The sequence below is a fragment of the Quercus lobata genome, chromosome 9 (assembly GCF_001633185.2).
Source record: "Quercus lobata isolate SW786 chromosome 9, ValleyOak3.0 Primary Assembly, whole genome shotgun sequence".
NCBI classification, from domain to species: Eukaryota; Viridiplantae; Streptophyta; class Magnoliopsida; order Fagales; family Fagaceae; genus Quercus; species Quercus lobata.
Genome location: NC_044912.1, coordinates 45,135,998 through 45,208,086, shown reverse-complemented (window position 1 = coordinate 45,208,086; position 72,089 = coordinate 45,135,998). Strand labels below are relative to the sequence as shown.

The following is a 72,089-nucleotide window of genomic DNA, read 5'->3' as shown; positions in this document are numbered from 1 at the left end:
CGATCGCCAGCCATGCACTGATGAGTATAGGTTGAGCTCTGATCTTGACAACCGACCGTAGGCCATGCTCCAACGTTGCCGCCATCTAGATCAGAGCCTTGCATCTCGCCCTCGTCATCACCACCCAAGACCGATCTTGTTCTTGACGCACCCAAGACCGATCTCGTCGCCACCGCTGAAGACCAATCTCTCTTTCCCTCAATCTCTCAATTTCTCTATTTGATCTTTGATTTTTTTGTTGTTGTTGTGGTGGTGTGGGTGGTGGTGTTTTGGTGGTTTTTGTGTTGTGTGGTGGTGTTTTGGTGGTTTTTGTGTTGTGTGGTGGTGGGTTTTCTGTGAATAGTGGTGGATTTTTTGTGGGTGCTAGTGGATTTTCTGATATAAAATTTGTTTGGAAGTTGAGAATATGGTTGAGAAAATGTGAAAATTTTATAGGAAAATAGCATTTTTAGAATATTACCAAACATTGGAAATCGTTTTTCGAACTATTTTACATTGCACACCCGAACGCCCGGATTTCAATTTTCTTATTCATTTTCCCTGCATTCATTTTACACTCGGAATTTGATTTACATCGAACCAAACACAGCCTACATGGAAAAAGTCTGTAACACACCGTTTGTAACCCTTATTGCACTACCACTTAGAGTGCACCAATTCATGAAGAAACTATTGCAACTAATTAATGCACCTAAAGCTCTTAGCTACTAAGTTAGCTAGGTCTTTTTAGGAGTGAACCAACTTAGTTACAAACTCTTGAATGTTTTTATCAGAACTTCCACCTTGGTCAACAGCTTCTTTGGCCAATGTCTTCCATTTGTATGCATTTTTCACAATCTCTTTCCCTCTCTTCCCTTCCATTATTTCCCTTATGCAATTTTCTATTGCTTCTCTCTTGACTAACCCTTTCTCATCAGCTGTAGCTTTAAGTCCTATCTTCCAAACATCGATAATATACTTTGCATTTGTTGGTTGATCTGTCCATTGTGGCACTGCAACCATTGGAACACCCAAGCTAAGAGCTTCCAAAGTAGAGTTCCATCCACAATGTGTCACAAAGCATCCCACTGCCTCATGTGTTAATACCTCGAGCTGGGGACACCAATGAACCACAAGCCCTTTCTCTGAAGTCTCTTCCACAAAGTTTTTGGGGAGCTTTGCCTTTTCAGATGCTCTTACCACCCACAAGAAGTAGCTGTTGCTCATTCTCAAACCCCAAGCTAGTTCTTCCATTTGCTCAGCATTAAGAGTGGCCAAACTCCCGAAAGAGACATATATAACCGACCCTTTTGGATGATTATTTAGCCATTTCATGCAAGCATCGCTGTTTGGTTTGAAGATGCAGAAACCATAGTCTTTGTCATCTTTAATCCGCTTGTCTAAGAACATAGATGGTATGGTTGGTCCTATAGTTCTCAATGGCCATATCTCTGTCATCCAATCCACTACCTACAAACAATTTTATAGTACCAAGCAAAAAAATTGGGTGTAATTTGAATAATAAATCTCTCAAAAAAGAAAACAAAACAGGAAAGTAACAGTATACAGCCTCAGTTTATTTGCTTAATTACCTCTGGCTCCAGCTCATATAAAGTGTTGCAAAGGACCCAGTCAGCTTTATCAACATTGGAAAATTGACTCACAAGCATATCAGTGACAGCTGGATAGGTGATTAAATCATAAATAAAAGATGGCATGTCTTGGGGTTGAACTGGTGGCAACCCAGGAAGCAAAATTTCTGCCTCTGAAAGAGGGAGTTTCAGCAACCCTTTATTGACATGGTAGTATATATTATGAACAGCACAAGATTGAGTGAAAAACACAGCACCAACTAAGCCAAACTTTTTGGCTACGTCAAGAGCCCAAGGTAAGAAAGCATCATAAACCATACAATCAACAGGGTTGCCTGAACTAGAAAGCTTCTCAAGGAGTTCAGCTAGAGTTTGTGACCCCACTTGCCAAAATCGCTCCAAATAGGCCTGGATGCTCTCTGCATGAGCAATCCCACCTTCATCAAAGCCATCAGAGATGGTCTCTAGGGCAATGGAGCTGGCTTCTTTGTGAATAGTTTTGGACATGGAGCGTGTGGTAACTAGAGTAACTTTGACTCCTTTGTGCTCCAAACGCCTGGAGAACTCGAGCATAGGATTAAGGTGGCCTTGGGTTGGATAGGATAACACCAAACAATGAGCTTTGTAGGCATTATTCGTTACCTTCTCCATTTCTGCTAGCTAACACAGGTTCTGATAAAAATATTGACATGAAGTGCACAATTTCATGGTTTTAAAAATTGGATGGGTCAAAGAACCAAAAAATTGAAAGGTTTTCGGTTTTATGGTTCAACTGAAGTCGAATAGATAGGAGTGTACACAGTTTGGTTCAGTTAGTTTTGGAGAGGTTTTATGCACCACACCTATAGGGTGCAGTTTTACCCTATGCTAAACCGCACCTGACTTTTGGAAGATAAAACCTGGTTTACACAAGGTGCGGTTAATTTTAGCGACTCAGTGTGGTTCGTTCAGTTATATCATGGGAGCCTGAAAATCTGAGATAAAGAGGGGAAACACTACTAATTGTTCGGTGGGATTAAGCTTTGGAAGAAACATTATGTGGCTGTTTGGTTGAGAGCAAAAGAGAAGAGAAAAATGATTAGGTGAGAGCCTGGGATTTTGAGATTGAGAAGGAAAAACTAATTTTTGTTTGGTGGGATTAGGGTTTGGAAGAGAAATGAAGGTAGTTGATGACTGAGTTCTGACTTCTAAGTCTGAGAGGCAAGAGTGTGAGACACTAAGACTTGAGAGGAGCAGAAGTCTAAAGAGTGAAAGCTAAAGAGGAGAAATGAGAGTAAAGAGAGTAGCTGAGTGGTAAACAACTAAAGGGAAAAGACATGTGTGGATGAGATCAAAAGAGAAAAAAAAAAAAAAAAATACTGTAACTTGCATGGTATTAACTCAAATAGTGACAAACATTGTTTTTTATTATTTTTTTAATTTTTTTTTTCAAAAAATGCAAGTGGCAAAGAACGACTAACCCATGCGGCATTTTTTTAAAAAAAATATTTTTTTTTAAAAAAAACGCAAGTGGCAACTGTGGCATGATTGTGGTGCAGTTTGGATTGAGATGAATCCTGCGTTTGTGTTTGAGTTTGCGTTTTTTATTTTTTACCCAGAAGCACGTGAACACAGCTGTGCACGGGACCCACATCACTTTCAACGTCCACATATTTGTCTGCTATGATACTGTTAGTGGGTCTCATGTACTGTTTATGGGACTTACAAATCTCAACTTTTTCATTAAAAATAGGTTTCACGGTACTATTCACACATTTAAAAATTATTTTACTACAGTATTTTCAGTTTTCAATTTTCAATTTCAACAACAATAAGTTCAATCCAAATAGACCCACAAATACCCCACTAACCCATACGGCCATACAATATTTTTTATATTTTGTTTTCAAAAAATGCAAGTGGGAAACACTAGAGCAGCATTTTTTATATATATTTTTTTCAAAAAAATGCAAGTGGTAGACACTAGAGTTACTTAGACTAAGCCTCACACGTCAACTTCCTTTTTAAATCTTCTTTTTTTTTTTTTTTTTTGATAGGGACGTTAGGCCTGTACAGTATACACTCATGGATAAGAATTCAAAATTCTTTTTGATAAGAAAGACCCTGTTCAGTGTTCATGGATGTACTGAATGTTGCCTCTTCTTAGAACGTTAGGCCTCTTCTTCTTCTTATACATATTATGTACTATATATATATATATATATATATATAGACACAAACATAACATGCTCGGGATGGTTCGGTCTTCGTCGGTGTGCACATCTCGGCGCCGATGGCGGCACCGATCCGACGTCGACATTGAAGATCTACCGCCAACCACCGTGTCGGAAACCTTCGACGGAGCCCTGAGCAGAGCAAGGTGGTGCGGTCAGACCGATTTTGTCAATGTCAATATATCCTTGAACAAGCCTACGAATAGATTATCGAACCAATAAAGTCATAAATAAATAATTAATAATTTTAAATTTATAAAAATAAAAAATTTATAACTAATAATATTTAGTTTTAAATATATATATATATATATATATTTGAGTTTATTTTTCTCATACTGTATTTAGAAAATTAATCAAATTAACTCTAATAAAAAAAAGTATTAAATTAACAATAGATAATAACAAAGTTGTAGTAAGGTTGGTTTATTATTATATTTATATATTTAGTACTTATATAATTAGTACCACGTACTTTTTTTCTATTTTTTTGGTGGGGTTTAAATCCGGTGTTGTAGACTTGTAGTGTTTTTTATTTTTATTTTTTTGATTGATCTCAAACTCCTGTAGTGTTGTGGTTATCTGGGAGTAGCATGCAAATAACCCCATCACAGACTCACAGTAAATGAACTGTAAAGTAACGTGGGTATTTAGGTCTAGGAAGTACAAAGAAAAAAAAAGTATTAATTAATAAATACACTTTCCCATTAAATATCACACCTACCTCACCTAACCCCACTAATTTAGACTTCAATTTTCTCCTTTTATACTTAAGTCCGATCCGAACTTCGAGCCACTCTTAGGTTTATCTCTCAGTCTCTCGTTGCAGTAAAACTCAAGATAAAAAAATTGAAGTAGTTGGTATATTTGGATACCGTTTATTTTACTAAAATTAAAAAATTATTATTAAAAGTAATGTAGACAAAAGTAAAAGTTAATTAAAATAGTACAGCGGTGCCTATGAATAATACCAAAAAATACAGTGATATCCATAAATAGTAACAAAAAATAAGCTGAATAATGGAATAATTTAATTTTTAATCTTAACCCAAATGCACACGAAGAGTAGAAATAGCAACAGGTCAAGTTTAGGGCAAGTTTATTTATGCTTGAACCTGCCCCGTGGGCCTACCCCAGCTACCCAAACCCACCCCATTTAATTAACGGGTTTTTTTAAACCCCCAAACTCGCCCCATCGAGCCCGTGGGCCCCATCCCATCATGCCCGGCCCAAAATCACAAACACAAAATAAAACCCAACTTGTAATATAGATTTGTCCATCAAAAAATTTGTAATATAGATTTCCCTTAAATTACAAGATTACCAAACTCAAAGATTACAAGATTTCCCTCAGATTACAAGATTTCACTTAGCTCAAACTCAAAGATTCCAATCTATGAAATTAAAAGCAATAAAAAAAGATCCAAAGGATAAACCTAACGCATCAACAATCCAAATAAAATTTAAAAAACCAAATTCACCATTGTTGTACTGCAAAAACCTCAAACCCAGCACCCAACTAAAAAAACCTAGCCACCCCGCCTCCTACCACCACCAACAACCCATAAATCCAACAATCACAAACCTCAAAAATTCAGCCCACCGTAGTTTTCCGTCCATCATCGCACAAATCACAAAAAATAGAACCCATCCACCGTAGCAAATCCGGCCATTCACACTACCAACACCTTCAACACCACAACAAATTACTACAGAGGTCTTAGGAAACCAAGTAACGAACCTAAAAAAGTGAAAGTAAGGGAGTGGCTGGTGGCCGACTGAGTGAGTGAGTGTAAGGGTGTGGCCAACTAGCCAGCGGTGAAGAGAGTCTAAGTGAGAGCTTGAGGCTTGACCTTGAGATGAGAAGTGAGAATTTGAGATTAATTAGGTTTAGGGTTTAGAAATAGGGTTATATATATAGTTAGGGCATTTTAGTAATTTAACTATAATCGGTTCGGGTTCAGGTTCGGGCAAGTATTACTAGAACCTGCACTCAACTTGAACTCATTTCGAGTCTGATCAGGTACTCGTGGGTCAGATGGGTTTTGCCATCCCTATTGAAGAAGCTAAAGGACATCCACCTCAAGAAATAATGAAGGATAAAACTCTATTTGTAAAACACATATCACGATTCTAAATTTTTTTACCTATATTTAATACTCTTTTTTTTTTTTTTCCTATTTTTGTTGTTCAAAACAACAGAGCTTTGATCAATCATCAAACATTCTAATAACCGGTTCAACCATACCACTTCCCGGTTTTTACAATTGAACTGGTTGATTTTTTATTATTCCCATTTTTTGGCTCTTTTCTGGTTAATTGTCATAACCGGACCGGATTAATAGTCAATTCATGGTTGAATTGGTCGGACCGACCATTCTGGTTCGGTTTTTAAAACCATGCACAATTTGTATACGAAATTCTATGGTGGTGGGTTATTGCTTTCTTTTATGAATATACATATATATATATTTAATGAATCTTTTATGGAAATATATATTCTCATTTAAAGTACTAAATATGGATTTACACAGAGAGCCAGAGACCATGCCATCTCCGTCTGCATACTAAAAAGGAAATGTTGTATCAGATCAGTAATGAGAAAGTACGTTAACAAAAAATGGGGCTGTTATTGTGTACTCCTAGTCCTAGGGTAGGAAGGGGAGTATAGAGTACTTAATAACTTTTCATTAAAATGATGTATGGTTGGACTCGGATGGAATTACCAAATGGGCCTAAAGGGCTTAGAATTTTTTGAAAAAAATATAGCAATAGTACCTACATTTAGAATCGATTTGGCATTAGTTTTAGCTTTTAGTTTTTATGTACAGTTTTTTAAAACGTCACTTTTTCCCATCTTTTCTCACTTTATCAATTTTTTTTCAAAGTACAATTATACTTTAGCATACTTTCAACAAAAAGTTTTAAACAAAAAACTAGATATATAGGTTTTTCCTAAACAAACACTTAATGAACATATTTAGCTTAAATAATTATTTTTGGTCCCCTCCTCCAAAGAAGTTACAGACAGCCCATGAAAGACCAATTCCTATTAGTGTTTCAGTGTGTGTGTGTGTGTTTATAGCTAGGTCGCTGACAGTAAAAAAAAGAAAAAGAAAGAAAAGAAGCCACAACATGCCTAACTTTGATTAACAACAAAACTATTACTATGTCGTTTTAGTGTTATGGATGAGAACCAATTATGCACAAATACACATAGTTTTGCTATGCCATTTTATTGCTTAGTCCTTTGACATGTAGATGATAAAGACTATAGTTGGAACCAATTATGCACGAATACCCCCCAGGTTGATTTGTGGGAGTAGGTAAGAAAGTACCTTATTTATATACAATTGGAATTTCTTTATGCAATTTTTTAATAAAAAGCTCATGAAAAAAAAAAAAAAAAAGGATGATCTTGCAATTACTAGAGAATTAGAGTATAGTAGCTCTTAACTATTTATTAAGGAGTTTGATAGCAATTACTAAAGACGTGCAGTAGAGAGAGAAAGAATCAGACTTATCAATTTTTTTTGGATATAGAAATAAGTATGGAATGTATTAAATAAGGGATAATAAATAAGATCAATTAAAATATTAGTATCAATGAGGGTTTTTTTTTTTTTTTTTTTTAACCATTGGATCTAATTAAATCCAGTAATTTAAAAAATGTATAACTTGAACCCATCTCATATATATATATATATATATATGTATATATGTATGTATATGTTATGAATCTTTTATGAAAATATATATTTTCATTCAAAATACTAAATACGAATTTACACAGAGAGCCAGAGACCACGCCATCTCAGTCTGCATACCAAAAAAGAAATGTCATATTAGATCAGTAATGAGAAAGTACGTTACTAAAAAATGCGGTTTTTATTGGGTACTCCTAGTCCTAGGGTAGGGAGGAGAGTATCGAGTACCCAATAACTTTTCACTAAAATGATGTATGGTTGGACTCGGACATAATTACCAAATGGGATTCAGGGGGCCCAAAATTTTTTGAAAAAAATATGGCAATAGTACCTACATTAATTTTAAGGTACAGTTTTTTAAAATCTTACTTATTCCTGTCTTTTCTCACTTTATCAATTTTTTTAAAATACAAATATACTTTCGCACACTTTCAGCAAAAGGATGTAAGCAAAAAACTAGATATACAAGTTGTTGCCAAACAAACACTTAATGAACATATTTAGCTTAAAATATTTATTTTTTGTCCCCACGTCCGAAGAAGTTATAGACAGCCCATGAAAGACCAATTCCTATTAGTATTTTAGATTTTCAGTGTGTGTGTGTATCTCTCTTTTTTTTTTTTTTCATTTCTATGTTTTTTTATATTTGGCGTGAGTTTGGATTGGGATTATAAATGAAAATTATTTCACTATTCAGCTTATTTTTGCTACTATTCATAGGCTCCACTGTACTTTTTGACACTATTCATGAGTTTCATTGTAATATTTCAACTAACTTTTAAATTTATCTACAGTACTTTCAGCAATAATTTTTCAGTTTCAGTAAAATAAGTGGTATCCAAATATACGTTTAGTGTATTATCAGTAAACATGCAATCAAAACTTTTTTATGTTTGATTGAAAGTTGGGTAAACTACAAATTTGGTCCCTAATCTTTATGGTGTATGTCAATTTAGTCCATAACCTTTCAAATATGTCAATTTAGTCTTTAACCTTTTAATATTATGCCAAAATAGTTCTTGCTGTCAAGTGATGGATGAAAAATGCTGACGTAACTAACAGTGATAATAAAAAATTATTTTTATGCCATCCAGACTTCCATGTGGCCTGAATAAAATTAAAAAAAAAAAAAAAAAAACTAAACTAAACTAAATTAACTTAAAAACAACCCTAAAACCTAGATGAAGCTTATCATCCCTAGCAACCTGATCGAATCATAAATCCATAGCTGAACATGCAATGCTTTCATCGCTTCCCACAGCCTTCCCGATGGTGGCCTTGAACTTGTCATCCCTTTGTCACTCCCTCTATTTCCACCCTTTCTCTCTCTCTCTCTTTGCTCAAACCCAAATTGGTTAATCCGATTCTCTCACCTCTCAAACCCAGGAAGGACTCAGCTAGAACCACCGTTGTTTGCTCTTATTTTTTGTTAGCATTAGGTTTTGGGTTTGTATCAGAATTTGGGTTAACTTAGTCAAACAAGGCAGGTTTTTGTTTTGTGGTTGGTTATGTAACTAGGTTTGTTTTTGTTGTAGGCTTTTTAATTGGCATGTGGTGTGCAATTGCACTCCAGTTGTATTGGGTTGCTTGACAATTCCTTGTTGGTATTGGGATTTGGGTTTGTATCAAAATTGTGCGCAACAATACGAATATTTTAAATATGATTTTCTAAACTGAATATGGGAATTTATTAGTTGTTTTCAATTAGGCGAGATTGGATTGAAAAGATACAATGATTTTTTGAGTAAATAATATAATTTTTATTAAAATTGAATCATGAGTATACAAAAGTCTTGAAGACACAAAACCAGCCCATATTTGACGTGTCTAGGATAATAACAACATAGAGGATAAAAACAAATAGAAGGTTACGGAATCAGGAGTGTTGTTTACTTGCTGCTAACCTTTGATAACAGAATGATAGAGTAGTAGCAACAACAATGGTCCAGTCGAGTACTTCTCAAGTTTGAGTGAAGAGAGAGAAAGGGTAAGAATAAAGGGAGCGAAAAAAGCTAGGGACGACGAGTTTAAGGTCACCGCCATGGTGGCAGTGGAGACAGGTGAAAAGATCGAAGTATTGAAGGTTTAGCCATGGAGGTTTGGTTTAGTCAAATTGTGAGAGAGGGCTTCCAAGTTCCAGCTTGGTTTAACGATTCAAAAAATGTTTCAGAGTGTTTAAGTTAGTTTTGTTTTTTAAATAAAAAATTTGACATGTTTGTTGAGGTGGAAAAATATTATTTTTTATTTAGGTTGTTTGCTATACCAGCAAATTTCATCCAAGAGATAACGACGGAGACTAAATTGATACGATACTGAAAAGTTAAAAATCAAATTGGCACAATTGAAAAGTTAGAGATTAAATTAAAATACAATGTAAAAAATAAATACTAACTTTATAATTTACCCTAGAAAATTTTATACTAGCTAGCGCTATCAGTGCTACTTATAACTAAAGTGTGTAGTAGTCAAATATATGCCCCGTTGGCAAGGGTGGATGATTCTTTGATTGGGTCCCCATATATTCTTTTCGTCATCATCCCATATCATCAATTTACGTGTCCTGAGTTTTTTTTTTTTTCCCTCAGTTTCACTCATTCTATTTATTTTCTTTTCCTTCAAGTTCATCACTAGTATATTTCATAGGTTAGAACTCTAAAAAAAAAAAAAAAATCTTCACGTGTGCTGAGGATTGGTTTTGGCAGTTTCACACAAACTGCACACACTTACAGATATTCCATCAAGTCCTTTGCCTTTGGTTATCTCTCAAAATCAGTCTTTCCTCTTGCATTTGCATTACATTCTCCATGAGTCCACACTCCAAAAACAATATTGTCGATGCTATCATCAGCTTTGTTGAAGAAAATCAGTGTGTGTTTCTCTCTGAAAGCTGACTCAGACAACGACAACAACAACAACAACTCAATTGGATGGGAGTCTTTAATTACCTGATGAAATTCTAACCCTTATTTTTCTACTCTTGCCAATCAAATCCATCATTTTCTGCACATCTGTCTCAAAATCATGGAAATCCCTTATTCAAAATCCTACCTTCATTTCCACCATTCCCGCCATCACGAAAAATAAGATCATTTCTGCCTACCCCCAGCTTTGATTATTCCCATATTCCATTCCTTGATTCCCCTAATGAAACATACCATGTGGTCTGTACTTGTAACGGTGTGTTTTGCCTTTTTGATAATTCATTCTCTTACACTCGCAGATTATGTCTTTGAACCCTTTTATTAGAAAGTTAGTTCATCTACCTTGTCCCATTGTCGCCAAGGCTACAGACGATGTCCTTGTCACGCTTATTGGGTTTGGATTTGATCCCAATTCGAATGGTTATAAAGTGGTGAAGCTTTTGAAGTAAAGGAATAAAGATAAAGTTAAACCACCTCTTCCTCCTGCCTTTCGTGTAAACCTTGCTAACTATCGAAAACCTCGACAAGGGGTCGAGGTTTACTCGCTCTCCACTGGTGATGGAAAACATCAACATTTTGTTTTGGTGTTCCATTTGGTCGAAGAGGTCTTCCACGAAATGTTGCTGCTACAACCTCCAACTCATACCAGTGAAAATGAAAATGAAAATGTGAATGCGAATGCGGCATGGGTATCTGTTTCTGTACATGGAAATTCCATTTCTGTGTTTCAGAAAGAGTTACGAGTGAACCGCTCTATATATATGTGTTTCAGAAAGAGTACAGTATTGCATCCACATGGACAAAATTTTCACATCAATGTCCGGTACAGGGAATGCCCGATCCATGGGTATATGCCTATATGGCTTTAGTAGGAATGACGAGCTTGTATTGGAACATCATATAAGATGGCTCATCTCATGGAATCCAGATAGCCAAAAGATTAAGAATCTTGAAATTAGCTCATCAATTATACTTTTGTTGGTTCTTATGCCGAGAGTGTAGTATTGCTCGACAAAGCCATCAACGGTGTACATATTAAGAGAAAATGGAAAATCGAAAGATGCATTTCGTGATTTATTTTATTTTATTTTATTCAATTTTGTTCCTTAGATATACTTGACATTGATCAGGATTACATAAATGGCTTTATCTTTAAGATAAAGATCTTATCAAGGCTGTGGTCACTCTTAATTATATTAAGATGATAGTTTAGTGCAAAGCTTGTATACTTGAAATACTAAAAAATATATTATTAAAGAAAGCGTAACATATGTTGATGTTCCTTGTTTCGACCAGCCTTTTTCCCCTCGTGTCTATGTGGTGTCATTGTACTGTAAATAAAATATATATGTTGATGTTCATTGTTTCTCATAGACTAGTCTTTTGATTTGTGTCCTTTTGCCTCCTTTGTTCCTTTGTGTTCATCATCATGAACTTGATGCTTTTAATACTTTTGACCATTACAAGTACACTTATTACCTATCAGGAAATATATGGTGATGTGAGGTTTAGAGTTTGTGAATTGGTGTTATGTTAAAGAATAGAGAATAACTTGTACATTGAGGGAAAAGTAGAGGAAGTGGGCTGGGCATATGCTGTTGTAGGTTGGGTCTGGGGTTTTGTCAATCCAAGTATCCAACCAAATCCATCATAGTCATAAAAAATAACTCAGCCATGAATGAATGCAATAGGGGTGGGCTTAAGAAGTCTGGTTGAGCACAATTCTGTCAGACCTGGACCAAAATATAGGGGCTTATATTGAACATTTAATTATGTGAGCACATTATTTAAGAAGATATTGTAATTTAGACAATTGCACCTAACATTTCAACATTATCAAAATAGTAACATTGGAAATACAAACTTTTTTACAAATTACTGATATAGTAAGAGGTTATTGATAAATGAGAAGGTGATATTAATGGTGGGTCTAGATAAAAACCAATAAAAAGTTAACCACACACATCAACAGTTTATAAAAATATTGTAAAATAATTTGTAATTACAGTATTACTCTTATCAAAACTACTATTCAAAATGGCAAAGAATAAGACCAAATAAGAATAAGAAGATTGTTGTTCAATGATGCGTGAGCATAAGAAAAAGGATCCATCAATGGTTAAGTTAACTTTTAAAACAACTTCAAGCGCATGTAACATGGTTAAGATACATTAGATTTATCAATTTATCAATATTTGTAAAAAGTTAAATCCATAGTTTAGATCATCCAATGAACTAGAAATTTTGAATGTCACATTTAATACCAATACTCATATATCTCAATTTCAAAATTCACAAGGACCGTATAATTTTTTGCTTTGTTGGATTGCCATTTGTAGGGACTAAATACTATGAAGGGTGGAAGTTTGTTTTAATGATTCAAATTAAAACAAACAAGGAAATTAATAAAAGTAAGTCTGTAGCCACAGAAAATTCACTGAATTTTTTACAAACCTTTCTTGCATTTGGGTTATGGTGGAATTCGTGTGGAACCCAAGTGAGAAGAATACATGAGTGTGGATCACTATTTTTCTAACAATGATCACTAAGAACCTAAAAGTCACCGAGTGGCCAAATTTGGTAGAGCCTTGGTTGACTGGTTGTTTAATCATTGCAAAATGTTGTTGTCAAGTCTTCCTTTTGGGGCCTAGTCTTTTTTTAGAGAACCAGAAAGCACCTATGGGCTATGATATGCTACAAATGATTAAGAATCAGTACTATATGCATCCACGCAATTTTTGAGGAACGGTTAAAAAATAAGACGGGTTGCGTCGCATTGCGGAGTGACCAAAAGGGACCCAAAAGGGCCAGTAATCACTCCTCCACATCCAAATAAAATAAGCTATAGCCGAATGAAATCAACAAAATAACCCAAAGCTTGAAAGCTAAGATCCAAGCTGCTATAGGTTAAATTTAAAGTTCCTACCTCAGCTGTTCCAGTGGCTCACATGAGAATCTGAGTATTACGTAGCCGTAGGATATGGTGGAAGCTCTTAGGATAAATAACTTTAGCATATAATATTTGGAAAGCGGCAGTGATAATAACAAAAATTTCAAGATAGTCAAAAGTATGACCAAATCAATTAGATATGAATAGGGCCATATAAATTGTTTGTTCGTTTAGACCTCTTAAACCAAGTTGTTTAACCTATTATATTAACTAACCAAGTGATAACTTAGATTAATTATTCAGATATAGGTTAAACACAAATAAATCATATTATGCAAAGCAGCAGAAAAATAAATAACACCACGATATGATGACTTAGAAAAACCGATGAAACTCATTGATTTAAGGTAAAAACCTGAGAATGATTTAATCTAATTATCCTCAAGGTAAAGCAAATCCACTATAAAAGAATTCAAGTTTTTACAAACAGATTTAACCCTAAATCTATTGCTACCTCATGTAGTAATTTACTAACACAACCACGTGCAAGTTCTGAATCCACAGACTCCTTCTCTTCTTGGATTTACAGCAACACAAGCCGCCTTACTTGTGACGTTGAGATCTCACTCAAAGGTTTAACAATACAAACTCTCAAGTTTGTGACTCCAAGACCACCCTTGAAGGTTTAGATCATCAACAGTTGTTGATCTTGTTGCAACAACTTCAGATCTACCGGATCTAATAATATGAGAATGTTTTCAGTAGTGACTTTGAAAGAGGAAGGCACAATAGCTTTTATGTTTGTGATTTTCAATTGGTCGGATCTAATTTTCGATCGGTCAAATTTCACAGAACTTGAACTCTTCTTTCTGCAGCTTGAATGTTCTTGTATTTTAACTTGTAACACCTTGAACATTGTTTAATCAAACCTATAATGTAGGAATCTATATTTGGACAAATTTATGTTCACAGTTTGCCAATTGTTCTAAACTTTAGAACCTAACAATCTTCTCTTTTGGCAATCTGTGACAAAACATACATACAACATAATGCTCATATACCAAAAAAAAAAAGTCCAAATACATCACAAATTCCAATCTAAGACTCTCAACCTAGAAGTTGCATAAAGAGGCAAAAGGTCTTGATCGCAATGTACCTATTTTTCCTAAAACACTCACAAAAACACATCACCGCATGCCTGGAAATAAAGACAGATAAACAATATGAATAACAAATATAAAATCAAAAGCAAACTAACTCTCCCCCTTAGTTAGATACATCAAAAACTTTTATTTTCTCCCCCTTTCAAAAACAATTTCCAAATTTCATCTATTTCTCCCCCTTTTTGTCATGTATTGACAAAGACAGCCAAATCAAAAGGTAGACAGTAAACATACACAACAGAGGATAAGAGAAAATAGGGAATCAAGAAACAACTCCCCTTATGAGGTTATAAAAAAAATTTATCTTCCTATAAAAATAGAAAAAACAAACCAAGTTTTGGAAAAAAACCATTTTGGAGAAAATTTGGGAGGTGAGGTAAACTAAAAAGACACAAACCTATCAAAAAAATAAGTTGAGGATACACATGAAGAAAAATATACTCTTTCAATATATACAAACTTGACACTATGTAACCCATAATCAGATACTTGGAATAGTAGAGAAAATATTTGCATATTTATTATCCACCATATCTCAAAAAAAAAAAAAAATTCTGTAGTTCACACATAAAAAATAGCATATACTAAAATGTACAAAAATCAAAAATTAATCAATCAATTTTTAAATCAAGTTGAGTACCTATTTAGCAAAGTATATGCGTGATGTGTGTGAAAATAGTGAGAGAAATGACTGCAAAAATGCAAGATGGATAAAGAAAACAATGCAATGCATGTCCTAATCTATATGTTCAATGTACGAAAAGACTAATTGGTTGAAAACTGAAAAACTGAAAATTTTCCAGTTTCAATCGATCGAACATCGATCGAGTAACAATCAAGAGAGGCAAAGACTTTTAGACACAAAAGCTCACATTTTCAATTGGTCGAAGCAATGAAAAATTTTAAAACTTTAAAAATTCTGGAAATTATTATGCAAAAAAACAACTTGAAAAGAAGTTTTTAAGACTCAATGTTTATAAACATGATCCAGAAAAGTTTTAAAAACATGGTGCCTCTTAAATGTAGATATCAAAACCAATTAATTTAAAATCAACCAATTAATTTAAAATCACAAAATTTAAACTTCTAAAACATTTTTCTTCAAATTCACAACCAAAACAAAAATTTGCATTTACACATCAATTCATATGCAATTAAAGATGGCCAGATTAACACACAATCATATGTACAGAATTTAGCAAAGATTTATGTGTAGTGTTTGCAACTAGTAAGTGTATGAAATACTTACAAGATGATATGTAGATGGAAAATAGGTACAATTTCTACATTATCAATCACATAAGGTTGAAAGTGACTATCACCTAAAGAGTTACATCATATAACTCTCATATCTCCTAGAAAACATGCTTGCAACCCTGCAATTTTTTTTATTATTATTAATTTTGCTTTTTCTTTTTCTTTTGAAGCATTTTTTCTTTTTTCTTTTTTGCTTCTTTTATCTAATGTACAATAATACCTTAAGTATTTTGCTGTGTAAGCTGAGCACGGCTTTTATGATTTGCACATAGGTATTCATGATTGACGAGTAACAGTGGTAACATAGTTATTTATGTCTTTCTCCTAAGATTTTTTAATCCTTACAATCAAAAGAATGTGACTTCAAAATTAAGAGCATGTGATTAAAAACCATAAACAACTCATACAATATAAGCACAAACTAGTAAAGTGTAGAAAAATAAAGTTCATCAAAGCTAAACAAGGTGCACAGTCATGAAATGTAAATTTCATAAGCGAACCTTAATTACACATTTAGTGATGTGCAATACGTAGAAAATAAAAATATTTTTGGATTTTCAAAAAAAAAATTATGACCAAAAATAAAACACACATTATGCTAAATGAAAAAAAAAAAAAAAAAATGTAACAACGATGCATGACAGTACTCAACTAAGCTATAGAGGGTACACAAACAAGAAATATCAATTTCTTAATTAACCCATGAGTACATATACAAACTAGTACACACTCATACAAAATAGTATTTATCTCAAAATAATCATGCACTTAGTTATGCAACACACACTATTTAAGTTTCTATACAATATCAAGTATATTCGAAATCAAGAGAGAGATATCATAATTCATGTAATTCTCAAAAAAAAAAAAAAAATTAGACACAAAATAAAATATTTTGCTTTTTTGGAATTTTTCAATGTTTTTGGATTTTTTTTAAATAATCAAAACAACCAAAAATAAATAAATAAAACAACCAAAAACTGAAAGTAAACATGTCCACAAATAATTGAAAGAATTATATCAAGGACAAGTAAACAACACTCACCACACTCACCTTGGAGAATCTTTTCTCACCCATATAGCGTGCATCTTTGGCTTTTTAGGTGAAAAACTATGAGAAGCAGAGTGTATTTGAGGAATTACACTAATCTTAGGAAAGAGACTGAAATCCTGCAATTTCTTTTCACAAGCTGACAAGCTTAAATTTTTCAAAAGTATATGAAACAATTTATCTAGACTTGTAGCAGGAGATATATCATCACATATGCTAGACCAAAACATGGAATGCTTAAATTTTAGTTTACTATAGTTAGGATGAATATAACCAGTTACACCACAAAATTGACAAGTAGGAACAAATTTAGGAACATCAGTATCCCTAACGGCAGATCTAGTCTCATATTTTGGTTTTTGCCTTAACAAAGAACAATTTGATCTGATATTACCAACAACACCACAAAAGTGACAGGTAGGCACAAAAATAGATTTCATATGCACTCTAACAGTAGGTTTAAACTCTAACAGTAGGTTTAAACATAAGTTTAGAAAATTCAGCATCTACATCAGAACTTTTACCTTTGTCTAACCTAGCAAAATAAACATTTTCTTTATGATTCCTCTTGAAATAAGGAATATAAACTTTTTCAACTTTAGGCTTAAGAGAAACAAAAACACATCTGTCAACAACAGCAGACTTAGTACTAGTCAAATTTTCAAGTTTAGCTTTAGATTCAATTGACTCTTGTTCCAAGCTTTTCATCTTCTCATCTTTGGAGGAAAGTTGATTTCTCAAAAATTCATTCTTTTTATTTGATTCATTCAATCTCACAATCAATTTCTCTTTTCAAGATTAGCCAATTTTAACTTTTCCTTGAATTTCTTAGCAATTTTCATAGATTTAGTTAATTCCCTACGAAGAGTTTCACAAGCATCAACAAGATCAACAAAAAGATAGTGTCCTTTTTATTCAAATCATCACAAATATGAGCAAACAAACACTTAAAGTTATCCATGATAACAGGGATCAAGGATCTCACTAAAGACGTTAATCCTATCAAAGTGAACCCGTTCTGATACCAATTGTTTGTTCATTTAGACCCCTTAAACCAGATTGTTTAACCTATTATATTAACCAAGTGATTACTTAGATTAATTATTCAAATCTAGGTTAAACACAGATAAATCTTATTATGCAAAGCAGCAGAAAAATAAATAACTTCACGATATGATGACTCAGGAAAACCTATGAAACTCACTATTTCAAGGTAAAAATCTAGGGAGGATTTGTCCTAACTATCTTCAAGGTAAAGTAAATCTACTATAAGAGAATCGAAGTTTTTACAATCAGATTTAACCCTAAATCAATTGTTACCTTATGTAGTAACTTACTAACACTGCCACGTGTAAGCTCTGAATCCATAGACTCCTTCTCTTCTTGGATTTATAGCAACACAAGCCACTTTGCTAGTGACTTTGAGATCCACTCAAAGGTTTAGCAACACAAACTCTTCAGTTTGTGACTCCAAGACCATCCTTGAAAGTTTAGATCATTAGCAATTGTTGATCTTGTTGCAGCAACTTCAAATTTACCGTACCTAATGATATGAGAATGATTTACGGTAGTGACTTTAAAAGTGGAAGGCACAATACCTTTTAGATCTCACAAAAGCACCTCTAAAGTCTCTCAAAAGCTCTGAAAATGTAGTTAAGGTTTTCCTTTTTGTACTAGAAGTGTTTCACTTGAAACCCAAAATGTTTAAGTAGAGTTTGGGCCGAAATAGAATTCTGCAAGAATTTTATGTCTGCGATTTTCGATCGGTCAGATCTAATTTTCGATTGGTTGGATTTCACAGAATTTGAACTCTCCTTTCTACAGCTTGAATGCTCTTGTATTTTGACTTGTAACACCTTGAGCATTGTTTAATCAAACTTATAAATCTAGGAATCTATATCTAGACAAGTTTGTGCTTGCGGTTTGCCAATTATTCTAAACTTTAGAACCTAACATAAATATTTTGTAACAACAGTGAGAGTTAATGGGGAGATAACATTATATATTATAAGCCCATTTCATATTAAATTTTGTAACACCAAAATTATGAGCATAATTTTTTTGATATATTTTTATTGAAATTTATAGATAAGAAATGTTACATTGTTGCTTTTCTTTTTCTGTTTTTGATAATATTGAATTAGAGCTAAACATCTAGCAGCATGCAACTACACCCTTTCACATATATATTGAATTAGAGCTAAACAGTGAAAAAGCCAATTAGAAAATAAATAGGGCGGGACGCTAATAATATTAAAAGGCCAATAATTTATTTTTTGGAAGTAAATTAAAATAAAATAATTTCTTTCTTTATACATATTATATATTATATTATACATATATAGCAGTATAAAAAAACTATCAACAGAGTTTAAGATGTAAATCGAATATTTTATCTTAAAAAGAATATTTAATGCATAATAGACGTATAAAAATGGGTTTATCAAACTTAATAAAAATATGCAAAATTTACTAAAAAAAAAATTAAATACATTTTACCTATATTTTCAATATAAAAAACCAATTATCTATAAAAATAAATAAATAAATAACCTTGTACTTGAGATTCTTTAAGCATTTTTTTTAGAAATTGAAAATTTCACAAATTTAAGGTATTCTTACTTTCTAAATTGCCAGCATCTTTTTTTAAAGAATATATCAATAGTTCTTAATTTGGACACGCTTAAATTCTATTATAAATTAATAGTAAACCATCCAAATTTGCTGTAGTATTTGTTAGATTTAATAAAATTGGATTTAACCAATCATGAATTTAGATTAATAAATTGAAATTGTGGGGTCGGAGAATTTATGACCCCGGCTCACTTTATACTAAGGCCCAAGGCCCGAGCCGAGGAGGGATATTGCCAAGGATGCACAATGAAAGTCCAAATGGCCTAAGGATATGACCGATGACGATCTTATTCTCGGCATCCCAGAGTGCCCCTAAAAGAAGGGACGAGCACAGTGTAGGAGCGGCCCAAGTAAAAGGCTGCCCATATTGCAATAAAGAACTCTATGCCTGACAGGTCCATACTCCTCACCATGCTCTTCAGCTTTTACAACCACCCCCAACCACTCTAGATATGGGCTAATAGGACAAGTCTCAACTCCATAAAGTTGAGCTTACACATGGACACTGGAGAGAGGGTAAATACTAGTATAAAAAGGAAAAAGAAGCAATACAGAAAAGGGGAGACAAATTGTCTCCCGAACCATGGAGTCTGGAAAAAGGAGGATAATAAGAGCACGAAGCTCCATAAACTCCTCGGACGAGGTTCAAAGATCGGAGCCACCTAAGCCACTATCCGGTGACCAAGACCTAGCCTTTCAAACTCACGCTCTACAAATTATATTGTTTGGGCCTTTAACGTACGAACCTAACACCATCTTGGGGTCGTTACAAATCGAGTCCTTACAGAAATCATAACATCATTTTGAATGAAATCAAATATAAATGAGAATTAAGAATTTTTTTTTTTTTAACCTTAAACAAATTGAAATTAATTAAAATTTTAATGATAAGGAGATTAAAAGTTTTTGGGACAAAAATAAATGGAGCAATTGGGAAGAAAGTTATTTATTTTGACCATAGCTTGATATGAAAGAGTAGTATTGTGGTGTGAAAGATGTGGGAAGGGGAGGGGATCGGATTAGCCTTTGGTCACATCTTGCATAAGTGAAGTGCATAAAAAACAATAAAGAACTGTATTGTCATAGTCTCTATACGCAATGTTTGTTTGGGATAGATTATTTTTATCAATTTATTTTACTATTTAGCTTAATTTTGCTATTATTTATGGGTCACATTGCACTTTTTGGTACTATTCATGAGTCTTATTATATTATTTCAGCTAATTTTTACCTTTATCTATAATACTTTTAACAAAAAGTTTTTAGTTTTAGCAAAATAAGTGAATCCTAAACCAACCCGCTATGTAAAACAATAAATTGGATTTCTTTGACTTTTTTATTGATTCACGACAGAACCAAGTCACTTTGATGTTTTAGTTATCCACTAGAAAGTTAGGAATTGGGATAAGATAATATAAGTTGTGGTCCTTGTATTATAAAAAAATTCTTCAAAAAATAATTTGGGGAGCCAAAACTTCAAATTGCTTAAAAATTGAAATTTATATATATAATATAATTTTTTTTGATACATATATATAATATAATTAAATTGTGATAAAGTGTACCCTAAATGATGGGTGCCTTGAACTTTTGTAGGGCTGGCCCAAGGCCTAGGCCTAAGGCCCCCACCACAAAAAAATTTTACCCTTTACAAAAAAAAGCCTCATCTCATTGTAAAAGGCCCAAAATTTTATAAAAAAATATAATTTTTTTCAAATTGTTGTGCACTTTTTATTATTAGTGATGTTAGAGATATCACAAATTTTATTATAGATTTAAAATTGACATGTTACTAATCACAAAAAAAATATTTTAAATATTCATTAATTACATTATTGAATCTTGTCCTTCACTATTATTATCACATTATATTGTGAATATTTTGTAGTACTTTTAGCATTTTCCTTTTTTATTTCTAACAAGGCTTTAAAAAAATTTGCAAATGTATTAGATCATCAATGATGATTAATCTCCCCTAATAATCTGAAACATTAATATTAGTAAACTAATCTACCACAAAGCCACATGTAAGGACTCAATTTGTAACGACCCAAAATGATACTGGGTTCGCACGTAAAAAGGCCCAAACAATATCATTTGTAGAGCGTAGGTTTGAAAGGCTAGGCCTTGGTCACCGGACAGTGGTTAGTCGTGATGTTTATACAGAATTAAACCGTGTTCGCTCGAGGAGTCCTTCTCCTTGAGGCGGTTTGGGAGGCCCTGGTTCTTGGCCTTTTTTCCCAGCCCCTTTTTTCGGATTGCTTGCTTTTCCTTTTATATTAGCATGTATCCCTTATCCTACATCCATGTGTAGGTTTGGCTTTCCAGGACTGGTACTTGTCCCATCAGTCCATACCCAAAGTGGTTGGGGGTGGTTGTAAAAGCTGAAGAGCATGGCTCTGTCAGGTGCAGAGTATTCAATGGCAGTAATGGCAACTTTCCCTTTGTCTTTGGTCGTTATACTATCCAGTGTCCCTTTCCCTATCAACATAGATATTTTAGGTTTTTCCCAAAACTGTTCCTATACCGCTCTTGCCCTTTCTTTCAGGGGGACCTCGGATATGCCGAGGACAGAATTGTCCTCGGTTATGTCTCAAGACTACTTGGACTTTTATTACACGTCCTCGGCTATACCCCTCCTCGGCTCGGGCCTTGGGCCCCAATGTAAAAACGGGCTAGGGCCACAACTTCTTGGGCCCCACAATAGCTCCTCAAAATCCTGCTATCCGACCTCTTAGTCGGAGAGGAGGGTTTTGGTGATGCCAAGCCTTTATTACAGCTCATTTAACTCTGACCTTCATTAATGTTGATGTCCCTTCATCTATTTAGGAAATGCGCCGGGTTACTAGACATTTGTCTAGATTTTCACACGGGGTGCTCCTGCCGTTTTAGTGTACAAGGCGCATCTTTAATAGATTTACACTACGAGGCCGATCAAATCTGACGGTTATAGATGACATCGGGGAGTTGAACAGACACTACCTTACTTGCAGATCTTCTTGGAAATCTGTACGGATTAAATGCCCCTGAATTCACCTTCCATATAAAAAGCCAAATGAGAAGGTATTCCCTTCGTGTAACGACTCCTTAACCTTCCTAAAGCCTCAAACCTCAAGCTGTGCTCAAAGTCTTCCTTATCAGCATAGCCAAAGCTTATAGTGTGACACGTTTGAAGTAAAAACGGGGATGAAAAGATCACATCTTTCTCAGAAACGTTATGTCCCTCCGAAGCTTAAGATGGCTCGGTCAGGGCAGGGTTGGCAGAGACTCAAGATGCTTCCCATCCTCCTTCAGCCAAAATCCGAAGCAGAGGCTCGTCGCGTCAAGCTTTTGGTGTGACTGAGCTGGGGTTACCCATTATCAGTACTAGCCGCTCTCTTATGAGCATAGCTAATATGGCACCAGCATGTTAGGAGTCAGGGCTGGGGCATGAATTAAGTATCCCTGCTTCCTCCTCTCTTCCTTCACTGATGCCTTCTTTTGCCTCCCCTTCTTCTTCTTTCCCATCATCAGATCCATCCTGGTGCTTTTCCTTCTTCCTCTTCTTCTCCTCATCCATCAAAAGAGGTCCTCCTCTCAATATGGTAGCTACTAGAGCAGAATTTAGCAAGACTTCTTATTTATGTTGTTGTTTTTTTTTTTTTTTTTTTTAGTTCTTGTAATTTGTTCCCTATGTAGGCTTGTTTAAGCCCTTCATTGTACGCTGTACTACTTCTTTACGTTAATAAAAGTTGTCATTTGTTTTATTCTATGTATTCTTTCTTTCCTATAATGGTTATGCCGAGAATAGACGTACTACTGTATGATTTTTTTTTTATACTCCGAACGATGCTTAGGGTCGAAATCCCTGTTAATAAAAAGACCTTACCCTGCGCTTATTGAAACTATCCGGCATAATAATGCCAATTTGAACAAATGATACTTAGGGCAGAAACTCTTACTAAGAAAAAAGAAAAAGATATTATAATGAGCTTATTAGAGCTGCCTAGCATAATAACGCCGACCTGAGAAAACAATACTTAGGGCCGAAACCCTTACCAAGAAAAAAGATGTTATTATGAACTTATTGGAGCTATCGTGTACAATAAGACCAACCTGAAAATGGGTTGTATACCCCAAACTTAAACAAGATGATGGCTGAAAGCTCGATGCCGTGTAGGAAGTAATCATCCGAGGATATATAACCCAAAATGAACAGCCCCTGGGGGTCGCTGAGTAATAAGGCGTTTCGCCATCTTCCTAATGACCTTCATTGCCTTAGCCTTTTCTGGTATTTGGTCCGAGGACTGAGCGACTTAGAATTTTCCTTAAGTAGCTGACTTTTCCATAGGTTTAAGTCCGAGGACCATGCAATACCTTGGTTCTGTCCAAAACTTGATTTTTTAAGTAGTTGGTTTCCCCATAGGTTTGAGTCGGAGGACCATGCAATACCTTGGTTCTGTCCAAAACTTGATTTTTTAAGTAGTTGGTTTCCCCATAGGTTTGAGTCGGAGGACCATACAATACCTTGGTTCTGTCCAAAACTTGATTTTTTAAGTAGTTGGGGGAATTAACCCCTCGGCTATGGCATGGGACCTTGGTTTAGGGGGATTAGCTCCTCGGCCAAGCTCCTAGAACCATCCGTACTGCTGACACTACGAAGCGCAGCCCCTAGTGAAGAAACGTAGCCCTTAGTAGAACTTTACGCTAGAACACTACAACCGACTGTTGGAAATGACGGGGGAACTGTCTCAACCCACCGCCTATGCCAACACACAAGTCTTTCCCACAAACGGCGCCAATTGTAAGGACTCAATTTGTAACGACCCAAAATGATACTGGGTTCGCACGTAAAAATACCCAAACAATATCATTTGTAGAGCGTGGGTTTGAAAGGCTAGGCCTTGGTCACCGGACAGTGGTTAGTCGTGATGTTTATACAGAATTAAACCGTGTTCGCTCGAGGATTCCTTCTCCTTGAGGCGGTCTGGGAGGCCCTGGTTCTTGGCCTTTTTTCCCAGCCCCTTTTTTCGGATTGCTTGCTTTTCCTTTTATATTAGCCTGTATCCCTTATCCTACATCCATGTGTAGGTTCGGCTTTCCAGGACTGGTACTTGTCCCATCAGCCCATACCCAAATTGGTTGGGGGTGGTTGTAAAAGCTGAAGAGTATGGCTCTGTCAGGTGTAGAGTATTCAATGGCAGTAATGGCAGCTTTCTCTTTGTCTTTGGTTGCTATACTATCCAGTATCCCTTTCCCTATCAACATAGATATTTTAGATTTTTCCCAAAACTGTTCCTATACTGCTCTTGCCCTTTCTTTCAGGGGGACCTCGGATATGCCGAGGACAGAATTGTCCTCGGTTATGTCTCAAGACTACTTAGACTTTTATTACACGTCCTCGGCTATACCCCTCCTCGGCTCGGGCCTTGGGCCCCAATGTAAAAACAGGTCAGAGCCGCAACTTCTTGGGCCCCACACCACACATCAATTAATATAATAGATTATAAATGTAATTAATTATGTATCGTTATATATCCAAGATAAATTAATTTTCTTTTAAAAAAATTCTTTTTGTTAAATTAATTTTTCAATTATGATATTCAATTCTCTATATGAAATTAACCTTAATTTTAGTTAGTATCATTCATTAAATTATGTATTTAATACATCAAATTAACCTCAATTTTATTAGTACTACATAATTTTATTTAATTAATATTTATATATAAAAGGCCCCACATATATATATTTCGTCTTAGGCCCAAATTAGTGGAATCGGTTTCATACCGTACCTATCGATATGGCTGGTGTTTACCATATCGAAACCTTGGCTAGTACATGAATGATAGTATTTCGTTCCAATTTAAATAATGGTCGTACCGGAGTCATTCTGGCAATATCAAAGTGAATATCGGATTTCAGCCGGTAAATGGATACCGGACTGAAATAAAAATCTCCATTGTTTTGTCATAGATTTGTCTTTAAAGAAGAATAAAAATAGAAGAAGCAGTTGAGGCTTTTGTGAATCATTGAAAAAAAATTTAACCCGTCCTTGCAGATCAATTAAGCTGCTACTTCTTCTCATTTCTCTGCTGCTACCTTGTGAACTTCTTCTCCTTTTTATTTTTTGGTTAAAACTTCTTCTCCTTTTACTTCTATCAAGTTCCTTCCCCCCCTCCCGCACTTTTTCTTTTTCTTTGTTTTATCCGGCTGTGAATCTCAATGCAAAATTTTCAATGATCAGGAATAGAAAGTGAAAAGAAGTCTTCAAATTCACTTTTTACCCATCCAAAATGGTCATGTCATTCATGTGGCTTATAGATGGCGTATTTTTGAATCCCTTTAACTTTATTATAGTACTGGTCATCAAAATATTATTATTATTATTATTATTATTATTATTATTATTATTATTATTATAGAATTAGCAGTAATCTCAAAACAATGTATTGATATTAATTGGTATCGAAATATATCGTTTCAATAACCAAACAGATATGGTCTCCAATACGAAATTGACTCCCTCACTCCAAATTAGGATAGGCTGGTCCTGACATTTTGTAATGTGAACTTTTGTGTTTTATATATGCTGATGATTAATTCTATAATTGTATTTTGTTATTAAAAAAAAATATTAATTGTGGATAACATTGGATTGCACGGATTACACGTTTATGGGATTACAAGGCTATCAAATAACTTTGGCCCACAAAAAATAAAGTGCTGCATTGCACAGACAGCACAGCTCACCAATGATTTTTATTTTTGACTGAAAACTCATCGTTCACGATGGAATCATTTTGAACACATACGATTCCTCGTTCTGTGTGGTCCTTAGGAGTTAGGACCAGGAGAGCTGTCAGTTAGCAAGTACATGATATATATTTTAATAAATGCGTTCTGAATGTCTGGTATCATTTTTCTCTTTTTTCCAAAATTAGTAGAAAATTTACTATATATCCAATACATCTATCATTGCATAGGGTGGATGTACATGTAATATCACCTACGAAATTAGATGGATATGGATTTATAAAGCCAACATTAATTATAATTATTTATGAAATGCAACATTTGAAAAAACCAAGCAACCAACGATAGATTTTTACGGTTTACACAGTTCCAAACTGACAAGCCAAAATTATTAGATGGACACACCGAGTGCAACCCTTATTGCATTACCGTTCAGAGTGCACCAATTCACGAAGAAACCACTGCAACTAATTAATGCACCTGAAGCTCTTAGCTACTAAGTTAGCTAGGTCTGTTTAGGAGTGAACCAACTTAGTTACAAACTCTTCAATGTTTTTATCAGAACTTCCACCTTGGTCAACAGCTTCTTTGGCCAATGTCTTCCATCTGTATGCATTTTTCACAATCTCTTTCCCTCTCTCCCCTTCCATTATTTCCTTTATGCAATTTTCTATTGCTTCTCTCTTGACTAACCCATTCTCATCGGCTGGAGCTTTAAGTCCCATCTTCCAAACATCCATAATATACTTTGCATTTGTTGGTTGATCTGTCCATTGTGGCACTGCAACCATTGGAACACCAAAGCTAAGAGCTTCCAAAGTAGAGTTCCATCCACAATGTGTCACAAAGCATCCCACTGCCTCATGTGTTAATACCTCGAGCTGGGGACACCAATGAACCACAAGTCCTTTCTCTGAAGTCTCTTCCACAAAGTTTTTGGGGAGCTTTGCCTCTTCAGATGCTCTTACCACCCACAAGAAGTAACTGTTGCTCATTCTCAAACCCCAAGCTAGTTCTTCCATTTGCTCAGCATTAAGAGCGGCCAAACTCCCGAAAGATACATAAATAACAGATCCTTTTGCATGATCATTTAGCCATTTCATGCAAGCATCGCTGTTTGGTTCGAAGATGCAGAAACCATAGTCTTTGTCATCTTCAATCCGCTTATCTAAGTACATAGATGGAATGGTTGGTCCTATAGTTCTCAATGGCCATATCTCTGTCATCCAATCCACTACCTACAAACAATTTTATCATACCAATTAAGCATAAAATTTTTATTTAATTCAAATAAAAAAATCAATCAAAAAAGAAAAGGAAACAGGAAAGTAACAGTATACAGCCTCAGTTTATTTGCTTTATTACCTCTGGCTCCAGCTCATATAACGTGTTGCAAAGGACCCAATCAGCTTTATCAACATTGGAAAATTGGCTAACAAGCATATCAAAGAAAGCTGGGTAGGTGTTTAAATCATAAATTAAAGATGGCATGTCCTGAGGTTGAAGTGGTGGCAACCCTGGAAGCAAAATTTCTGGCTCTGAAAGAGGGAGTTTGAGCAACCCCTTATGGACATGGTAGTATATATTATCAACAGCACAAGATTGAGTGAAAAAAACAGCACCAACTAAGCCAAACTTTTTGGCTACGTCGAGAGCCCAAGGCAAGAAAGCATCATAAACAATACAATCAACAGGGTTGCCTGAACTAGAACTAGAACTAGAAAGCTTCTCAAGGAGCTCAGCCAGAGTTTGTGACCCCACTTGCCAAAATCGCTCCAAATAGGCCTGGATGCTCTCTGCATGAGCAATCCCACCTTCATCAAAGCCATCAGAGATGGTCTCTAGGGCAATGGAGCTAGCTTCTTTGTGAATGGTTTTGGACATGGAGCGTGTGGTAACTAGAGTAACTTTGACTCCTTTGTGCTCCAAACGCTTGGAGAACTCGAGCATAGGATTAAGGTGGCCTTGGGTTGGATAGGATAACACCAAACAATGAGCTTTGTAGGCATTATTCGTTACCTTCTCCATTTCTGCTAGCTAACACAGGTTATAACTTTGAGCTGTGTTTTAAGCTGGGTTGAGAGAGTGATAAATATGAACATAAATGGGGTTGTCGCATTTCTTTTATGAAAATATATATTCTCAACTTCTCAACACAACAAAAAAAAAACAAAAATGGGTTTTTTTTTTTTTTTTTTTTTGGATAAAGTGAACTTCACTTTAGTGAAGAAGACCATAAATGGGGTTGTTAAGGTACACTACTCCCAACTCTCAAATTAAATGATGTATGGTTTGACTCGGACGGAACTACTAAAAGTGACTGAGGGGCCCAGAATTTTTTTTAAAAAGATAGCAATATACATACAGTTAACGAATATATGGAATCAAATAAGTAATGCAATGAAATATTGGAAACATTAGTTTTTATGTCGGATAAAGTCTCGTATCTTTACAAGTTAAGAAACTATTCAAATTGCGATTGAATCAACATTATAACTCAAATAGGATTAAACTCTATAAATTATTTATTTAAATATTTTTTAACTTTAATTTTGTAAATTGGAAGGGAGATTGTTGCAAAATTTAGTGCAAAATCAATTCAGATGATTTTTATTATTTAAAAGAATGTTGAATTTTATTTTTATGATTAAGTTAAAACGTATTAAGAAACGGTTATTTTTTTTCTTTCTCCCTTTTATTGATATTTTCTTAACATTAAGCATATGCTGGTTTGCATTATAAAGAGTTTTTCTTATTGAGGCTCCCCCCCCCCCCCCCCCCCCCCCCCCCCCCCCAGTTTAGATCCTTTTTTGTCCCTAGTTTGACTGAGTTTTTTTTTTTTTTACTAAAAAATTATTTGATGAAAATCCATCTAATCATAGTTAGGAATAATTTTTTTAAAAAAAGGTGTAAATGATCAAATAAACTGAAAAGTTAAAAAACAAAAAAAAAAAAAAAACTAATTAAGTTCAATATTTTTGTTGGCCAAAATACATTATTAATCCATGATGTTTGTTGAGTAAGTACTATTTAGTTCCTCAAATTTCAAAATGATAGCTATCAGTTCTTTTGTTAATTGTCATTATTTTCAATGTTAACGTGACTTACAAGCTAATGACATGACATTTATTAAGTGACATGGTATAATTAAAATCCATTTTTACACATAAACAAATCCATGACTCGTTTAAAAACTGAATTGCTAACCCGTTATTAAATGAGTCTTCCCTAAATCAAATCTCTCACTCTCTCTCTCTCTCAATATTAAAATGGGTCATAGGTAGGCTTATGTCTAAAAGGGTTTTAATTTTTTTAACATTAAAAATGTTGTCACATCACTTAAAATATGTCATAACATTGTCCATTACCCATATAGACATTGAAACTAATGAAAGTTCACAGAAAGACTAATAACGCTTATTTTTCAAACTTTATAGACTAATAGTATTCATTTGAAATTTAAGAGGTCAAAAATGCTCACTTGGCAAACTTTAAAAACCAATAGTTGATTTTGACATTTTTTTTATTAATTATTTTTTGGTATGACTCTACTTTTATTGATCCTACTTTTTAATCAAGATAATTCATTAAAAATAAACTATATTAGAAAAAGTAGGAAGATAATAAAATTTTATATTTTTTCACGAGTATTGAAATACTATATTATGATTGGTAGTAATAAAAGTGACAACAAATATTAATGTTATTATGTGAAAATGATGTTATTTCAATCACAATTTATCACAATAATTGTCAAGAGTTTTGTAACTCAATTATTATTCAAATCACTCATTCCTATTTTTGTAACTAATTATCAAAAAACAAAACAATTTCTAAGAATCTTTGACCTGTAAAAAAAAAAAAAAAATTCTACCTCGTTGATATTAAAATTTTGTTTTGTATAATAACCGAATCCTTCTCACCCACTAAAAAAAAAGATCACATTAATAATAATGAATTTAAGAAAATTTTTGTGTCCTACTCTATTCAACCAAGCAATTATTACTTATTATTCACATTATATTCAAATGTCAAAACTCAAAACCTTCCATCATTAAAAATATATATTTAAAAAAGATCAATTGTCAACCTTCCATAATAATAATAATAATAGTCGCAAACCCGTGCTATGCACAGGAACTTACCTATTTGTGAGGTGGACTAAAATAATTTTATAAAAAATTTAAGAAACTACACCATTGCATAATTTTCTCTTGTATAACTTCAATTTGTGTTACAATTTAATGAAGAAGCTATTACTTGAACGGGCAATGAATTATAAAAAATTTGTCAAACAATTTCAGATACTGCAAAAAATAACTCAAAAATCCAGATATTAAAACTTCTGAAAGAACAAAAAATATTAAAGAATCAGATGATTCATTGCTTAGAAATTATTGAAACAAAACAATATATATATATATATATGACTAAATAATAGATAAATATAAGAGAAAAATGGGTTACATTCGAAATAATAATTTCAATTATTGCAAACTTTTTTATCTTGTAAAAAACGCCTAAAGAAAGTTTGTAGTTTATATACGAAAATTACTTTTTAAAAAATACATGAAAAATCATAAAATAATTTTTTTTATCAAAATAGAGGAGAAGAAAATAACATAAGAATAGCTCATACCTCTACTCAGCTTAAAATATATATATATATATATATATTTGGGTTTGCTTTGCTTTTATAGTGTTCATGATTAACCTTGCAAATTTGGAAATAAATTATCAAAGTTTGAGTTTGAGTTTAATTTGGACTTGTTAGAGAGATACAATTTCACCCAAAGTTAAGTTTAGATTGAGCAAAAATAATTTAGTTTTAAAAAAATTGATAATGATGAGTTTGAGTTTAAGTTGAACTTGTTAGAGAGATAGAGTTTCACTCCTTGTTAAGTTTGGATTAAACAAAAATAATTTTATTTAAATATTGTGCTGAGTCTGCTGACGTGGAAAATTGTGAAAGTTTCAGAGGGTTCGGTTATATATATATGTGGGGACCGGCCCAAAATAACAGGCTGGCTGGGCCCTAGGCCCGTCCGAGGATTCAGCCGGTTCGAGGACTCAGCGTGGCCTAAGCAATCCTTATTCAGGCCCACTGGGGCAAAGAGAACATGTCCGAGGAGTAATTTCTCCTCGGATAATGCAAATTCCGGAGTAAAGGTACATCCTAGCCACTATAGTCAATCTTCCCAATACGTAAAAAAGAAGGAAACCCAAAATATCTCAGCAAAAATTGCCACCACCATATTAAATACATTACAACTACTATCCTGGCCGCATTAATGAGGAGAAGACCCCTGAACAATGCTACCTTGGCTACCGCAACTCACAAAGAATTGAGAGGAGTGTCTGATGGGACAGGTGCTCAAGTGGGGGTTTGGATGATCAATAAGTGTAAAGCCCAGATGATATGAAAGGGCCTATATAATATGTAAAAGTCCCCCAAGAGAGGGGACGGGGAAAAAGAAATAGAGAAGACTGTAGAGAAGCCACACTGCATTGATCAGTATCTATTAATCAAGTTTTTAGCCTTATCATTTGGGGAGACCTTTCTACGGAGTGGCATTTTCGTTCTTGTTTATGTATTCTCTGAACCCATGCATTAAACCGTTTAAACCAACTGAAACCGAGTTCTTCAACCCATACTCTATAAAAATTCATTGTGTGGGACCTTTTGACCAAGACTTGAGCAACAAGGATTTGGCCACCAAATTGTTTTCCTACAATATATATATATAAATTACATGCAATGCTCAAAATTATCCATTTCCACTAAGTTCATATATGCTATCCTTATCTATTAATGTGTACACTAAAACCAGCTAATATACAATGCCCCAACAGTTCAGAAGAAAATACTTAAACTTGTCCATTTTCTATCCTTTTCTTGCAATTTCTTATCAACCAAACAAAAATTAAAACAAAAGGGTCTCAAAGTACATAAATACCTTCCAACGCTCCCACCGATTCCAACTCACAAATCCAGGCACTAACTCAGTCCTAAACCGTTCTAACTCACCCCGACCTTTGCTGACCCCTTCCTTAGCTCGCCCCACAAACTCACCCACCTTCACATTGGCATCTTCCAAGCAAACCCAGTTTCCTTCTTCCCTAACTCACCGAGTTTCGACCATAACCGCTCCGAGCCATGTCGGACCAATCGAGTCAGACTCAACCATGAAAACCCATCAAACCCATTTGGGTTTACAAAAGCTAGAACGTGAAAATTGGGTTTGTGGTGGGAATTTTTGGACGTGGGGTTCTTAGGAAGCTTGAGAAGAATGAAAGTTTGAGAGTTGTGTGTGAGTGAAGCTGAAGAAAATAAAAATGGGTTTGGTTTGTATGGGACTATAAGCTCCATTGGTGGGTTTTGATTGAGGAATCTATGGCCATGGGCTGGATGAGACCCACGACAAATGGGGCGCCGTTTCTGGGTTGTAGAAGTTGGATGTGGGTAGTTTGTGGCAAATGGAGGTCTGAGGAAAGAGATCGTTCTCTATTCTGAGGAAGAAGATGGCCGTTGGTTTGTGGGTATGGTGGGTATGGGGGGTTTGGTGGGTTTTGATTGAGGAATCTGTGGGTCTTTATGCAATGCAATGCTTTGCTGTTGGTTTGCTGTGGGTCTGATTAAGGAGGAATTGGTAGAGGAGGAGCTGGTAGAGGAAGGTAGGGAAGAGAAGGCAGAGCATCGAAAGGCAGAGCATCGGGTTTAGAAAAGTTTTATTATATTATTATTTTTAATATTGTGTTAACGTGAAAAATTGTGGGAACTTCAGAGGTTTCGGTTATACATACAATAATAATAATAATAATAATAATATATTTAGTCCTAAAAATTTGGACGAAAATGTACCTTACAACTCACAAGTTGTCTCATTAGCTGTGTGACCATAATGAGACATAAGAGTGTCCATGGGTCGGGTTGGGTCAGGTTGAGGGGATTTTTTGACCCAACCCACCATGGTGGGTCAAAAACAATTCAACCTGACCCAACCCATCACATAAGTCCAACCCAACCCAACCTAACCCACATGGGTCGGGTTGAACCCATGGGTTTAACAAATTATTATTATTATTATTATTATTATTATTATTATTATTATTATTATTATTATTATTAAATTGAGTAGAAAAAATATAAATATTAATATATTAAAAAAAACCTAAAGATTAGTATCAATATAACTCCTTAAAAGCAAACAACACTAATGACTAAACAACAATAGTAATTTATTAGGATTTGTGTGAACTAATTGACTTTTATATAGGATAAGAATAACCGGTTATTTTAAAAAAATTATTAATTATATAATATATTATATATTGTGGGGCCCAAATAATTTATGGGCTAGGCCCATTTACCCGTAGGGAGTCCAAAGGCCCAAGCCGAAGAGGGCTATGGCCCAAGTTTGATAATATAAAGCACAAAATGGCCTCGGGTTACAGCCGAGGACAGTTCAGTCCTCGGCGGATCCAAAGTCCCACCGGAGAGAGGGGCAAAAACGGTATAGAACTAAACTTGAAAAAAAATCTAAAATATCCCGGGAAAGCTGCCCTTACTGCCATTCAATACTCTGCACCTGACAGAGCCGTATTCTTCAGCTTTTACAACTACCCCCGACGACTTTGGGTATGGGCTGATGGGACAAGTATCAATCTTGGAAAGTTTGACCCTATACGTGGACAAAGGACAGTGAACGCAGGCGAGTATAAAAGGAAAAAGGAGTAATCTAGAGGGGGGCTGGGAAAAATGGCCAAAAACCAGAGCCTCCCAACCCACCTCCAAGAAAAAGACTCCAGGGGTGAAGGAAACTTTACCATGTATGAACACCACAAAAGACCCACCGTCTGGTGACCAAGGCCTAGCCTTTCAAACCCACGCTCTACAAATGATATTTTTTGAGCCTTTTTACGTGCGAACCCAACACTGTTACGGTCCGCCACGAATCGCGTCCTTACAATTGGCGCCGTCTGTGGGAAAGGCTTGTGTGTTGGCATAGGCGGTAGGTCGAGAGAGTTCCTTTGTCGTTTTTAACCACTGGTTATAGAGTTTTAGTGTAAAGTTCCGCTAGGGGCTACGCTTCTTGACTAGGGGCTACGCTAGGTGGCGTTAATCGCGTGGGTAACTCTAGGGTAACTCTAGGGGCTTGGCCAAGGAGTTAACTCCCCTAAAGCCAAGGTCCCATGCAAAGAGAAAACTAAGTTTTAGACAAAACTAAGGCATTGCATGGTCCTCGGACTCAAGCCTATGGGGAAACCAACTACTTGGATGAGAAAACTGGGTTTTGGACAGAACCAAGGCATTGCATGGTCCTCAGACTCAAGCCTATGGGGAAACCAACTACTTGGATGAGAAAACTGGGTTTTGGACAGAACCAAGACATTGATCGGTCCTCGGACCTCGAAGCTCTATGGGAAACCAAACTACTTGGATGAGGAAAACTGGGTTTTGGACAGAACCAAGGCATTGCATGGTCCTCGGACTCAAGCCTATGGGGAAACCAACTACTTGGATGAGGAAAACTGGGTTTTGGACAGAACCAAAGCATTGCATGGTCCTCGGACTCAAGCCTATGGGGAAACCAACTACTTGGATGAGGAAAACTGGGTTTTGGACAGAACCAAGGCATTGCATGGTCCTCGGACTCAAGCCTATGGGGAAACCAACTACTTGGATGAGGAAAACTGGGTTTTGGACAGAATCAAGGCATTGCATGGTCCTCGGACTCCAGGACCCTATGGGAAATCATCTACTACTTGGTATGACGAAGAACTGGGTTTGGGACAGAACCCAAGCATTGCATCGTCCTCAGGACCTCAAAGGCCTATGGTGAACACACTACTCTGGAATGAGAAAAACTGCGGGTTTTGACAAACCAAGGCATTGCAGGGTCCTCCGCGGACTCAAAGCCAATGGGGGAACCCAAACCTACACTTAGAGAGAAAACTGGGGTGGGGGGGTTTTTTTGGACAGAACCAAGGCATTGCGTGGTCCTCGGACTCAAGCCTATGGGGAAACCAACTACTTGGATGAGAAAACTGAGTTTTGGAGAGAACCAAGGCATTGCATAGTCCTCGGACTCAAGCCTATGGGGAAACCAACTACTTGGATGAGAAAAAGATTGAGTTTTGTAAGGTTGGTTACTTAATAACAATTCTAAAGTTACTCAATCCTCGGCTCAAATACTGTAAAGGTTAATGCCAATAGGAGTGTTAAGAAGATGGAGAAACACCCCACTATTCAGTAGCATAGGGGCAGTTCATTTTGCGGGTGATATGTCCTCGGATGGTTACTTCCTACACTGCACCGGGCATTGAGCTATCATCTCGGCTAGTTTTGGGGTAAGTATCGTTTTTCACAGGTCGGCATTGTTGTGCCAAACAACTCTATTAAGGTTATGGTGATATCTTTTTTAGCAAGCATTTTGGCCCTAAGTGTCATTGATTCAAATGCTATATTATTGTGCCGAACAACACTTGCAAATTCATAATAGTGCCCTTCTCTTTGATAAAGGATTAGGGCCCCCAAGTATTGTACTCTAAGGTCGGCGGTATTGTGCTAGGCCGACCCAATAAGCTCATCATAATGTCCTTTCTTTTCCTGTCTAATGGGAGTTTCAGCCCTAAGTATCATTTGTTCGATTCAGTATTATTATTAAGCCGGATTGTTTTTATAAACACAGAGCAAGATCTTTTTATTAACTGGGACTTTGGTCCTAGACGTCGGCCACGGTTTAAGAATAAAAAGAATTCACAAGGTTGTATGTCTATGCATTGCGCTATTATCTCGAAAATATAGAGAAAGAACATGTGAAGTAAAGTGATAACAATTTTTATTAATATAAAGATGTATTACAACGTACAAAGAGGGGCTTAAACAAGCCTATACAAAAAGTAGATTGCCAAAACAATAAGAAAAAAAAGAAGAATAAAAAAAAAGAGCAATACATTAAGTGAACAGTCAGATCTCTTTTTAAACTCGTCTCTGAAGTCCTTCCAAACTCTGCCTCGGTAGCGCCCATATCGAGAGAAGGACCTTCTTCTCGGTAGCGCCCATATTGAGAGAAGGACCTTCTTCGGAAGAAGATGGAGGAGATGAATGAAGAAGATGGAGGAGATGAATGAAAAGAAGGAGGAGAAGAAGAGAGAAGAGATGAAAAGAAAGAAAAAGGAGCAAAAGAGGGAGAAGGAAAAGCACCAGGATGGACCTGGTGGTGGAAAGAAGAAGAAAGAGAGGCAAAAGAAGGCACCGGTGAACGAAGAGAGGAAGAAGCAGGGGCATTTGGCCCCTGCCTCAGTCCTGACTCCTAACACACTGGTGCCATGTTAGGTATGCTCGGGAGAGAGCGGTTGGTACTGATGATGAGTATTCTCGACTCAGTCGCGCAGAAAGTTGGACGTGACGAGTCCCTACTTCGGATTTTGGCTGAAAGGATGGTGAGATAGATTTTGAGTCTTCGCCATCCCTGCCCTGACCGAGCCATTACGAGCTTTATTGGAATGTGGTGTTTACGGGGGGGGGGGGTATGGTTCCTTCATTACTTGTTGTTACGGTGAACGTATTATGGTTTAGTGTATAACTCGTGGGTAAAGTAAACGCTAAGGGAGGCTAAGGATTTCAGATCTCAGAAAGGTAAAAAGGGTCTCTGTACGAGAGCGATAGCCTCCTACTTGCCTTCTTATAGGAAGGGCAAAACGGAAGGTATTAAATTCGTCCAGGTTTCCAGAAGAACTTGTAAACAAAGATGTATCTGTTCCACTTCCCCACCTCATCAAACAAACCGTCGAATTTAAATAGTCTTGTAAATAGAAGTCATTAAAAGCACGTCTTGGATAACCAAACGGATAAAACGCGTCAGGAGTAAGATCAAAAGAATGTCTCGTAGACCGGTACATCTCCTGGGTAGATGGAGAATGTCTTGTAGACCGGTACATCTCCTGGGTAGATGGAGAACCGCCAGCATTAGTGAAAAGTCGAATTAGATGGGCCATAATAAGGGCTCGGTATTACCGAAACCCCCCTTTCCAACTAAGAGGTTGGACAGCAGGGTTTTGAGGGGCTATTGTGGGGCCCAAATAATTTATGGGCTAGACCCATTTACCCGTAGGGAGTCCAAAGGCCCAAGCCGAGGAGGGCTATGGCCCAAGTTTGATAATATAAAGCACAAAATGGCCTCGGGTTACAGCCGAGGACAGTTCAGTCCTCGGCGGATCCAAAGTCCCACCGGATAGAGGGGCAAAAACGGTATAGAACTAAACTTGAAAGAAAATCTAAAATATCCAGGGAAAGCTGCCCTTACGGCCATTCAATACTCTGCACCTGACAGAGCCGTATTCTTCAGCTTTTACAACCACCCCCGACGACTTTGGATATGGGCTGATGGGACAAGTATCAATCTTGGAAAGTTTGACCCTATACGTGGACAAAGGACAGTGAACGCAGACGAGTATAAAAGGAAAAAGGAGTAATCTAGAGGGGGGCTGGGAAAAATGGCCAAAAATCAGAGCCTCCCAGCCTACCTCCAGGAGAAAGACTCCAGGAGTGAAGGAAACTTTACCATGTATGAACACCACAAAAGACCCACCGTCTGGTGACCAAGGCCTAACCTTTCAAACCCACGCTCTACAAATGATATTGTTTGGACCTTTTTACGTGCGAACCCAACACTGTTACAGTCCGCCACGAATCGCGTCCTTACATATATATATATATATATATATAAAATTGGTATTAGTAGGAGGAATCGAGAAAATGCTACTCTACAACTGGTTTTTTTTTAAAATTATTAAATATAATATATATATATATATATATATATATTTATATATATAAATAAAAGTTCCCAACAGCTGATTTAAAAAAAATTATTAAATATATAATTTATTTTAAATATATATTAAATATGGGTGGGTCGGGTTGGGCTTGACGGGTTTATAATTTTATGACCCAAACCCAATCCGACCCGCTATAAAAAATTTTTTTGTAACCCAATCCAACCCACAAAGTCTTAAAAACCGACCCAACTTGACGGGTTGGGTTGAATCGGATCGAATTTAACGAGTCGGTGAGTTTTCTGCACATGAGACAAATATAACCTAAAAAAGTAAAAAGCTAGAAAGGGACCGACACCTGGCCGGTCCCAAAGAGGAGAAAAGATGCCATAAAGCTAGTAGCCAGTGAGGGTGGTAGACTGGCAGTGGTTGGATTGTCATTGTTGGATGATTTGGAGGACAGTAGATGAAATAGTGAGGTCTGCGGAGCCAAACTTTAAGATAAAGATGATTCAGTCATAATGAGCTATGTAGCCCTTTTAAAAAAAAAAAAAAAAACCTTTTTCGAAGACAATTATTCCCAAAAACAAAAGGGACTTTATTTTAAAATTCTTTTCTTATAATTTATTTTCCTCAAAATTCATGGGATTTCATTTCCTAACATTTATTTTCCTTTTTATTTTTGGTGAAAAATCCCATTGAACTGGCTGTGTTAAACATTTTTTCCCTAGAAGGTCTTTTTCCAAAAGTCTATAAAAATTTTCAAGAAATGCTTTTCATAAAAGTCCATTGGAACTTCTCTTTGAGGAATCCATTCCCATTTCCAAAAATACTAAGAATCTAATAAAATATTTTCCAAAAATTCGAAGAGAATCAAATAAATAGTTTCCAAGAGATGTTTCCAAACCCCCCCCCCCCTCCACAAAGACATTTTCCCAAAAACTCCTAAATACAATTTAATTTTTTTTCTAAAAGTGTGTTTTCCTTAAAAAAACACTAATAAAAACACAAGTTATAGCCACGTTTTTTAAGTTGCATTTACAAAAAAATGCAATTATAGCTATCCTATTGCCGCGTTTTTAAGAAATGCAGCTTAAACTACTGACCTATAGTTGAGTTTTTAAAACGTGACTATAGATTAAGTCTATTGTCGCATTTTTTTGATCAGGCCTATTGCCACATTCAAAAAGTGTGGCTATAGGTCCAATTGAATTATTAAAAAGAAAAAAAAAAGAAAAAAAGAAAAAGAAGAAGAAGATGACCCATTATGACAATTAAAAAACAAAGCCATAGCCAATCTATAGCCACGTTTTTAACAAACGCAGCTTAAAATCATGACCAATAGCAGCGTTTTTAAAACACGGCTATAGATTAAGTTTATAACCGCATTTCTAATTGTTTTTTAGCCTTGTTTTTTTGGATAGGACCTATTCCCATGTTCAATAAACGTGGCTATAGGTCCAACCAAATTTGAGAAAAAAAAAAGAAAAAGAAAAAAGGACCTATTACGGCACTTTAAGCCCATTACCTCAAGATGAAGCCGAAGAAGCCCCCCTCCCCCAAATTTAACCTTTGTCTTTGTTGTCTTTTTTACATGAAAATTGCATGGAGGGTAAGTTGCTATTTTTTTTTTTTTTTTTTTTTGCTTTTAAATTAATGAGTGAGGTAAGCGATATTTAAATTTCAAAGTACAACTCTTTTATAAATAAATATGTGATTAAAGCATGTCTACTTTTATTTTTAGTATGTTTTCAAAAGAAAGTGAGATGTCTAACACTTTCTTCACATGTAACCGATCGAGATTTCAAGTCCATGTCTTTGGTTTGAGACATTCCATTTCCCTTTTAGCTCAAGAGCCCTTAGGAAATCCTTTTCTCTCAATGCCATGTGTTACACTGTTAATAGGCCTTAGTTGCCTCTTGTAATTGCTTTGAGGCAACTTCTCCCACGTTGCTTGTGTATATTTGACACGTGTGTGTTTTGAGGCAATTGATGTAGGTAATTTTGAGGTTTGAAAATGTAAAATTGAGCCATTAGAGCGTCAAACTATTAACACCTAAAATACCCACACAGTTATCTCATGTTTTTTTTTTCTCCTTTATCGTGCACCTGCCTCACTACTGGAGTGCTGAACATATCTGCCACTCCCTGTTTTCCACTTGCCAAAATATTGGTTAGCTATATCTACCTTTATATATATATATATATTGTGGTAACCCCCAATCTTTCATTCTAGTGCTCTCGATTTGAAACTTGATTTTTGGACAATTAAGTTATAGGGAACTGAAACTTAAAATATATATATATATTGTAGAACCCGAGTTCCCTTCATGGAACTCAAGTTCCTTGAAAATATTCAAGTGGAACTCAAGTTTCAAAAAAAAAAAAAAAAAAAAAAAAAAAAAAATCTAAGTTTAATTTTGCTATAACTCGATTGTCCAAAAATCGAGTTTTACATTTCAAACTCGATTTTTTAAAAATCAAGTTTCAAAACAAGGATACATCCCTAAATAGTTTCAGACAAAAAAACATTTTACTAGACAGGTTGTATGAAAGAGATAAATCTCCATTTTTTGGCCTCCTTAAAATTCATCAATACAGCTTAACCTGTGTCATAATACAAACCAATGTAACTTGGAAGTTGGAAAGAATTGAGGTCGAGTTAGGCATGTGGTAGCTTATTATTATTATTATTATTATTATTATTACTGTCGTCGTTGTTGTTGATGCTGTTTTGTGTGCATGTGCAGAGAGAGTTTTTTTTTTCCTGAGTATGTGGTTGTACAAGACAAGACAAAGACAAGACAAGACAAGATAAGATGGCAATCCCTGTGTAACGTGGAACAGTGGAAGAGTTCTTACTTATCTGCCAACAATTTTTTTTTTCTTTTTTTTTGGCCCAACAATTTGGGATTGCATGTTTGTGAGGTGGCATATTGATATTATATATAGGTGTATTTTTCTTTTAGGGGCCACACTATGGTGTATGCAACTATGCATGTATGTACATGTATGATGTACGGGGTAATAATGAATTTGTATATCTGATGTGGCTTAATCATGCCCGGATAACCTTAACAACTACGTTGTTGAGTCCTTTTTGGTGATTTGAACCCGAAAGAACAATTTCAGTCCAATGTTTTTTTTTTTTTGATAAGAATTTCAGTCCAATGTTATTCAAACGCACAGTTGTGATTTTAAAAATAGAAATCAATTTTTTTTCATCTCTTCTCTTGCTTGTTAGGCTCACAATTTTGCTGAACCTTTACGCACCTCTTCTCTTATTTTGATTCTCTTCCAATGGTTTTATATTTTTTTAAAAAAAAAAATTAGATAAAATTTATAATAAATTTTTTTATGTAAAAGTAATTTTTTTGGGGCTAAAATGTAAAATGTACCCTCTAAATTTGACTGAAATTAATTTCAGTCTTTTAACTTTATTTTTGTTTGATTGAATTATTTAAGTTTTAAAGTTATTTAATTCAAGCCTTTTGTCTAATTTCGTTAAACAAATTTTTGAAAAAAAAATTTACATAAAAATTCTATAAAATATTTTAATTAATTTTATAGATTTTTTTTAATGTGAAAATAAGGCTATAAATGAACTAAGTCGTTCATAAAAAATTTGAGCTTGGTTTGATAAAAAGCTCGTTCAAGTTTGTTTGTTTATATATAAGCTAAGCTTAAGTTTTAGTTTTAGGCTTGTTTAATAAAAAAGCCAAGCCCAAGTAAAAAAAAAAAAAATTGTTTATGAACAAGCTCGTGAACATTAGGGCTTGATACAAAATAAGTTAAGTTTAGACTTATTTATGGGTTTGGTAATAAAATTGATATGAGTTTTGACAAATAAACTCATATCTTTCTAAAATTTTAATTAATCAGGAGTTGATACCACTCATCTAAACCAAATAAGCTTGATAATAAACTTGATATGGGTTTGATAATATACTTATGTTGGACCTCAAGCCTAAAAGCATGATATTGAGCTCAAGTTTTACTTGATTCTGAGCTTGAGCTTGGCTTGACTAATTGCCAAGCCAAGCCAAGTTGAGTTCAAACTTTTATACTTTATAACGTGCTTAAACTTGAATATTATTTGTAGGCTTGGATTCAAGCTCAAGCTAAGCTTGAACATTCTAGTTTTGTTGTCAAGTTGAGCTTGAACTTTCACCACTCGACAAAGTTCGGCTCGTTTACAGCTCTATGTGAAAATAATATTTTTTAAGGGCAATCTTCTAACAAAATTAGGCAGAAGATCTGAATTAAATAAATTTGAAATTTGGAAGACTGAATTGAACAAAAGAAAAGTTAAAGAACTAAAATGAATTTTAACCAAACTTAGAGGGTGCATTTTGAAATATTTTAGTCTTATAATTATATATCTATGTATTCTTTATTAAAAAAAATAAAAAAAACACACACACACACACCAGAAGAGAAGGAAAAATGGGGGGCAGAATTTTGTTTTCGCAAAATCAAAATGGCGTCTTCTCTCTTTGTCTCTGCCCAAACGATTCTCCTCTATGTGTCTCTACAATTGGTGGTAAATCATGTAATGGTGTAATGGTTTCAGACTTTCAGTTTCAGATTTTGTTTTGTTTATTTGTTTGTTTGTTTGTTTGTTTTTTTTTTTTTTTTTCCAAATTTGAATCTTGACACTCAGCGATTTGTACTTGTGTTCTCTCCATATATATAGAAATAGTCCACAAGAGCGGTTTCAGACTTTGGCATGCCTGTTGCACCAAATCCAAATTCAATGAAAAACAGGTACATAATTACATTACATACATACATTCTTTTTATTTAGTTCCAACTCTCTTTAGATGACCCAAATTACGGAAAACCTATATACGTGTGCTTTTAGTGAGCTTAGGTAGTCATTGCAATCGTAGCAATAAATATGGTTGATTGAATAAAAGATTTGAGATTCAATTTTCACTTGCACTAAAAATTGATTGGTGTCTTGGTTTGACAATAAAAAACTATCATAAAGAGTAGACGTCATAAATTGAAACTGTCTCTAAAAAAAAATGGTCTAGTAACAATCCATGCTACTTTTATTAATATTTAGGACAAAGATTAGAAAATTAAAAATAAAACCTCTGAATAAACAGACTCCATCTAGACTAAAACAAGAAATGACAACCTAACTTTCTTGGCTAAGGCATGGTTTATAGCATTATGCTGCCTCTTAATATGAGAGAAGGATTAATATCTATTTTTTTAAGTCATGAATAATATCAAATTAATAGCTTAATAAATATATCACTTAATTACTTATATATATATATATTTAAAGAAATTGACACACCTTATGTAGTACCCTAATCATCATTCTTTTCTTTCTCAAAAAAAAAAAAAAAAAATCATCATTCTTTTAAATTCACTCAAAAAATTTGTAGCGTTTCAACTTTCAAGCTTTAATTAGAATTACAACAAATCATGACTAAAACATATAGACATTCCTTATAACTTATAAGCTCTCAGTTACCACAACCAAACATTGAAAACAATCCTAAAAAAGAGAAAAGAACACTCATATTAGACCTTGACCAAATCTGAAATATGAAAGATGATGATCGGATGAACTCCAATCTGCTAAAGAGATATAGATTCCTCAAGCACTAGATGAAATTCAATTTTAGGTCAAGTTGGCCCTCTACTCAAAAGTAGTTTTATTATTGCAGTTGTATATGGTTGTTATTGTATACTTGAATTAGTTGGAACATTTGTCTTCATTGCAATTTGGAAACTACTCTCACATGTTACCACTTACCACTTGTGTACTTGTGTACATAAGTTGATTGTGTGTATAAAAGAAAAATTGTTCTTATGAAATGTCCAAATAAGTTGTAGGAGTCTTTTATGCTTTTGGGCTAAGGTTTTCTGCAGTGGGTAGGAGAGTTCAGTCTGGCTCGTTATCTTCGCAGAATCTTCTTGGAACTAATCTGTGCACAAGATAAAACACTCCAAAAAGACAACAAGCAATATGTGTGTGTGTGTATTATAGCAAGAATGTCAGTCTAAATAATTTGTTGGTGGTTAAGCATAGTTAAATTAGCATAATCATAGTATAAAAAAAGAGTCTCCGTAGGAAGTGAGCTAAAGAGAGCCTAAACTTCAACTTAAACAACCTTGTTACCAGATTAGGCCATAAAGTTATACATTTTGGAGGATGAGTCAGGATATATACTTTTCATCTGATGAGATTACAAAGAGTGGGTTTATTATGTGAGGGAGGGAAAAGATATGCCTATTGATGCATGCTGTTTATGTCATATTCACTCTTCTATTTCTCTAAGTCTCACTTCACACTTTCCCTTTTCTCTCTTCTTTCTCTTTCAATTCTCTGTTTAGATTGCCTAAGTTACTATCCTTGTTCCTTTTACGAGAACTGTTCCTATTTATATACCAAATCAAGTTTATGTAATTTCTCTTTTACTCTCATTGCTTACCAACCATTTGTGTCCACTGCAAACACTCTTCAGAGTCACCCATTACCCTTTTTGCCATATGGGTTCAACCTCCACTACCTCTGAGCATGTGTAATGTTTTCTCTCTCTTGCACTACCTATTTCACAACAAACTCTCAACCATTTCATTTTGCCATGTACCTTTCTCTCCCCTTTGAATGGTAAAACCTTGGGTCTCTTTCAACCAATCCCTCTAGCATGCATCAATTGGTTTTGGCTGTTTTACTACCTATTTTGGGTAAAAATGCTTTTCTAGCAGTGCACCTCCCAAAAGAGGTTCTGGCAAGATACTGGAAATAGGTTTTTTCCCCCCTCCACCAAACCACATCCTCTGAAACCCTTTAGCCGTGGCTCACCATTTTTGCATTGCTGGGTACAAGTTGGTTGTGCTTTAACCATTGCATTGTTGTTTTCTGTTGGATATATTTCAACAATTTACTTTTGTGATAAAGCAAAAGGAACAACATATAGATCTAAATATAAGCAATAACACAAATAGATATGATAGACAAACATAATAAATAGATACTGTATATATAAGAAGAAATTTACAAATAATTAAAAATTCACAGATCAAATGCGTGAAAGATGAATGATTTAGATCAAGTCTTATGTTTGACATAATTTCCTTAAAGCAGATTTCGCCCCACACACAATCACTGTGGTGCTTTGAGACTCATGGACGTCTGCCTCCTAGGATAAAATGATCTATAGCATGGAAATGAAGCACACAAGACTGTGCTCTGCGAACTACCATATGTCTCTTTCTCTCTCTTTGACATGAAATGAAATGCATAAAAATATTCTCACTTTTAGAGTTTTTATGAAAAAGTAGTTTTTATGAATGAGAGACTATGAAAAATTATACGTTACTGAACAGACACTCTGTTCCAGTAATAACTGCTGTGCACAAACTAATTGACTTAAAAATTAAAATAATAAAATATTATTATTTGGACAAGTAGGCATAGTCCACATATGCCAAAAACCCAACCCAATGTCCAACTCATAAACATATAAACTCATATATTATCTCTTTCCTTTCCTATGTGGAACTCAGGATTTTTACCACTTTTAATAACATCTTTAAGTGAACATAGAAAACATCAATTTCTTATTCACTCCATGCTATTTTTCCAACAATCCCCCACATGAATAGAAATTGATAAACACAGTGTAAATGATGATGTAGACACAGAGAGAGTAGAAGAAAAGTTACTATATCGGGAGAAGTAGCTTGTGGCTTTGAACTTTCCTTTGTGAAAGACTATTGGATATATTAGCTAACTAGTGAACATGATGTCTTAAACTATTCAACTGTTTGTGTATACCAGGACAATAAAATTCACACAGCTCCTTTTCGAACATATTTCGTTCTTATAGTTGTGTTCATTTCGGCCCTAAACATATCCTAGTAAATTCATGAAGTGCTTTAGAGAATTCAGCCTTGAAACTCTCATGGAAGCGGCCTACTTCACACTCATAATGGTGACTCTTATTATGGGTATCATACTATACCCCACTTGGAATTCCAAGATATAAGAATCATTAAAAGCAAACCTTACCCTGAACATCGCTTACAGGCATCACTATTTCATCATATGAATGGGTGGGAGATGTTATCTCCATAATGATAAAACTAGTCCTCATGATTCGGCTGTCCCTTTGAACCAAGATCTTGGGATCTCCAGTCAGCTAGGTTGGGTTGCCATCCTGGAGACTTTTATGTCATAGGCTTTAACCCCATTCCCCTCGATGAGTAGTTTACTTACTCTCTACTCAAACTTTTGGTTAACGGATCCGCCACAGTCTCTTTCGTCTTTATGAAGTCAATGGAAATAATTCCATTAGAGAGCAACTGCCTCACAGTATTATGTCTTCGACATATATGTCGAGACTTACCATTGTACATATGACTTTATGCCCTACCTATAGCTGATTTGCTATCACAATGTATACAAATAGGAGGCATAGGTTTTATCCACATTGGCATATCCTCCAGGACATGACAAAGCCACTGCTTCTTCTCCTGCTTTGTCCAATGCAATAAATTCTAATTCTATTGTGGATCTAGCAATGCATGTTTGTTTAGAAGATTTCCGAGATACCACTGCACCACCAAGGGTAAAGACATATCCATTCGTGGATTTGGTGTCTTTTATGTCGGATATCCAATTAGCATCACTATACCCTTCTAGTACAGCTGGATACCGAGTGAAGTGCAACCCATAGTTTAAGGTGTATTTCAAATACCTCTAGACCCTAACTAATGCCATCCAGTGACCTTCCCCTAGATTACTCGTGTATCTACTCAACTTGCTGACGGAATAGGCTATGTCTGATCTTGTGCAGTTCATTATATACATAAGACTGCCAATTATTCTCGAATACTCCAATTGAGATATGCCTTTCCTTTATTCTTAGTTAGATGTAAATTTACATCTATAGGTGTTCTCACTGGACTGTCATCATATTTCTTGAATTTCTCAAGAACTTTCTTAACATAATGTGATTGAGATAAGACAAATCCATCGGATTTTCTAGAAATCTTCATTCCTAGTATCACATCTGCAACACCTAAATCTTTCATGTCAAACTCACTAGTCAACATTGGAGAATCTAGCATTTTGCCCTTATTTGGCAAAATATTTGGCAATATGCCCCTATTTGCAAACTATATAGGGGCGTGCCCCTGTTTCGATACTTGATGACACTAAAATCGAGTTACTTGAAGTACTCAGTTATGCTAATGCCGAGTTATAGGTAGGTTCCTGCCACACTGGCAATCTAGCTTGGCTTTTGGGCAATAAAATATTCCCGCGTTACTATTTGTAACTCGACAATGGGGAAACCGAGTTATGTGCAGAGTAAATTGCAATTTTGAATGTAACGTCTCCAAAACAGTTTGTCTCCTTCCCTCAGTCTGATCAGTAGCCACCCTCAATCCGTTCTATCTCCCACCCTCAATCCGCTCTGTCTCCCACCCTCAATCCCCACCCTCAATTCGTTGTCTCCAACCCTCAATCCGTTCAGAGTAGAGAAAGCGAAGTTCGCATCTTGAAGTTCTCTTATTTCTACCCATTTCTACTCGTAGGCCGAAGCGCAACGCAAACCCACACCCAAAACTCTCACCATAACCCTCACCATAGTAGAAGGTCAACCCAATCCATCTTCAGAGTTAAAGGATTAGAAACGTATTAAGGTAATTTCATCATTGTTGAATTCAATTTTTTTCCCCTTGCATTTAATCTGAGTTAAGTGTGGCTTGTGCATGTACTCTGATTTGAGTGTGGCTTATTAGTTTTTCTCTATTAGATTTTTCTCTATTCATTATTATTGTTGCTGTTTGAGCCTTGTTGCGTTTGGTTTTGAATTGGGTTTTGATGCGTAATTAGGGCACAAATTCATGTAAAATACAGTTGGCATGTATTAGGGAAAACTGCTTTTTAATTCATATAGTTTATTTCAACAGAAAGTTAAAAAAACAAAAAAAAATCTACTCTTTACCCTAGAACTATATTGTATTTTGGCTTTAATATGGATTGTGGCTCTAATTTGTTTTCTTAAAGTAGGAGCTTTAAAATATAATTTTTCCACATACTTATAATAAACTGACTAGAGACTCAATAAATTTTCCATATACTTATTGGTTTTAGTTTAGTCCTGGTGTTGATATGCAGGAATTCAACCTGAATTGTTGTTATCTTTTACCTGAATCTTAAGTATGTCTATCTTCTTCATATATGTAATGGTCTTGACAGTTTAAAAACATAATTTTTAGAGTAAGTTTCCCCTCCAAATTTCATGGTGATTGGTTCTGATGGAAATTTTGTTCTGCCAGATTTGAACCTCATGCATGTTCAATTTTAACGTCATGCATGTTTTTTGTCTAAAGTTGCATGTTAGTTGTTATGATACTTTCATAGTTAATATGCAAGTTCTATTGTTTTTTGCAAGTCCTGGGTGTATTGGAAATTATGAATGTTTATAATTGCAAGTCCTGGTTGTATTGTTAATGTTTGCCTGCGATCGATGGTTTATTAACTAGATTGCATGCGTGTCAGATACGCAGCAACTGCCAAATATGGATCCTGGACCCGTGGATGGTACACAGTTGACGCAGCAGCTGGCTCATCGATCCACGACGCTATGGGAGACGCCTGCCGTCAGTCAAGTACGTAGTTGTACTGAACTTCGAACGTGTCGAAGTCATTAATTTTTCTTTCTGTAGGGTTCTTTGATTATTTGAAAAAAGAAGTTGGAAATGGTATCATTACTGTTTTGGTTTAGGCAGAATTTTATTTAATCCAAAGAGAAAATGATCGCGAAACTACTAATGCTAAAAAAGATATTAAACATTAGTAGTGGCTAATGAAAATGAAAAGGTATATTCAGTATTAGTAGATCTCATTTAAAAGTTATAGTAATCAATTACAATGAACCCGCTACTATTATTTTCCGAAACATAATGCTAATTTTAAACAATGTCATTGATCTTGAGTTGATCCTATTTGCTATTGAGCTGAGTGAATAACCAGTTAACATCGTAACTAACATATTGCAAAATGTTCGTAACTAGAGATGAACCAACTGCTTCTTGCATATTATTATTATGTAGCATTTTTATAGTTATTTTGTGTGCACTATCCTAAGACAACTTTCTTTCGTGTACAGGTAGTGCCAGGCGTGCTAAAGTGCAGACGTCGATCTTGCAAGTTACCCCGGCATGGGCTAGACCCACGGATTACCCATTACGTAGCTGAGGTGGGTTTGGAAGGGTTATTTAAGGTTCCAAAAATGGAACCTGATCACGCATTGATCACAGCACTGGTCGAACGTTAGCGTCCGGAGACGCACACGTTCCACTTACCGCACGGAGAGATGGCTATCACCTTACAAGACATTGAGGTGATGCTAGAGGTTCCTGTTGATGGGTTGTCGGTGACTAGGGGTATGAAGCTGGATTGGCCTGCGTTGTGTTGTGAGTTACTGGGTCATCGTCCTTCAGACCCCATACTGCATCCCCATGAGAACATGTCTATCCTTGCTGGGGCGAGGATAAGAGTCAGCTGGCTGAAGGAATAGTTTAGAGGTCCCCTACCTGCGAATGCTACTGACGAGATAGTGCAGCAATATGCACGCTATCACATATTGGTGTGGTTGGGGTTGATTCTGTTTATGGACAAGTCGGCAAACCGGGTGTCGGTGATGCCTCTACAGTTCCTGAACCCAATTAACGATGCGAAGAAGTATAGTTGGGGCAGTGGAGCATTAGCTTGGTTGTACAAGCACCTATGCAAGGCATCAGAGATGAAGGCGAAGCAGTTTGGAGGAGCACTGATGTTGGTGCAGCTATGGGCGTATTCGAGGTTCCCTCTTATATGCCCTGTTATAAGGTCGCCACAACCACCGATGGAGGCAGGTCCCCTCACCAGGAGGTATGTTATTTGATTACTTTGATAAAATTATCATGCCATTTGTCATTCACCGTGCATGTGTCTATAGTTGACTTTAAAAATAAATCCATGTTGGCACTAATCTCGTTTAGCACAAGATAGATTTTGATTGACATATGATTTTCTTTATTTTGTGAAAAATATATTATAATTTTTAATATAATATAATTCTGGAAAAATACTGCTTACATTAGTAAATCTGTTATTTTCAATCATCTTGTCAAGATATCCTAGCTTGTAGCAAAGTAACATAATTGGCGCATCATGGGGCAATATTTACCTGAACCTTGAGTCAAACAAAAGGGACACTCAAGAGAATTGTGTGTCAAAACACACACAAAAAATTCAAGCTATGTTCCTGACTTTTTGATTTTTGACGTTTTCTTTGGGCTTTTGCCCAAAAATAACAGCCATTTATTTATTTATTTATTTTCTTCTTGTCTTTTCCCATTATACTAATAAAAAAAGATTTTTGTCTTTTCTTCTTTCAGTGCTGTAACAAAAATGAATGAGGAATAGGTATGAGAATGGACTCTTGTCTAGTAATTGATACAAGTGCATCTTTCTGTACTATCTATGTGTATATATATATCAACATTTACATCCCTATCAATCAAAAAATATATACACAGTAAAAAATGATGATAACAGATTTACACTACATAATTCTTAAAGAGCATCATAAAAGTAGCTCATCGAACAGGACTCCTTCAACTCCAGCACAATTGCCCTGAAAACAACAAACCATTTTTAAAAATAAAACAAACATAAATCTCAATATTCATAAAGTGAAATAAAAATTAAAAAAATATAAAAATAAATAAATAAATAAAGTGAAATAAGTTCCAAAACTTGAAAGGGTGTGAAAGGCTTACTGTTTAAAAATGACTATCCCAGCCATGCACCACCTGCATTTCATTAACCGCTTATCCTCCTTACCATTCAAATTAAACAATCTCCATGTCATCAACATTAGTGCTGCCAGTTGTGGTTTGTTTTCTTAGTCCTTTTTAGGGTTTTTTCATCCATGGGGCAATTACGTTATCTCGTTTTTTTGGCACTAGCGTAGTCGAGTATTGATGACGAATTTTATTTGACCGGTCAAATTGAGATTCAACCCATCGAAAAAATGCTTGAGTCCACCCGAACTTCACTGTAAAAAACGATTGGTTGAGTCCACCCGAACTTCCCTGCTGTTCTTTGTTGCTACATATGAAAATTTAATACGAAAATTTCATAGATTCAATACATATAGACTCAACCAAACCACACACACCAATTGCCAGAGTAGAGTGGGCCGCAACTGGGACCATCACCGTTGAGGTGTAGACACTCACATTTGTTCAAGATAATACTCCCTTCCAGCATGCGTGACATGAAACTGGTAATGTATTACATTGCTATGTCAGTATGTTGCAATGTTTTCAACGGATTGGCTAAGTGTGTATGAAATCACTTGCTCATTCTTTCCCTGTTGTTCTTTGTTGCTACATATGATTCTTTTTTTCTATTTCTGACAATGTCCTTTGCTTTGTAATGTAGGAAAAACCTTACATATGTTGATGTTTCCAATATGCTGTCTATTTAATTTGAAATGTTACCCACATAACACTCATCACTCAACTTAGATTTATTGCACATTACTTGTAGGAAAATTTAATAGATTCACTATATACAGACTCATCCAAACCACACATACCAACCACACATATGATTCAATAATACAAATAATTCATATATATGATACCGTGAGTCACTGTATCATATACCCGTATTCGTGTATCTTAGTTCTGCTAGTGTAATACTTGATATAGATACATTACATACAGACGCATCCAAACCCGACTAACCACTCATTCTCTCTTCCTCTGTATGTACAAGAAAATTTTTTCGTAACAAAATAGTCTCTGACTTCATGTTTTGTGGGCAAATCATCTGAGGGATATGTTTGTATCATCTTCATCTAAGTCTATTATTTATATCTGATGATCTTCCAATTTACAGTTCTTGCTGGGTGGATATTGAATCTCAATGACAGTCTTATCAAATATAAGAACATGGAAGCTTGAATTTCCTTCATATCTGAAGACTAAAAAATAACCATAACAGATAGAATGATATTCAACGAAATTCTGCAAACCATTACAAAACCAAATGTTGTTATCAGCTTTCTTCAATCCCACTTGCCAAATACCACTATAGGGGGACAAAATGGTCTTATGCCCTTTTCACCCAAATTATATAGCCTTATGCCCCCCTTCCCAAACTAATTAGGGAAATGCCCCTCTTTTGTAACTCGATTTTCTCAAAATTGAGTTAAAAAAAAAAAATCTGGAGCCCTATAGTGACGTTTTTAAGGACCTATAGTGACATTTTAAGGATCTATAGTGACGTTTTGTAACTCGATCTCCGTGAAATCAAGTTTTAGGAAATTTTATTGCTTATAACTCGATTTCATGGAGCTCAAATTACAAAACGTCACTATAGGTCCTAAAAAACATCACTATAGGGCTTAACTCGATTTTGAGAGAGTCGAGTTTCAAAAGAGGGGCATTTCCCTAATTTGTTTGGGAAGGGGAGCATAAGGCTATATGATTTGGGTGAAAAAGGCATAAGGCTATTTTGTCCCACCATAGGGAGCAGTGAGTGTAGCTACGGTGGATAGCTCAGCACTGTTGAACCCTAACTAGAAGTACCCATCCACACTCACGTGAAAACACAGAGCATCCCTTCAAAGTTTATGCATCAATTTTGGGGGTGAGTTGTCCACCATTGCTACACTGATATTTGTAGTGCTGCATGTGCTGTTCAACAGTTTCGCACTATTGAACCCTGTCCAGTCATATCACCTAAACACACGTCAATACACAGATATGCATCTTTTTGCAATGCACCGTTTTCAAGGATGCAGAGCATCATTGAAAAGTGTATGATACATTTAACAAAGCTCGGCACTGTCTCGTCAAGTCATGTTAGATGAAGCATAGGAGTGCTAAATAGTCTTCACGTGAACCCTGTCCAGTTATATCAGTTACACCCACGTCAATACACAAATATGCATTGTTTTGCAATGCACCGTTTTCAAGGATGTAGAGTATTCCTGAAAAGTTTATGATACATTTAACACAGCTCGGCATTATCTCGTCAAGTCATGTCAGATGAAGCGCAGGAATGCTGAATAGTCTTCACGTGAATAAATACGCAACCTCAGCATTGTTAAACCCTAACCATAAGTACCCATCCACACTCACGTGAAAACATAGAGCATCCCTTCAAAGTTTATGCATCAATTTTGGGGGTGAGCTGTCCACCATTGCTACACTGATGTTTGTAATGCTGCATGTGTTGCTTAATAGCTTCGCACTGTTGAACCCTGTCTAGTCATATCACCGACACGCACGTCAATACACAGATATGCATCTTTTTTCAATGCACTGTTTTAAAGGATGTAGAGCATCCCAGAAAAGTTTATTATACATTTAACACAGCTCGGCACTATCTCGTCAAGTCATGCAGATGAAGCACATGAATGCTAAATAGTCTTCACGTGAATAAATACGCAACCTCCATTACAGTACACATCACCAGCCCACTACTGTAGTACAAGCTATAGCCATATCAAATAGCTGCCTCAGTGAACCACATGCACCAACAGGCGCCATTGTACAGCCAAGTCATGTTTGCAGTTTTGCATGTGCTTCTTAACACCTCACTGAACAATACACTGTTGAGTCACATTATCTTTATTCACGTGAATACTTACCCTTACATATGGTCACATCCACGTGAATACTTGCCCTTGCAAAACTCCTATATAAAGTCCCATTTACATCTACCCTTGCAAAACATCTACACATACCGAAGTCCCATTTACATTTACATCTACCCTTGCAAAACTTCTACACATACTGATCTGAAGTCACATCTTCCAATGTCAATGCGCAATTGGATGTTACCTCATTTTCTAGATAACTATAGGAGGGAAAGAGATTCCGACGAGAGGGAATACTATGCCGGACTGAGGCGGGAGTGGGACTTTCGCGTGAACGAGTCCAACACTCTGCACGATGATTTCATGTGACTCGAAGCGCCTCTTGTCGACCATAGCTTGCTTACATTGCCATGGCGAAACTTGCACCAATATGAGTGTGTTGTGACAAAAATAAAAAAAGAGAACAATCTAATGATACTTCGTAGGTCTAGGTATCACATGCTATAACTGGCGGAAGAGCTGGCCGTCGCAACGAACAGGCAACTCACTTCGACGGAACGTAACAATGTCCTCAATTACGAGGACTACCTGTCAGAGTGAATGCCTATGTGGTATGTGTGTTATGTCTAGGGTTAAGTTAATAAAGTTAGTAGCGTTAGTGTTCAATATGCGATGCATGCATATTGGTGCCATCGTGTAAGTTATTTTAAGTTTTCTGTGTTATGTTGTAGGTGCGTATTGAAAAATATCATGTGTGAGAATATTTAACTTTTATGGGTTATGTGGGAATAATCTAGATTACAAATAATGTGCATGCTCCTCACAATCAATAATAAGGTTTGCATAGTACAAATGCAATAACAGTGACACACATACATTTAAAACATAGTTAAGCAAAATAGTTTTCCAACAAAGTCTAATTACACCACGACACGATTACTCTTCATTTGACATCTCCACGTCTGACTGATAAATGGGATCAGCAAGAAGTGATTGCATGAATTGTGCGTGCTCATACCACCCTCCCTCCACTGACTCTCGAATCTCAACTTGGGTCTGATATATATTAAGACGTATCTTCATTCGATTATTTTCTTCTCTTATGTGGTTCAATACTTTACGAAGTTCATCGTTCGTGTCTCTGGGCATCTGCAATGCGAGTCGCCGAGGCACTGGCAACTTAAAACCAACCAACTCATCATAAAACATTTGCTGTTCACGAAATAACCAAGCCCACTCCTATCTCACGGTATTGTGAACGTAAGCACTATTTCGCAGATTCAGATTGATCGGATAGCTGAACTCATCTTCCAATACCTAGCAACGACCCATAACAGTGAACACATCGTGAGGCCTATAGAGTTGTGGGTTGTCAGAACCAGACATTGACGCTGAATACAATAACATCAAATTATCAAGTTAACAGTGTGCATCAACTTTTGGTAAATAATGTAATGCTGCATGAGATGGTACACGACAAAGACATTCATAAATTTGTGTACTATTACATGCTAAAAATGAAATACTAACACTTACATTTGACCATAAACATTAGACGTTGTTGTTAATATCTACACGTTGTGTGCAATACAAAATGTTGTTGTTAATGTTTGACTAGTGATGAGTATGTACATTCAAGTTTTGCAAATCTAAAGATTAACTGTAAATTAGTTTTTAGCAAATTTAAATATTTTCATTTTCTGTCAATGAAATTTACACCAGTAAAGACCCAATATAACTCAATATACACACATAACACTCATCACCGTTTCTATAGATTGTTGTACATTTCTTGTGGCACCAAACAACACCAAATAACTAATATAACCCTAATCTACTCACATAACACTCATTCAAAAAAATACCAAAGCATAAGTAATACAACCTATTAAATGAAAATTCTTCTCTAACAAAAACATACATTATAGTTGATAAACTTTTATAATATCTACAACTACTTTTACCTACACAATAAAATTCTTTACGTATTTCAAAAAAGAAAATGAGTTTCTCTCTTGAGATGATAGAGAGCTAATATCAACTTCTGACAGAAAATTCTGAAAATGAGGAGAAGCTGATTTGAAAATGATGAGGAGAATTGCATTAGAAGCTGATCTGTGGAGGGGGGGGGGGGAGTAAATAGCAGAACAACTCGACTATACCAGAGCTAAGTAAACTTAATAACTCGATTTCACGTTCATCGGGTTTGGCTTCACATGCAAATAAGTGATTTGAAATCCTGTCAGAGCATAGCAGCGCAACTCGATTATGCCAGAGCCGAGTAACATTAATAACTTGATTTTCTATCCATCGGGTTCAGCTTCACATGATAATAAGTGATTTGAAATCCCGTCAATAACTCGGTTTCCCCATTGTTGAGTTACAAATAGTAATGCGGGGTATTTTATTGCCCAAAAGCCAAGCTGGATTGCCAGTGTGGCAAGAACCTGTCTATAACTCGGCGTTAGCACAACTGAGTACTTTAAGTAACTCAATTTTAGTGTCATGGAGTATCGAAACAGGGGCACGCCCCTATATAATTTGCAAACAGGGACATATTGCCAAATATTTTGCCAAACAGGGGCAAAAGGCTAGATTCTCCAACTTTAATGATATCATTATTGCTACCTATAATGAGCATATCATCAACATAGAGACACACAATGACATAGCCATTTGCGGTATCTTTAATATACACACATTTGTCACACTCATTGAATCTTAACCCATTTGACATCATTGTATTGTCAAATTTCTCATGCCATTGCTTTGAAGCTTGCTTTAATCCATAAAGAGATTTAATAAGACTACACACTTTCTTTTCTTGATCAGGGACAATGAACCCCTCAGGTTATTCCATATAAACCTCCTCATTTAATTCACCATTTAAAATGCAGTTTTTACATCTATTTGATGTATCTTAAGGTTATGCAACGCTGCAATAGCACATCCGAATGGATGTTATTCTTGTAACAGGTGAATATATGTTAAAATAATCCATACCTTCCTTTTGTTTGTAACCTTTTACAACAAGTCTTGCCTTGTACTTGTCAATAGATCCTTCAACTTTCAATTTCCTCTTGAATATCCATTTATGTCCTAGAGGTTTACAACCTGGTAAAAAATCCACTAGTTCCCATGTATGATTTTGTAAGATGGATTCAATCTCACTATTGACAGCTTCTTTCCAGAAAGGTGCCTTAGGTGTAGAACTAGCTTCCTTGAAGCTTTGAGGTTCATCTTCTAACATATAAGTTTGGAAATTCGAACCAAACGATTTTGACATTTTAGCCCTCTTACTACGTCTAGGCTCAACCTCATTCCCCTCTTCCATCAACTCTTGATCATGAGAGGTACTAGACGTAAACTCAAAGTTTCTCTTGATACTTGTGTGGATTTGTAGGGAAATATTTCTTCAAAATATACTACATTCCTTGATTCTATAATGGTATTAACATTCATGTCAGGAACGTCAGATTTATGAATTAGAAACCGATATGCACTGCTATTATGAGCATAACCAATGAAAACACAATCTATCGATTTTGATCCTATCTTTATCTTTTTAGGAATAGGGATAACCACTTTTGCCAAACACCCCCACACCTTTAAGAATTGATAGGAAGGCTTTTTACCTTTCCATAATTCATATGGCATCTTCTTGGTTTTTCTTTCTAGGCAATTTATTAAGAATATAATTGGTGGAAAGAATAGCTTCGCCTACAAGTTCTGTAGTAAATCGAAACTTATCAACATAATTTCTTTCAAGGTTCTATTTTTCCTTTTAGCAACTACATTTTGCTGAGGTGAATAAGGTGCAGTGGTTTGATGAACAATACCATGTTGTAAACAGAACTCACCAAAAGGTGATTCATATTTCCCACCACTATCACTCCTTAGAACCTTAATCTTTTTGTTGAGTTGATTCTCAACCTCATTCTTATATTGCATGAATGCCTCAATTGCCTCATCCTTGCTCCTTAGCAAGTACACATAACAGTATCTAGTGCAATCATCTATGAAAGTGATGAAATATTTCTTACCACCTCTAGTTTGTACAAATTTCATGTCACATACATCACTGTGTATTAAATCAAGAGGTTCAGTGCTTCTTTCAATTAATTTAAAAGATGCTCTAGCCATCTTAGCTTCCACACAAGTTTCACATTTATGATCAAAATCAATTTCAAATTTAGGCAATAAATTTAAATTGATTAGTCTATGTAAAATATGATAATTAACATGGCCCAATCTACCATGCTATACATTAGATGACTCAAGCATGTAAACAGAAGATGTACCCTTATTATTATCAATAGTAGAAAAAGTAGTCATTACATTCATCTTAAACAAGCCATTGCTTAAATATCCTTTGCCCACGTACATTCCACTTTTAAAGAGTGAAAATTTATCACATTCAAAGACCAACTTGAAACCATTCTTGCTCAACAATGAGCCAAATACAAGGTTCTTTTGAATTTCTGGCACATGCAGTACATCTTTGATCTTTCAAAGTAAGAAATCTGCCCGTAGTCATTTTGAGCACAACCTTTCCAATTCCTTCAATCTTAGAGGTTAAGGAATTTCCCATGAAAATTTTTCCTTCATTACCCACAGGATTATATGTAGAAAACATTTTCTTTTCTGAACATACATGGTGAGTAGCCCCAATATCCACCTACCATTCCTTGATATTTCCTCCTGCCAAGTTCATTTCAGAAATCATAGTAGAAATGTTCATGTTGGTTTGAGCCAAAACAAAATTCACTGCAACAGATTTCTCAACCATTTTTGTTGACATTTCTGCTAAACAAAGACTCGGTCAACTTGAATCCGAAAATCAGAAAAATATATAACACAACTCAGAAAGTGACTATCTAAAAGTAAGAGCCAAAAATGCATGCATGTTAAATATTTATTAACTCAATCTACAGTAAATAAAGAAGAGAAAAAAGTATAATGCATAATATAAAAACAAATCAAAGTCTGACAATCACTATTGTAGAATAGACAATATAGTCCAAGTAGTGTCTCCTTTCAATACTCTCCCCTTTTGGATTCAGGTCTTCAACATCCCAATCAAAAGTATGAATACTATTGTTGGTAATCATATTGTGAAGGAGATTGGAGTTTCGCTAGTGATAGACGCTCCAAAAAGTGGCCTTGCTTGGGGTCCTTTTCTCAAGATTTAAGTAGATGTAGACATCACAAAACCTCTTATGAGGGGAAAAATGATTCGCATTGAAGAGATGGAGGATGTTTGGGTATTTTTTAAGTATGAGAGGTTGCCTACATTCTGCTATCGATGTGGTATACTGGGCCATCAAGATCGTGATTTTCAGGGGATTAATAAAGGATGCTTTCATACAAATGATGATGTGCTTGAATTTGGTCCTTGCCTAGGAGTTGTAGCCTCAAAAACCAAGTATAAAAAAGGAAATCCCAATCCACACAAATACAGTGATGTTGAAACAGAAGATACATTCCTTTCTAACGAGGAAGATGATGCAATTGGGGGTGATAAACTTCGGCAACAACCACTGAAAATGACATCTGCTGATGAGTTCACTGGAAAGATGATTAAAGGTCACCCGGCCACGGTAAGAAAGTCGGAGGAACACAGAGATTCAAACTGTTAGGTTCCAACTCAAATTTAAAATTCAAAACCAGATAATGGTGAGCCCGAATTCGCAGCACCGAATACCATTATTCCCTCGATGACTCAAGTTTTGAATTCATAAGAAGATTAGGCAGTTGTTAACTCGATGGAATCCAATGATGTTGGGCGACAAATATTGGATAAACTTGCTCCATGTTTTGAGGGATACACTTACAACACAACTCTTCCAGGTCATGAGAAGATGGAGAGTGGCAAGTCTTTGTATAGTAATCAACAGCTGATGAGGGTAAAGGATAAGATAGTTGATGATTCAAATTCAAACGGGGAAAGTTCAAATGGGGATATGGAGCTGGATTTTCTACCCAATGAAGGTGAGGATTTCTTGGATAAAAAAAAAAGATCTCTTTGGTCTTGGAAACGCATCCTTAGGAGTTCTAATAACAAAGCTGCAACTAAAGTTTCACCTAAACCTTCAAATCAGTCTCCCAGTCTGAAGGTGTTGAGCTCCAAACGGCATTTTGAAAATCATGATCCCAATCACTTTGCAAAACTGCATCCACATCAGAAAAAACAAGCCATTGATCCACCTTATACCCATTCTTTCTTTCCTCTAACTGGGGTTGGTAATCAATCCCCCCCCTTCTCTTCAATGAAAATTCTCAGCCTTTCAAATCCATTAAAAAAAAATTGGAATTTTTTTTTTGACAACCATTGATGATGCTTCCAAGGACAACATGGCTTCAACCTCTAATCCAACTGAATCATGTATACACCTGCTGCAAGATTGTTCCTTTGCACAAGTCGTTTGGCTTCATGCTCCTTATTGGAATTCTTTCAGGCCGGTCATGCATGTTTAGGTTTTTTAGAAGTTAAATGAATTGATCTTAGAAGTCTATGTTCTCGTACTACTACCTATACTACGGAGTTCATGGAGGTCAATGCAATCAAGATTAGAGTGTATTCTTTGGAAATCGTTGGTTAGATCTTGAAGGATATTAAGCTGATTTGCGAACAATTTGTTAGTACATCTATATATATATAATTTATTTTAAGATGTAATTGTGTTACTTTAGCTATTGGTAGAGTTGCAACTTGCAAAAGAGAATGAAAAGGCCATTGTTTTGACCCTTCTTTCTCTTTCCCCATTGTATACCATGATATTGAATGAATAAAGTCTACTATTGTTTTTTCTTAAAAAAAAAAAAATAGCCAACACAGAAAAAGAGATTATAGAGCCACATGAATCACTATAAGGTCATAAGCATATATAATATTATATCCAACTAATATTTAAAATACCGAATTGCAGGCACAATTCGTACAATGACTGAGCAAATGACAACAAACCCCAGCCAAACAATGATTCAAGTAAGACCAATTAGCCTATTATAATATAATTTAGGCAAGAAAGCAAGTTCTTGAATAGTCTATAGACACTATACTAACAAATCTTTTTTTTTTGGTTGTTGTTGTTGTTGTTGAAGGAACACTATACTAACAAATCAGTATATAAAAGGTTCAATCGTCAATCACGAAGACCAATGTTATCAGAGAACTAAATATCACAGATTAACTTTACAATTTAAAAATAGATATTTGCGTCTTTCAAAAAAAAAAAAATATATATATATATATATATTTGCGATAAACTATAAACCCACATATTCCTAACCTAGTTTTTCAAGTTTTTCCTAATATATAAACAATTGCAGATTAACATATTTCAACCAACACAGAATTCCTTTCATCGTAAATCACAAGGGTAAATTAAAATATAAACGAAATTTGCTTTAAGGTAGTTGGATATATTTCAACAATTTACTTTTGTGATAAAGTAAAATAAACAATATACAGATCTAAATATAAGTAATAACACAAATAGATGTGATAGACAAACACAATAAATAGATACTGTATATATAACAAGAAATTTGCAAATAATTAAAAACTAACAGACCAAATGCTAAAGGATGAATGATTCAGATCAAGTCTGGTATTTGATACAATCTCCTTAAAGCAAATTTCACCCCTCACACAATCACTACGGTGCTTTGAGACTCATAGACGTCTGCCTCCTAAGATAAAATGATCTCTAGTACGGAAACGAAACACTCAAGGCCGTGCTCTGTGAACTACTCAATGTCTCTTTCTCTCTCTTTGACACTGTGGTGGACCTTTTTGAGATTGTGGGCTGGGTTGTCTCCTGCTACACTGCAACCTAAAGGTTTTGGGTAAGGGAGTCAGGATTGATCTAATTGCAACTCAACTTGAATCGGCTTGTGCACAAACTAAAGCCTCTTTGTTGAAACTTTGGTTACATGCCCATGATAGATGAGCCTATTACGAAAGAGTTATAGCTGGCAAATACAATGTGATGACAATAAAGAAATATACTTGTTGTTAGACAGAATAAGTAAAGGATTCTTAATCAAAACAAGGACAGAGGACATCGCAACACCAAGAAATACATTATAAATGAAATGGCAAAGGCGAAAGATAAATAACACTGGTATTGAATCAATAAAAGCAAAGAAGGAATGGCTAATATGTCATGTCCAGTTGCGCTACGGGACTAAGACCAAGGAGGGAACCATTTCCTTAATGTGAATAACCTCTTAGGAAGATCCTGCTGTAGAAATTACCCATTTTGAGAAAACGGACCTAAATGACTTATGCCTAGAAAAATCCTTAATCCTTGATAGAGGTTAGTCTTTTAGAGGGAGAGAAGAGGTTAGCCTATTGGTGCATGCCTATGGGCATTTTCTCTTATTATCCCTAATGGCATGTACTTAGTGGTTTCAACTCATCCTTCCTTCTTTTGGGTGGTATGTCATCCCAGTAGGACATCTCCCCCAAAATAATTTGAATAGGAACCCCATAATAGGCTCCCCCTTTCTCCCCACTACCAGACCATATCCTCACTTACCTCTGACTCATGACCCACCACTCTTGTATTGGCTGGGTATAGGCTGGTAGTGCCTGGGCATTGCGCGTTTTCTACTTCTGTGCATGTCCAAAGCTTGTCTACTGCTCATGCATTTGCCATGGTCTGGAGGCTCATTTGTGCATTTTGCCGCTCATTCTTAACCTCTTGTGGCGTGAACTGTCTTCTGATCTTCCATTCTTTATGGCTTGCTCCCTTCAAGGGTTGGGCCTTGCTTGATTGTGGGCTTTTCTCTCTTTAGCCCACTTTTTGCTCCTTCCATAAACCTGCTACCATTCCTGCCATGCCACTCTATTATTCCTGTTGTGGTGTTACTTGACCCGTGCTTGCTAGGCCTCTTTTGGGCTTGCTACGTGCTTTTCTTTCACTTGACTACAGCGACCCAGCATTGTCATTGGGTCTACATTCATGCTACTTGAGTTTCCTCAACCCATTCCATTGCTTACGGACTTCCTTGGCCCATTTCTTCTTCCTTGGGCATCCTTGGCTCACTTTCTTTCCTTAGGCATTCTTGGCTCACTTTCTTTCCTTAGGCATTCTTGGCCCATTCCAACTTTGCATTCCCATGGGTTTTTGCTAACTCTTTTGGGCTTTCCTAGCCCAATTACCATGTCCTTTATCTTTGGGGTTCATGGGTTTTCCATCAACCCCTTACTTAACTTTGCATTCCCATGGGTTTTTGCTAACTCTTTTGGGCTTTCCTAGCCCAATTACCATGTCCTTTATCTTTGGGGTTCATGGGTTTTCCATCAACCCCTTACTTACTTACTTCATCACTTTGGGCCTGCCTCAGCCCATTCTTGCTTTCATACTGCCCATGGGTTCACTACTTCTTTCTCTGAACTTTTTTAGGCCTGATTGCTTCATTCGAGGCTCATTTATCATTTTATGGGCCTTTGATCCACCATTCCTGCCATTCGGGCTTAGTGGTTTTTTCTCTTAATTTACCAACTCTTTTATGCCCTTATTGTTGGGCTTCTTTCTGCTATTGGGCTCTTCCAAAATGAATATCAATAGACACAAAATGAAATGTACAAAAATATTCTCACTTTTAGAGTTTTTCTGAAAAGGTAGTTTTTATGAATGAGAGATTATGAAAAATTATACGTTATTGAACAGGCATTCTGTTTCAGTAATAACTGCTGTGCACATACTAACTGACTCAAAAATTAAAATAATAAAATATTATTATTTGGACAAGTAGGCCCAATCCACATATGCCAAAAGCCCATCCTAATGTCCAACTTATGAGCATATAAACTCATATATTATTTCTTTCCTTTCCTATGTGGGACTCGGGATTTTTACCACTTTTAATAATATTTTCAAGTGAGCATAGAAAACATCAATCTTATTCACTCCATGCTATTTTTCCAACATCTTCTTCCTTCACGCCTTATTTTCTTCATTTCCCACGTGGTTTCTACCTCTGTTATTTGATTTTTTTGGGCATGTTAGGTTCTAAAGACTTAGGATCTTATGTATTTAGAACTCTAATGTGTATTGTTGGCAAATCATGATCAAAGTTGTGTCATTTATGTAAAGTTGGATTTAAGTTGATGCAGAATTAAAAGTGCAATTCGGCCTGGTTTGATCGATCGAAACTTAGGCTCAATCAATCGAAATTTGGGTAGAATGCATTTTTTGCAGAATTCCAACTCAGCCCTAGTTCATTTAAAACGTTTAGGGTTTTGTATTTTTGCCCTAGGTATATAAGGCAAACCCTAGTCACGTTTTAGTGTTGCTCATATTGCTGTTTGTGTAAATCTCTTGTGAGATCTGTGAGAAGCTTTCCTTTACACAAGTTTAGGATTATCAAGAGGAGATTCGTTTAAGAACTTGATGATCGTTCAGTTGCTGCCATAGAAGCTTAAAGAAATACAAGTAGGTGTGCTTGTACTTGCTGGAGAATTCAAGAAAGAAGGAGTCCGTGGTCTTGGAGCTTGCATGTGGTCGTGTCAGTAAGTTTCTACTGGTGGGTAGTAATAGGATGTTAGTGGTCTAAATCCTATTGAACAACTTCAATTTTTTCATAGTGGATTCAGGTTTACCTTAAGGATAATTAGGTTAAATCCTCCCCAGGTTTTTACCGGTTTGGTTTCCTGGGTGATCATATCATTGTGTTATTTATCTTTCCGTTGCTTTGCATGATATGATTGTTTGATTATGATAACCTAGATTTGAAATTTGGACTAAGTAATAACTTGGCTAATTACCTAGGTTAATCCAATTGTGTTTTTAAGGGGTCTAAAAACTATCAGGGCATTTTATTCTTTGTCGAGACTGAGGCTTTCCACTTCTATTCATCCTTTATGGAAAATGATGTGGGCTTGTTGGGCTTGCCTCATTTTGCCTTTCTAAGTTGGGTCCATGGGCCTTTCAGGGTCTTTCCCGTATTACTTTCTATTAATTCTTGCCGGTTTGGCCTATTGGGCCTTTTTTCTCTTTGATGGCATTTCACCATGGTTGACTCTTTCACATTACCCATGGGCCAATGTTTTCTATTCCTTGTTCTTTATGGATATTCTTTTTCCTTGGGCCATTGCTTGGGCCATACTTATTCACTTTTTGGGCCCAAGGGGTGTGGCCCTATTGCTTTGCTTTTATTCTCTAATCTCTCCTTCCTTTTTCTTGGCTTGGTTTGAGCTTATCTGCCGTTGAGCCTTTGTGTCCATATTATCAAAAATGGTTATCAACACAGGTCATCAAACAATCCATGTCGAAAAGTTTGTATGAATGGTATTGGTTGATTAATAATATAGGCAACAATCTGTCATGTAATTTTTTAGAAGTCTTAGAATTTTTTGGTATTTTTTCAAGAGTGGAATATCCTAGTGGTTGGTGATACTTTTTGTTTTTTTTTTTTGGGGTAATATTTATCTGTTTTCATGTCGAAAAGTTTGTATTAATGGTATTGGTTGATTAATAATATAGGCAACAATCTGTCATGTAATTTTTTAGAAGTCTTAGAATTCTTTGGTTATTTAATTTCAAGATTGTAATATCCTAGTGGTTGGTGATACTTTTTTTTTTGGGTAATATTTATCTGTTTTCATTGAATAGAATTATTATTATTGAACTCTAGAGTCGAGACTCTGTCATTTGAATCCAAATCTTATGTACCTTTCTCTTTGTTCCATATGTCCACCTATTTTTTTTTTGAAGAAATAATACAACATGCTGCTAACCTTACAGCTTGAACCCTTTTCCTCCTAAACTCCCAAGCCCTTTGTGCATGCAAATGTGCCAATTTAGCTACAAGGCCTATGGCATATGTCCACCTATTTAATTAAACCTTACAACTATGTTTTTTTTTTTTTTTTTTTTTTTTTAATTTTAATTATCCAAAATAAATAAAATAAATGAATAACTTATATAATTTATTCATAAAATTTTAAATAGTTTTGACACATTACTAAAACTAAATCCCCAAACTCCCTGAATCAAAATCATCCAAATTTTCAATTGACAATACCAGCCAGTTATAGAGGGAGGTTAATGACTCACAATTATTAATGGATGGGGACATGAAGCTAATTTAATTTTGATGGTGGAATATACTTTTAGCACAAACTGTAAGTGTTCTATTTAAGTATCTTTCTATTTTATTAGTATTTAAAACTTATTTTAAAAAAAAAAAAAGAATTCTAAGAGAAATTTTAAAATTAGGTAGAAGGTTGGAGATATTTTGGAGAGTAAAGTGAAGCGCGAAAGCAAAGAATTACTTTAGCGAATAGATAAAGGAGAAATAAATATTGCTTGGCACATAGGAATAGGAATAGGAGGAAGAGAGAAGAGAGAGGGGGAGAGAATCTTGGTTGGTTTGCAAAGTCAGACGAAAATGGCGTGTTCTTCTCTCTCCGTCTCTGTTCAATTCAAAGCGATTCTCCTCCTTGTGTGTTTACATTTAGTGGTTTCAGTTTCAGCTTATGCGATCGAGCAGACGCAGACGCAGAGAGAGTTCGATTATTTTGCTTTGGCGCTGCAATGGCCAGGCACCTACTGTCAGCGTACACGCTATTGCTGTTCCTCCAACGCCTGTTGCCGCCGGTATTATATTTTCTCTTTCTCTCTCTCTCTTTAATTTTTAAATTTCGAATTCGAATAATGAAAATATATTTATTTATAATAATAATATATCATCTTGTATTTCTATTTCCACTGTTTCAGCCCCAACGCTCCCACTGAATTCACAATCCGTGAGTATAAAGCAATCGCAGATTAATTTTGATTTTACATAAATCTCTTATTGTAAATTTTCTGATTATAGATTTGTAGTCATATGCTTCGTATTTGTGTGATAGATGGACTTTGGCCTGACTACAATGATGGATCCTGGCCTGCCTGTTGCACCAGATCCAATTTCGACGAAAAACTGGTACATACAAATTAGGGAATACTGGTATCTACATCTGCTTTGTGAGCTTAGGTTAGGTTTTAGGGTCCAAAGAATGGTAACTGTGGGTACCAATGAGCAAAGAAAACTAATGAGATGAGGAGAAGAAGTAGAACAATTATAACTTCCTTATTGAATTGTTTGAATTTTTCAAGCACATTGATTTAAATGTTGAGCATATTTAGTACTTTTGGGACTTATAATTTCGTTGGTAAACTAGAAACCTACTTTTTATGACCGAAAAAATGGTACATTTAACATGCATTCTTTCTATGACCGAAATTACAGAAAAACTATCTATGTGTGTGCTTTTGGTGGGCTTAGGTTAGGTTCAAGAGAAGTTGAAGTTGAAAATCTAGGGTTTACTTTACCACTTTGGAAGAATTAAGGTTAGGGTCCAAAGAATGACTAGGGTTTGATTTAAGGTTGTAAAAGAGGTGAGGCTTTGAATAATGCACGGGAATGATAGCACTCTAGGCATGTTGTCTTTCAATAACACTCAACATGCTTATAATTCCCTTATTGAACTGTTTGAGTTTTTCATGTACATTGAATTGAATGTTGAGCATATTTATAACAACTCACTTACTTGTATTACTAGTTTTAGGACTTCTAATTTCATTGGTAAACTAGAAACCTTTTTTTATGTGTCCAAAAGGAGAGTAGTTTTTTTTGTTTTAATCATGATTAGTACAAATGCCATTTAATTTGTAGATTTCGACATTGCATGATGATCTGGAGAAGTATTGGCCTTCTTTAAGTTGTGGTTCACCATCAACCTGCCATGGTGGAAAAGGATCATTCTGGGCACATGAGGTCCTCATCTTATGTTCACTTAGTTTTTTTTGTTTAATCTTCCCTTTACACAATATGGTCTAACAGTTATTCATTCTTATGCTCTTGGGGATGGCTGAAATCGGTGATATACAATGGCAGTGGGGTAATGATCTTCAACCTTTGCTCACTCACATGATTTATTGGATATCTAAAGTTTATTGTTTACTCCTATCTATATTTTATTTTTTTTGAGGCGAGATGGGGAAGGTGCTATGAATCTTACCCTCTATTAGTCCTTGGAATTTATTGAAATTCTTGGAATCTGAAATTTGTACATTTAAGAATCTCCATTTTTTATATTTTGATTTTCTTTGCCTATTAGGAGAGACAAATTTAAGTTTGACTAGAATCTCTCACTGCAAAAAATGACATCTGAGCTGTAGGAAAGCACATTGTTTGCTTGTTTAATGTATCTATACTGATGATTGTATACTGTTTGATGAAATGTCATGTTTGGCTGGTTTATGATGTCAGCTATCTCTTTTCCTTACATTTTTCATGGGTAAATCTTCATGTCATTCAATGTTAATAATGGTTTTTGTTCCCCAAGGATGAGAGAGAGAGAGAGAGAGAGAGAGAGATTTTGTTCAGAGTGGTGTTAGTTAAAACAGATTGACTTGATTAAGATCAATAAACTATTGAAAGTTGCCTTTGCATGTGCGCTAAGTTTCTTATCACGTGTTTACCATTGATAATGAGATTGGATTTCAAACTATGTGGTCATTATGGGAGGTCTATTGAACTTGCATGTATGATGAAGCAAAAGAAGTATTTTGATTCTCCCTCTTGTTAATGTCTTCTCATTCTCATCTGAATTTATATTTGCAGAGAAGCATGGGACGTGTTCCTTTCCAGTAATCCGAGATGAATACAACTACTTTTTAACAGGCCTCAGTGTCTATTTCAAACATAATGTCACAGTACGTTTTCTGTAAACTGAATATTATTTACATCAACCTAAAGTTTGTCATGCTTTTTACACAAGGCATATACTCCTAAAAGGAGAAAAATTTGAAAGAATGATTCATTAGTATAAAGTACATTATCTAGCTTACCTATGTATTTGTTCCCCTATCCACTATTGCTATCCACATAAATTTCAATCTACAACAATTTATGCTGTTTTCTGAGATTATCTATAGCTAAAATGCTTCCAAAAGCTGCTGTCCTAAGGAAAAATGTCACTTTAGTTGGGGCTAAGAGTCCGTTGGGAACAGATTATTTAGCTGAAACTAAAAACTTTATGCTGAAAGTACTCTAGATAAAACTAAAAAATAGCTGAAATTGTACAATAAGACCCATGAATAATACCAAAAGTGCAATGAGACCCATGAATAGTAGCAAAAAGAAGCTAAATAGTAAAAAAAATTGGTTTTTTAAGCTAATGCCAAACTCAACCTTTGTCTTCCAGGTTCTCTTCTAGCTGAGATACAAACATTATGTAGTATGATTTAACTTCTAACATGTTTCTTTTAGATGGATTCCAACTAATTTATCCACTCAACTTCTTCCAACTTTACTTGCCTAAATTATGTTTATAAAACATACTATGGACTCCAATTCCCAGTCTTGCATTATTCTCACAAAACTAGCCTTCAACAATTGACTGCCATGCCAAGAGTCATGCTAGAACTTGAAACTAGAGCCCACCCCCACTTCAATGCTAATGCAGTGAAACCATATTCTTCCATACACTAACAACATTTGGCCAATAACCATATTAGAACACAACCCCAATGGTACCATGTTTTTTATCCACCACTAGTCTCCATAAGGCTTCTCTCTCCAAGGCATAAACCAAAGCCATTCCCCTGGTAAAAAATGACTAAGTTCCTAATGCCTCCACCACACCACACCCCCCCCCCCCCCCAACCCCCACCCACACACACACACACCCCTAAAGTAGTTCACAATTTTTCCTCTAATTATCCAAATGAAACTTAAATTCATCCTCTACTTCACACTGCTAGAAATCCTGATATAATTTCTCAATCCGACAAGCTACCCCCTTGGGGATAGGTTATATGTAGGTAAATTTGATAACGTGGTCTTAATTAAAGTAATTCTACCTGCCATGGAAATATAAAAGTCTCTTCCAGCCTGTAAGGTGCCTTTCCATTTTTTCTATTATAGTGTTCCATACAGCCTTCTCTCTCACACCTTTTTTCTTCAGTAAGTATGCATGTGTGTGTATATATATATATATATATAATGGAAATGAGGAGGTTATTCTAGTACACAGAAAGTATGATAGGATTACTCCTAGAAAAGTTTTATTTATTTATTTTAAATATGACATTTTACATATAAGTTGCTTCCTTCCATTGTGTAATATATAGATTGTTTTCACCATGGATCTTATTTTGGTAATTTATCATTTGTATTTTCTTATACAGCAAATTCTGGAAAATGCTGGATACATTCCGTCTAATACTGAAAAGTATCCTCTTGGAGGCATTGTTTCTGCCATTGAGAATGCTTTCCGTGCGACTCCATTGCTGGTGTGCTCAAAAGGCTCTGTGGAGGAACTTCATTTATGCTTCTATAAGGACTTCAAGGTTAGCTTCTTCAATGCTACTGAAAATAGATCCTGTGCTGAATTGAACTATACCAAAGAAGATTTCATGTTATTTAGTGTCTCCAGATCAGACACCAATAGACATTGGCCGCCGTCTTGATTTATACCACCTTTATTGTTTTCATCTCTACATTTGATTGATTAATTATTTTAAAAAATAAAATCAACCTTACATTTTTTAAATTTATATATCTTCTGACATACTAAAAAAGCAGAGACTGTTGGTTGGTAGTATTTCTATGGGTGCTTAAGAGAATTCAGGATCTAGCATGGTATTTCAGTTAACAGGCTATCATTGCTGTCTAAAAAGAATGTGATTTGAACTTCCAAACTTATTTAAAAGATTTCAACATTCTTAAAAGCTTGATGTTATTACAGCCTCGGGACTGTGTGGTTGGATCGAGAAGTCTAAATGACATGGTCTCTTCAAAAAGATCTTGTCCCCTTTATGTCAGCTTGCCAGCATATGTTTCATTGGGTAAGATCTTTTTTAATGTTTTGTTTCTTGAAATTCTATAGCAATGTTACCTGTAATCTGATTTATGATTTCAGTGGTCGTGACAATCTATAATTACCTCCTGTTGAATGTAATTATCAACACCACCCCTAAAATCCAGATTTCAACAGTGTGGATCTGAATGTTAATATCTTTTCAAGCTAATATCAACATATTTATTCGTCTATGCATATATTATTATGTACATATATTTTTGAAAATTTGTGGCTTATGAATTGAAGGGTGAGGGTTCCTAAGACTCAAAACTGTTCGGAGGTAGCTTTTTGTTGAAAGGTTATTTGCTGAAAGTTAAAATATATAATTATATCTAGAAATAAATGAGGTTTTAAAAAGTTGTATATAAGTGAGTAAGCTAAACTGCTAAAAAGCTGAAGGAAAAGGGTGCATCCAATACACCCTAAGCAAGGCAAAGCTCCTAGCATCTATAAGTTCCCGGTTGAAAACAAGCTAAAGATGCTAGTGCTTGCATTTTTGCTGCTTAGAGTTCCAGCCTTGAAGTTGGATTAACAAGAGAAAAGGAAAATAACTTGCTGTGCTAACTCTGCATCCTGTGCTTGTACTTTCTTTAACCTTCTATTTTTGGATTATAGGGTATATCCTATTGTTGCATGAAAAATGCCTTTCTCACATTGAATTCTCTGGAAACTTTTATAAAGGAATATTTACTACTGTATCTTGATGAACTGTAGTTTGCTCTTCCCCGCAAGTATTTACTTTTTAAGCAAATAGAATTCCAAAAAGATTTTTACATAAGTTTTCCTTTATTTTTGTAGGACTTGACGGTGTGAAAACCACCCTTTCACTGGATGCCTGACATAGTTCTGAAAGGTCTTGGCAGTAAGTATGTGTTGTGAGGTGCTCTAGTTTAATCTTTACCTGATCATGAGCTGTAAACATCAGTGTATTTGTATGCTATACCATATGTTCCAAAAAGAACACTGTAATTTACTAATGAGATATCTGTAATTTGCTAATGAGATATCTGTAATTTATTGTTTAATACATGGCCGGAGAAGTCCTCCAATTACTGTGCAAATTGCGTAGTGCAATATGTGTGTGCATATCACTGTTCAGTATAGGGTTTTATGAAATCCATACAACCTGTTAAAATCATATATAATAACAAGTATTATCTGGCTTAATTGCAAATATTGATAATAAAATATGGGGTTATTTGCAATGTATGTCCTTAACTATGAAATTTGACAATCCACGTCCAAGTTTGAGATTAATTTGCAATATGTGCCCCTAATCCAATTTAGTGTCCAAATTATCAAAGGAAAATTGATTTCAAATGTCCTCATAGTCTTGGATGGACAGTATCATCCATTAATGTGTTAATTTAGACACTAATTTGGATGATGTGTTGAGCATTTTAAATTTTCTCAAAATGTGGGTTGATTTTAGAATTTGGAAGTTTTGGGTGTACATTGCAAATATCTTTATAGTTCTAGGGTGAATAATTGTAATTAACCTTATTTATCACTCTTATTTTTTGATATAATAATACTATAAAAATTATTTTGATTAAATGAATGATCACAGCTCTAAACGGTTCTACCTTAGTTTTCATTAAAACTTGTTTGGTAAATCATGCTTTGAGTCTTGGAAGTCTTTGAAATATTAAAAGTTT

General features: G+C 35.4%; 3 protein-coding genes across 3 annotated transcripts; 1 reads left to right on the top strand and 2 right to left on the bottom strand.

Moving 5' to 3' along the window:
* Positions 1-369: 369 nt before the first annotated feature.
* Positions 370-2,844, bottom strand: LOC115960641 (UDP-glycosyltransferase 74E1-like). Its single transcript, XM_031079580.1, has 2 exons — positions 1,572-2,844; positions 370-1,449 (listed from the first exon to the last, which is right to left on the bottom strand). The coding sequence occupies exons 1-2, from the start codon at positions 2,220-2,222 to the stop codon at positions 727-729; spliced, it is 1,374 nt and encodes a 457-aa protein (XP_030935440.1). The 5' UTR covers positions 2,223-2,844; the 3' UTR covers positions 370-726.
* A 23,624-nt stretch (positions 2,845-26,468) lies between these two features.
* LOC115960640 (UDP-glycosyltransferase 74F2-like) lies at positions 26,469-28,214 on the bottom strand. The gene is made up of 2 exons (XM_031079579.1): positions 27,508-28,214; positions 26,469-27,380 (listed from the first exon to the last, which is right to left on the bottom strand). The coding sequence occupies exons 1-2, from the start codon at positions 28,168-28,170 to the stop codon at positions 26,658-26,660; spliced, it is 1,386 nt and encodes a 461-aa protein (XP_030935439.1). The 5' UTR covers positions 28,171-28,214; the 3' UTR covers positions 26,469-26,657.
* Positions 28,215-65,818: 37,604 nt separating this feature from the next.
* Positions 65,819-71,492, top strand: LOC115960511 (ribonuclease 2). The gene is made up of 9 exons (XM_031079443.1): positions 65,819-66,178; positions 66,299-66,327; positions 66,433-66,506; positions 67,239-67,340; positions 67,461-67,464; positions 68,190-68,281; positions 69,758-69,919; positions 70,318-70,417; positions 71,230-71,492. Exons 1-9 carry the CDS (start codon positions 65,970-65,972, stop codon positions 71,268-71,270), a joined length of 813 nt encoding a protein of 270 aa, XP_030935303.1. The 5' UTR covers positions 65,819-65,969; the 3' UTR covers positions 71,271-71,492.
* Positions 71,493-72,089: the final 597 nt, after the last annotated feature.

Excerpts from the sequence above, each read along its gene's own strand:
- LOC115960640 (XM_031079579.1), bottom strand. The coding sequence starts at position 28,170 with ATGGAGAAGGTAACGAATAATGCCTACAAAGCTCATTGTTTGGTGTTA. Across the intron at positions 27,381-27,507 it reads TATATGAGCTGGAGCCAGAG|GTAGTGGATTGGATGACAGA; the intron begins GTAATAAAGCAA and ends AATTGTTTGTAG.
- LOC115960641 (XM_031079580.1), bottom strand. The coding sequence starts at position 2,222 with ATGGAGAAGGTAACGAATAATGCCTACAAAGCTCATTGTTTGGTGTTA. Across the intron at positions 1,450-1,571 it reads TATATGAGCTGGAGCCAGAG|GTAGTGGATTGGATGACAGA; the intron begins GTAATTAAGCAA and ends AATTGTTTGTAG.
- LOC115960511 (XM_031079443.1), top strand. The coding sequence starts at position 65,970 with ATGGCGTGTTCTTCTCTCTCCGTCTCTGTTCAATTCAAAGCGATTCTC. Across the intron at positions 66,179-66,298 it reads TCCAACGCCTGTTGCCGCCG|CCCCAACGCTCCCACTGAAT; the intron begins GTATTATATTTT and ends CCACTGTTTCAG. Across the intron at positions 66,507-67,238 it reads CCAATTTCGACGAAAAACTG|ATTTCGACATTGCATGATGA; the intron begins GTACATACAAAT and ends TTTAATTTGTAG.